The following is a 72,089-nucleotide window of genomic DNA, read 5'->3' on the forward strand; positions in this document are numbered from 1 at the left end:
AAATTATGGTAAAGTGGTATCATACACACTTGAAGGTTTATTGTATGCTTGGAGCCATTTCGCGAGTCATTTTGAACGGGGGAAGAGGTGTGGAGACATTACCCAGATTACCGTATAAATTATAGTTAAAAAAAGTGTATAGCCGAGTAAAAGAAATAAGAAATTTGTTCTCTGACAAAAGGTTTCATGGCGTCTTTATGGCTTCCCATTTTTCTCGTTTTACCGAAAATACCAGCAGGGATTTTGAAGAGAAAAAAAAGGGCGCGAAATGCAATAAGAGTATCCGCTTAAATACTCAGTCGCCGGAAGCTTTTCCTCTCACGGTTTTCTAGCTTAATTTTCGCGCCTTGCCAGCTTAACGAGGCGTGATTATTCATAGAAGCGATCTAGTATATATATGTAAAGCCATTCTTCCTCTTAAAACTGTCAGAGACGAGGAAGCACTTTATTCTTCCCTGAAACCTGCGAAACAGCGCGGTTTTTCTTTTCACTCTTTCACATAATGCTTCTGCTGTATAGTGTGTAGTGTCAAGAAGTGATATCTAGTAGAAAGTATAAGATGTCTAAGTATTCGCGCGCCATAGTCCCAGTCCCCCTTTCAAAATACAAGGGGGGACGTAAATGGAGGCCGGGCTATTTCGCCTCTCCTCAGTCGGAAAATACATTGTAATTTTCGTCATTCGCGTCGCGCTGACGTGAGTTTTTCAAGAACCAATGAGATGCTGGTTGTAATTTAGAGGCGGCGGGGATTAACCCCGGACCTACGTTTGGACTGCTGGAGATAAAGCTGGAAATGTGGCGAATTTATACCTTCTCCCTAATAAACTAGACATCACTTCTTGGTGTAGTGTATAGTCGTCGATTTGTGAATAAATGATGACGCTCCTCTCTTGGCAACCACAAAAACTTTAGATGAACCTTCAGGGACCGATATTCTTTTAACAGCATCTCGGGAAACATCAATTTTTATTTTCGATTTCATTGTAAACTATTCAGAAGGTGTTTCAACTTTACATGAATTTTAAATAATTTTCTAAGCTACCCAGGTTTTGTTGTCCGCGTTTGTTTTAATTGACTGAAAAAAACATGAAGAGTATTTACTGATGACCCGTTAAATTTAATTAAGAAACTGAATTAGACAATGATTTCTAATTTAATTAACGGGTCACCCCTAAAACACTCAAATCTTGTGGCTCAAACGGCAAAATGCATGGAGATAGAAGTTACATTTTCGACTCAAAATCGTGCACCCAAAGAACATGCCACTTAATTTATGGCAGACTTACAGAAACGCCCTCAAAATCTGTTGCTATGAGAGAGTTGCCATATTATTATGAAATATTTAGTTGTCGCTTAAGAGGTGGTGGAAAAGCTCGTCCCTTGAATTCACTCCATGTTGGTCAAAACATTTATTTAGTCCCGTTCTGGTCTTCATGAATCAGTACTAAAGATCAACTCCTAGACTTTCTCTACTGACTCTCAAAGGGCTCTTTCTCTCTTTGGGAAGGTCAATCCTATTTCTATTGTTTATTTCAATACTCTTGAAAGAATTTTATAAATTCTATTTCTTTATTGTAGCTGAGTAACCAGCAAAATTCCCTTGTCTCCAGAGAGAAGGAAAGTTTCCTTTATCTTAAATTTTGGAATTCCTCAAATTCCTGAGAATAGATCTAAACCAATTTTGTTCCTTAAAGGTCCATTCAGACGTCAGTAAAATCTTACGTTCCCGGGCCGTCGGTACCTTCATTTCCCTGTTGAGACGTCGGAGAAGACGACTTAAAACGAATCGCGTATACAGTGATTTTTGAAGCAATTAAGACTTTTGAATACTAAAATAGCCGAATCCAAAATGACAAATACCGCATATATCGTGTTCTAAAGCGTAGCTCGCTCGATCACGCGTCGGTAAATAATGATCGAGTGAGCTATGGCTTAAGAAAAGGCGTTAACGAGGTCAAGGATTATGGGGGAGATTGCGTAATCTGGGGGAAATCGGCACGCTGTGGTACGACTTAGGTCCGGTGGGACGCTAGAAATGGGGGAGGAATACTCGGAAAAATGGCGGGTGGTCTACGTCAAGTGAATCAGGAAGACTGTCCGCCATTTTCCCGTACATTTCTCCCCCATTTTCAAGCGTCCTACCGGACCGGAGCCGTTCCACAGTTTGCGCATCCTTGAAGAAGTGATGCCATCTCCATACTGACCGACAAAAGTGAAAATTTACAAACTAAACCCGCGAATCTTTTACGTAATCGTTGACACGTTAAGCAAGCAAAGCGGCTGACTTCACTGTCGTGAACTTATGATTTGAGACTCTAGTCTGAGTGGGCCTTAAGTTAAAACAGTCGAAACAAAATTAGTACATTCCTAAACGCGGAAATTAACATGTTCGTTATCGACAGCGAAATTATTTTCTACTAAAGCTTATCTAATTTCTGTTTCTGTCCAAGCCGCTAAATTTACGTAATCTCATTTATTTTAAAGAATTAGAGAGCTAGATAGCCGTCGCCTTTTCCCATTATTATTTAAAAGCGTTTGAAATTTGGTATTTGCCTAAATTTCCCCGGTCTCTTTTATCTCCTCTTTAAACAAAATACCACGAAAAGACAATTAAAACCGCGGACAGAATCTTAACTACGTTTGTTAGAAACGACTTGGAAGACCACTCGTTTTGTCTTAAAAGTCTTTCGCCTTCCTTATAATCGCGTCTCCCGGCTTAATAGATTAATAATTTAGGATACTTGGTAGTAGGCCAAACGTTTCATTGTAAGAATTCTGAAAATTTCCAGGAAATACCGAAAGTGAATAAAGTGGAAGTTATCAAATTTATACATTTTTTTTTTCAGTATTGGAATATCGTTTTCCAGGTTTTAACCCGAGTATTATCGGAAGTATATATTACTTCTCTTCGACAGAGGTGTAGCACAAAGTCGGGGTAATTGTAACATGATTCTTCCCAACATCATTTTATATTTATTATAGCAGGGCTACTAAACCGAATCACATACGCAATAAATAGTTCCCTTATCATTAATTTCTCTATTAGCGCTTAACTATATTTGCTAAGGCGCATGCGCTTGTGGATTTTTGTCCCACGTCAAGACAATCAAGGTTTGTGGGTTCATTGCTGAGGATTTAGTAAATACCAAACAGTTTAGAATTCACCCTAGCACCGTGCGATGCCCATCTAAACTTAGTTTGATGTGCGGGAGAGCAAACAAAAAGGTGCATGAGCCCGGGAAGAATCATGTTACATAACTAAAGTATTAAGAGAAAACAGAGTGTCATCCTTCTTTTTACCTCTCCGTGTGACGTAGTCCAGGAGAGGTTCTGTAACGGCCGTGTCTGTGTGTGTGTCTGTCTGTGTGTGTGTCTGTCTGTGTGTCTGTCTGTCTGTCCGTTGTTACACCCACGTGACCGCGTTCGCAGTTTGCGTATCGGAGCAAACGTGTTCGCCATTTCCGAACTGCTTTCACAGTCACGGAAATGGCTCCTCTACTTGAGTTCTCACACCACCATCTTCTGGTCTTTGTCCATCCCACACGGACACCAGTCTGTTCTTACTGGCTTCTAATCACCACCATCTTCTGCTCTTTGTCAATCCCACATTGACACCAGTCTGCACTTACACTGGCTTCTAACACCACCATCCACTGGTCTTCCGTCTATTCCACATAGACACCAATCTGTATCATTGGCTTCTACTCCATTATCATCGTTTGGTTTTAGGATATACGCGGCGATCAGCTAGGGTTACGAGAAACGTCTAGCCTCCCTAAGGTGGGATCGCCACCAAAGGTTTTCGCAATTGCGCTTTTTCCTTACTATTATAATGGAAACGAATCGTATATATACCCCAAATTTGAAAAAAGCGGGCAAGAGGGGTACCCTTAACTTTAAACGTCAATATTAGCAAAGTTTGAGAAGATAATAGGTATAACTTTATTTTAAACGATTTAACTATTATTAATGTTAATTATTGAAGATTAAAATAATTAAAAATAATTATATTTATTTAAATATTAAAGATAAACCTCTGGTGCAAAGAGAGAGATTATCATTGCCTCCTATATCTACCAAGGCCCGTGCATGCGATATATTTCCTTCATTGCCTCTTATATCTATCAAGGCCCGTGCATTGTGATATATTTCATTCATTGCCTCCTATATCTATCAAGGCCCGTGCATTGCGATATATTTTTCAAAACAACAACAAAAATGGGAAACCCCAACTCAGAAACATAATAACGTTTTCATTGGATACTTTAAGTTTATATAATCTTCTTGACACGGAGAGGTAATATTTTGGTTTTCCCAACTTGTATTATCCCCTTCTGGTAATATGGATTCTTTATCTGGAAAAATTGAAGGTTTTAAATAATTTAAGTTAGAACTTCAAATTTACGTATTTCTTCCAATCATTATAATATTTATAGATTATAATATCTAAATTAGATCCCAAGTCAGCTTTGTCGAGCTTAAAGTCTAGTTTATACCAAGTTTGTCCGACGTCAATTTTGCAACGTACTTAGCTTTACAAACTATGTCTAATTATACAGAAATAATTATTTCAGAAAGTATTTATGGTAGTAAATAATCAACCCTAAACTGATACATAATCCGTGAATCTGATGTAATCTATGAAACCGCGCCGCGTGATGGGCCATTCTGGTGTAGTACGTACCCCCCCTCTCTCTCTAAGAATGAAGTTCTCAGTTTGTTCATTATACATTCCGAATTTGAGTCAGCGAAATAATCGCGTTGTTTCTTCAAATCTTAGGAGTTTGTAATTTAGGCCTAAGGGTTTGAATGGTGAAGAACAAAATAGTCACGTAGCGTCTAAAGAAACTTAGTTGAATTCATATATATAGGAATACCCCTGAGGGAAAAGGTTTATCCTCATCCCCAGCCTCTTACAATCATTTTGATCTTTAAGATTTCTCTGCCATTTCTTCCAAAAGAGTTCTTCTTTAAATTGGAAGTAAAGTTGTTTTTAACTCCCAGACCTTCACAAACTTTTTCTCCTTTCTTTTAGTTTTATATATTTGCCGGATCGTGTGGTTTATAGGGTTTTTTTTTCCTTTTTCCTTGCTCGGATTTGTTATACAAGCCCCCTTCTCCATCCCACTGCTCTTGGTCTTCCTTTTTTATCATTATTGATTTTTTCAAAGGATAGGGTGGCGTATAAGACTTAAACGTTAAGGATTTAATTTAGGTTGCTAGCTGCATGCTGGGATATCCATTGCTGCGTGACGGCAAAGATTGAACCAGTATAGGAGAGAAAATTGGATGAAATTCGGAAGGGGTTATTTTCGATTTTTTTTTGCCTGTCTAGGTTTTATATCTCGCCATTTTATTTTTAACGCTCCGTTTAAAGTGATTTTAGTTGGCAGTTTTTTTAGTTTTACAGGGTTCATACAAACCTGGAAAACCGGGAAAAACCTGGAAAAATCAGGGAAATAATTAGTTGACAAAAACCTCAGGGAAAACTCAGGGAAATTTCGAATTTTTAGTAAAATTCAGGGAAATCAGGGAAATTTGCGTCAAACAGGGTCCGAGTAATTAAGCAAAATGTTCATAAAGATGCCTTCCATAGGATTAACATTACACTACACTCTGGAGGCTCATAACTCTGGTTATATTAGGGCAGCGGGGATGTCCTTTGATTATGTAATAGTCATATTTGCCCCCTCCCTCCTTCGTTAACATTTGCTCCATAGGATACTCCATATACGGGAAAAACCTGGAAAATTCAGGGAAGTATATGGGAAAAAACCTGGAAATTTCAGTGAAATTTGTTTTCCAAAAGTTGTATGAACCCTGTTTTATGTCTCACTTTTAAGAAATTTTTTGCGGGCTTTTTGAGGTTCACCTACTTAAAACATTTTAGAGGATATCACCAGATGATTTATTTACAACTTCAAGTACTTGTGTCTCCGCAATGACTTTGAGTACTGATTTGGATAATTCTGATTTTAATTAAAGATAGTTTAGTTTTAGTTAGCTCTGTATCGTATCGAAACCCCCTTTTTTAAAAATTCAGTTTGTGGCCTCATATATTTAAGGTCAAAGGTTATGCTATTCAATTTCAATTTTACGCGTCTATAGCTCAGCGTACAAAGTATATACAAAGAATTTAGTTCGTATTTTTTGTTGTAATTTTAGCTCAATATTTGTTCTAAACCTAGTTTCAATATTTTCGATAAACAATAATTTTCCAATTTTGTAGACTACGTTGTTAGCTGTGCTTGTGAAGTTTAATACGGGTGTGCCATAGTTTTATTTCAGAAAAATAAACATTATATTAAATAATTACATTTTTTTTCTTATGCAAGGTGTTTCTTAAAGTTCTGTCAGGGGGATGTTCTTTAGTCGAACGATTTCGAGTCCGAAATGTAACTTCTATCTCCATTTTGCCATAAGGGACACCGTTTTCGAGTTATGTTTGGAGTGTTTTAGGGATGACCCCTTAATTAAACTAGAAATCATTGTCTTATTCAGTTTCTTATTTAAATTTAAGGGGTCATCCGTAAAATACACCATCCAATCTTAACTTGAAAACAGTGGCCCTTGTGGCAAAGTGTCATTATCATAGATAACATTTTCGAATTGAAATCGACCAAAGAAAAATCACCCTTAATTTCTGATAGACCTTTCAAAACACCCTGTACATTCAGAAACATTGAGTTTAAATCCCAGTGGCGTTTTATGATGGACTTGGTAAAATCGGAGAAACTCAAAAACGTCTCCAAAAGATGATTAAAAAAAATAATAACTTGGCATGTTAATCCAAGCATTTAATTGGATGTCCTCAAAACACTAACCCCTTTTCGTGAAAGATATTTAAATACCTAGAGCGTCTTCTCAATCTTTATAAAATTGGTTGGTTCCGAAAGAGACACGTTCTCAACTTTGCCGGAGTGTAAAATTGGACAATTTTTATTTTTTCTTAAAAACCTGAATGTTGGTAGAAAAAATATACGCGGACATCTTAGATTATCCCTGGGCGTCTCTCTCGGTTTTCAGGAGATTTCCATTTGCTGGAAGAGTGGATGTGATGTAAGAATGGTGTTTTTTTTTTCATTTTACAGTGGAAACCTTTCTAGTATTTTATACTCTCACTTTCACTCTCACTCGGAATTCAGTAAAAATGAAATGGGAAGAGAATCGGTTTTTCTTTTTTGTAAGGCCAGAGTGTTAAATATAAAACTAGTCTGGTTTTTTAAACTCTCGCCCTTTAAAGGGATACTTCAAGCTAAAATTTTTACTTTTTTTAAATCGAAAGGGGGGGAAATAATGAATGGTTATCAATTGGAACCATGTTTCTATCCACAATATTAAAGAAGATATAAGAAATTAAGTTTCCGTAATGGATGGCACTACGCGTTAGGCTACTCCGCAAAGCACTGGCAAGTACCCCTCCCTATTGGACGCCTAGTACCACCTGACGGATTCGTCCAATAGGGAGGGGTACTTAATTGCTCGTATCTTCTTTAATATTGTCAAGAAGTGATATCTAGTTTAGTAGGGAGAAGGTATAAGATGCCTAAGTATTCGCGCGCCATAGTCCCAGTCCCCTTTTCAAAATACAAGGGGGGCGTATAAGGAGGCCGGGCTACTTCGCCTCTCCTCAATCGGAAAATACGTAATTTTCGTCATTCGCGTCGCGCTGACGTGAGTTTTCAAGAACCAATGAGATGCTGGTTGTAATTTAGAGACGGGGATTAACTCCGGACCTACGTTTCGACTGGAGATAAATCTATAAATGTGGCGAATTTATACCTTCTCCCTAGTAAACTAGATATCGCTTCTTGATAATGTAGATAGAAGCATAGTTACAATTGATATCTTCATTGTTTTATACGCTCTTTCGATTAAAAAAACGAAAGAAAAAATTCTAGCCCTGAGTATCCCTTTAAATATAAAGCTAGTCTCGTTGGTGTTTTCAACTCTCTCGCGATTTATATCACGACCAGGAAAAAGGGGGGGGGGTTATAAACGAAAGGTCATGCGGGTTAAAGCGCAAACCCTTAAGTATAAAATATTCTAGACCTCTGTGAATTCGATTTTTCAAAGAGCTTAGTAGCCGCTGCAGTATACCGTATAATTCTATAAAGATTCGTTCACATTGGAGTCGGAATGTACCATCGTGAATTGCGAGACTATTAGTAGCTGAGGTCTAGAGGATATTTCAAGGGTTATTTGCTACCGGAAGTGACTCTTGAAAGTTCTTCTTCTTCTTCCCTTGTTAAATGTTTACTTCCTCTCTCAAATTTTGGTGAATTTCTGTACAAGGTGTGGAAGAGATCATAGTAACATTTATTTTGTTGGGAAATCGCAATAGATAGTGTGCTTACAAGTGAAGCGAAGAAAACTTTGAAATTAATGTTCCTCGACATGAATACATAGATTTGGAATCTTTAATAGGTTATTGACTCATACCATACGTTTATAAGACATGTTCCATAAGTATAACACTTCCTATACTTCGTAATGCAAGAGACTTACAGCTCGAGCTAGTTCGAGAAAGACAAGCGAGAATTGAAGTCCTACACTCTGTTAGTTTTGCAGGACTTCCATCTAGTCCTATTTAGTCTGTACTAAGGCTTTGACAGCGCCTCACCAGGCGCCGCTTTACGAAGGTGAATCTATGACCTACGTCACTTCATGACAGACAAGCTCTCAGTAACCAGTGACAAACCTATGGAACATATCTTATGAATTTAAGCCTACACTAATATCTGAAGGCGAAGGGCTTAAAACTTTGTTAAATTGCCCGCTTCTTCCTAGCGTTTCATTAGCTATTAAGATATGCAGGACAACCGTTGACCCAAGGTCTACTTGTTCACACGACGCAAAGAGAATTCGGGTTAGTTTTGCGCGCGTAGGTCGTGGGAGTCTTGTCACAGCTACGTCAATTAATATCACGTGGATTTCTAAGTTAAAATGAATTATGCATGACGTCAGAGGTGATTCCTCCCCTTTCATTCAAGCAGATAGGCCCAGAAAATATCCGGTTGAAGATTCAAAGTAGAACAAATCTACTGTATGCTCCCGCGTTCGATAAATAGTCTTTACGATTTTATTAGTGTGAACATGACCGTAAAGTAACCTCGTCTATTTTCGACCCTTGGGCGTAATTTTGGCAGGAAAAGTGAGAATATTTTTAGTTTTGGAAGCGATGAAGAGTTTTGACGTAGTTGATGTTATTAGTTAGGCCCTCCTCTTCAACTTCCCTGTTTTCAACAAAATTTCAACCCATGTATCTATATATAAACTATACCAAACTGTAATTGTAATGAAAATCAATATTAACAGATCAGAGGCTACGCTGTTCTTGTATCAACAACTATCGCTGTATTTTGTTTTATACCTCTTGAGCGGTCGTTCACTAATAGCGTTGGATGCTGGGATCGGACCCCCCCCCCTCCAGACCTTTCCCCTTGAGGTTTTTCAAGGGAAATTTTGAGAAAAATAAATATTTGGATGCTCTTGCTGCTTCTAGTGAAACTCTCTTCCAGTATACACAGCTCGGCGTTGATGTTTGAAATACACCGGTAAATGTTTGACCTGCTAAAAGGTTATAGGTTGCGCGGTTAAGAGCTTGAACAAACTCAATGTCTAAAAACGTTACATTTTTCTGAGGAACGTATAATTTTTAATGGGTTATGTAAGCGAAATGTAGCGGACTTAAAGGCAATTTAGCCTTTTTTCTGATTGAAGTATTTACTCCATAGATGGTTTTCACCCATGGAGAATTCATACCATTTACACCAGGAGACCGGGCTACCTGGAGGACAAAAAGTAGACGGATTTCTGACCTCCAGGTAGCCCGGCCTCCTGGTGTAAATGGTATGAATCCTCCATGTGTGAAAACTATCTATTGGTCTATTTTTCACACGATTCCAATTTCATACAATTCAAGTATTTGACTTAATTAAGTGATTAACTTCATTAATTTACCTAGTCGGGGTTCAATTCTTAACTTCACTGTGCATGTTTTGGGTTGATTTTATTAGTCTATTTAGGTTTTTCTGTCAACAGAGGCGATTTTGATCAAATGCTTTGAAATTTTTAATTTTTTTAATGAACAAGATAATTGAATTATAGTATCAGGCGATGCAATTCTTGATATTATTTTCATTGGCAAGAAAATTGCAGTAAATATTAAATATATCTAATTCCGTAACTGACTTTATCACTTGCATCTCAAATTTCAATTAAATTCTAGTTAAATATTCTCAATTTTACATAATTTTATTTTGTATTTTTATTCTCGAGTTTCACTTTGAATTTTTCCCGCGAAAACTCGAAGATTTTTACGAATTTTACGGAACAATATTGAAGTTTTAAATCTCTGGAATGTCTGGGTGGGTTGCTAAGAGATTTGTTTTTAAAGTTTCGTGTAAGTATAGAAATACTTGGGAGTCTTTGAGTTTTATTAGAAAATAGCGTAGCTTATATTGTACGAGAGCCAAAGGAAGCGGTCCAGTTTCCTTAGAAATTGAAAATACAGGGATTTTTCTAGACGCTACTACCGTTTACCGTTTAAATATTATACAGGGTGTTTCTGATAAATCGGCCATAAATTAAGGGGGATGTTGTTTGAGTGATTTGAGTCGAAAATGTATCTTCTATGACGTTTTGCCTTCCGGGCCACTGTTTTCGAGTTATGATTTGAGTGTTTTAGGGATGACCATTTAATAAATTTAGCATGATCTTACAATTTCTTACTTTAATTTATAGCAAAATGTCATAGAAGTTAACTTTTCGACTCAAAATTGATTTCAAATTGAATCCGCTGTCCTACTGCTCTTTTTGTAACACCCTCTATAGTTTTTGCTAAGTTAAACGATTTAATTCTTGACTAATTATTCTGGTTCTGAGGTTTCCCATTTATTTTCTCACTCCCTGCAAATAGCGTTACGAACAGACAGACAAAAGAAGGCTCTTTCTTATTACAATGCCATTTTTCCCCCCGAAGTAAAATCTTTTAAATTTCTATTATCTCGAAACTTTCAAATAAATTTAATTTCGTTCTCAGACGTGTTTTGGTTCGTCTTTGTTCTTTGAGCGATGCTTTAAAAATACTGCCCCGTCTCTAAACCTCCCTCCCTCTCTTTCTTTTGCAAATTACCCGACGATTAATTAATTAATTTGCTCCCTCGACAAATTGTTTTCACTGTAAGTGGAAACGCAAGATTTTAATTTCGTTTAAGGGAAAAGTTTTTTTAAAAGGATAAATATATTTCAGAGCCTTAAACCTTTTGGTAAAGGTTTAAGGTGATTTTATTCATTAAATATTGCCATAAGTTTATAAGATATGCTCCATAAGTATGACACTTCATATACTTAGTAATGCTAGTGACTTAATGAGAGCTAGTTCGAGAAGGACAAGCGAGAATTGACTACACTCAGTTTTTCAGGACTTCCATCTTCCTATTCAGTCTGTACTAAGCCTTTGACAGCGCCTCACCAGGCGTAGCTTTACGAGAATCTATGACCCATGTCACTTCTTGACAAGCTCTCAGTAACCAGTGACAAACTTGTGGAACATATCTTATGAACTAATTTTTTTCCTTTTTATAATTGAAAGAGCGTATAAAATAATAATAAAAATACTTATATTTCAAATTGGAATTACGTATCCATATGCAACAATATGGGAGAAATAAAATTTTCATATTGTAAACTACGTGCTAAGTCTCTTAGTGAAGCAGACGAAGTTAGCGAGCTAGGGTTTCCAATTGTTGTGTTCATTATTATACGAATTGCTAATACATGACACGGTTAAAGGTCAAGGTTTACGTTTTATGATATATTTACAATGATTACATAGAGAGTTTAGCGAGAGGTGTGAATTACAACCCTTCTGACGATTGATTACTCGATAGGCGTTTATATACTAGTCCTTATCATGTTTACAGTAATAGATAAGGTAGGCCTAGTAGGTCAGTTAGTTTTTTATCACATCGAAACATAACACCAATACATTGTTGTATTGAATACAACCCACGTAGCGCTCTGACGTCATCTGTTTGTATTGTATGTAGTTCTTATTTTGGTATCTTAATCCATCCTATTATTTTTATTGTCAAGAAAGTTTAGAGCTCCGGTGTATTACGGGTAAAGGTTTCACAGGGGCTCGTAGAGAATACATTAGGTTTCTACCCCTGAGAGTTGGGCTTTCACATAAGCCTTTTTTATACTATTATTTTAGACTCTTTTTAAAAGTCGGTGCTAAAAATAGAGTATAGTGTTTCGCTACATCGTTTTTTTAAGACATTAACATCCGGACAGGTTGTGGACATCAAAGACGTTAGATTATATTACTTCGATCAAAAGGACTTTGGAGGACTGGTAACGTTGAAGCCCTATCTAACGTCTTTGTTGTAAACATAACGGATGTTCCGTTTTAACCCTATATCCGGCAGACGCTATTATGCCCTCACTTTTTTTTCAAAGTAGGTTCAATTTTAATTATTTAATTATTTTAATTGTTCTTAAGAATATCTTTTCTAGCATTAACCTATTTTAGTTTAATCCACTAAAAGTTTTCTGTTGCATATCTACTTAAAGAGAAAATATTTTCGGGTTTTCTTGTTCTTTTTTTTCTTATCGTTTGTTTTCGAAACAGCGTGCAGCAGTTTGTTGAAATCAAATTAGTTACTTGTTGGCCCTCTAATTTACGTCATTTAATTTAGGAAGGAGTGGGTACTTCTTAAGTTCCTTTTTTTTGTTTTCCAAGAAGGAATTAAATTTTAAAGCGCCTTTTCAGGAGCACGCGATCTTTCAAATTATTAAGAGTTTCATTATATTTTAATGCTTAACTTGATAAATCATTCGCATCTTTTGGCGAATCTATGGAGCGTATCTAAGAGATTCATTAGAGATTGGAATAGGATCGTAATTTAAATTAGATTTTCAACTCTCTAGAAATTTAAATGTATACCACCAGGAATAAATACAACTAATTGGAATTATTGTGTAGCCAGACATTTTTGCAACGTATCTAGAGCTGCGGATTTTGTGGAAGGAGTTAGACTAATCATTACGTATGATGAGCTTTACCTAGCGAATAATCTTATCTCGATGCGCTTTGCACTTCGCGCCTAACCTCGCATTGCTACCGACCAATGAAATCACTGTTAGAAAGACGTCAGAGTTATGAGGGGTGACGGATACTAAATTATCTAGCCCGGCCCATAAAACACGCGTAGAAATTAACATGGGTGGCACAATTATTCCTCTTAGCTGTATGTGTTCCCTTTACAGGAGATATCGAGCGCAAATGAGGGGAGTTACGTAATTTATTGTCGCTCTTAGGATTTTAAATGTTTGACGGCGATATTTAACGACATTTCAATATTATATTTATGACTTTTCTAATTACATCTCTGATCCCCTTTCTAGATCAAATTAATAGATTGCTCAAACCGTTTAATGGCGGGCTTACGTTGTCTGTTTCAACGTTGCTTTCAAGGTTGCCTTGGACAGGCCACGAAACATACAGTATTTTACATTTTATGCATTTAATAACATCAAAAGAAACCGAGGTTTTTTAATTTTCGAGCCGTCATTTTAAAAAATGGCGTTAAATTGAAGACCAGAAGCCATAACGCCCGTCTAAACGATGTAGGGAACGGCAGTGTACTAAATATTAATGAAATCAGTTGAAAATTGCGAACATTATTCCATAAAGATGATTTTTTTACATTTCTGGCCACCATTTCATTCAAGATGGCCGCGAATTTTAATAATATTTCTATTGCTTAAGAGTAACGTTCCTTCAAAATTTGAGCCTTCTATTTAAAGCGGTTTGGGCTGGGCGGTGATAATCTGTCATTCCGTCAGACCTTAATATAGGTTTAGACTTTGAAACTAGTCGTATCATTTCAGGGAATATACAATAGAGTAATATCGGTAGAGAGGGGGAGTGAACTGTGTATCCCCTTCGTTGAAGGCAACTTTGTATTAGAGAATACTATTTGCCTTCGGAAGGGGGGATATCACTAAGGTAAGAGATAGAGGGTTATGACGTTGCCATATATGTGAAAGCATGAGTGAATCATGTACTAGCTCCCTATAAGTTACTCAGTCGCACTGGCCTAATGTATCCAGCATTTTCTTCCGAATAGTCGAGAGGAGGGGAGGCGGGTGAGAGTGATAATAGACGGCGCCCTCTCTTATGGCTTTGAAATTAATATATATATGAAGTGACGATAGTTCCAAATGGTATTAACGGCTTTGGAGGTTTTGGTTTCTTTTCCTTATTTAAAAATAATTTAGGTTTCACAACAGTCTTCGATTAAAAATGGGTTGGGTCTTTCTTTAAGTTCTATTAGTTCTTTAGACGCATTATTAAAAAGTTCAATAAGGTTTTCGAGATGACTACTAAGTTGTTGTTTAGCTCCTATTCTTTGATAAAGTTTGGTTCTCTCACCATAAATAGCCTCTGAACGTTGCCTACGGAATAAAAATTCATATTCCCTTGGCAACGCTCTGAATTTAAATGAGTAGCTTAATTTCAAAGATAAAATACGACTGAACCGTCCGCAAACAATCACAACATTTCTAAAACGTCGTCTGCTTATACTAACTACCTTTCAGTTCGAAGTTTCATTGGTTTATACCCTTTTCCGTTTTTTACCGGAAATACGTAAGCGCCGAGAGTAGTGTTATTTTCTCTCACTGGGGGTCGCATATAGGTAACACTTTTTTTGGCGGGAAGAAAATGCTGGATACATTAGGCCAGTGTGGCTGAGTAACTTATAGGGAGCTAGTATATGATTCACTCATGGTGAAAGATATTACTCTATTTTAATGTGAAAGTTGAGAGATTGTAAATGAAGTGATGTGAATTGACTTTAAATGGCTCCATTCATTTTCAAAGACGTTATATATCGCAAACTTTCTCTATTCATTTACATTTACCCCGAATTCAACTTTAAAATTACTTCAAAGACATAATTTATATTCATTCGCGATATTTTTAATTTTTAAAACCTGATGCAATGAGTGGATTTTAAACTGAATCGTAATTCGTTTACAGCTACTGTTCCCATGTCATTAAGGAGTACTCAAAAGCGGCATACTTCAAGGGATACACCGGGATAGAACTTTTTTTCTTTTTTTTTATCGAAAGGTCGTATAAAATAATGAATGTTATCAATTAGAACCGTGTTTCTATCTACAATATTAAAGTAGATGCCTGTAATTAAGTTTACGTAATGGCTCGTAATGCACACTACTCGATAGGCTTTACCGCTAAGCACTGGGAAGTACCCCTATTGGACGAATCCGTCAGATGGTACCAGAAGTGAGATGAGACCAGAAGTACTGAGCTAACCAAATTCTTCGCTCGGCGAAAGTGAATATTCTTGATAACACAAAAACGGTTGGCCCTCTAGTAGCGGTTTCTGAATTTTCCCTCCAAAACGTGAGACGCTCGCGGTGGTAGACGGCCGAACTAGATTCAAGCACCCGCGTCCGTGTTTCGCCGCTTTAGGTTGAGGGGAAGGGGGTAGGAAATGTTTTTGGAACTCGGCCAATTTTTTTCTCAGTAGTGTAGGCGCGTGGTAAGCGGCATAAAATCCTCAAATTTGTTCACTAGTGCCAGGATCTACTACCAATGCTAGAGCCCTTCACTTCTAGTCTCATCTCACTTCTGATGGTACTTACCAGTGCTTCGTAGTGTCCATTAGGCGCAATTACGGAAACTTAATTTCTCGTATCTTCTTTAACTTTGTAAATCGAAACATGGTTCGAAGTGATATATTCATTATTTCATACCCTCTTTCATTTAAAAAATAAAATATAATATATACAAGCCCAGAGTATCACACTTTAAATACGCATTGCAATTTTATTACTGGCCAATTAGAAAACAATTAGGTCATTTTCCTTCATTTATATTAACTATGGAATCACCTATCCCTTCGTCCTTTAAAGGGAATGATCGGACCGTGGGACAAACGATTGTCTTCCTCTTAGAGCTTAGCATAGCGGATGGGTAAAAATAAGGAGAGGGGGGGGGGACGGACAAGCCCTTTAAATTCAAGTCCCAAATGCATTAATTTTGATTTACGATACTTGCCTTAATATGTGGGCCGATCGGGACTGACTTAACAGTAAATCACTCTCAGCTAACCGCTTGAACGATCGCGTCGTGGAGACATGTGCGCCCCACTGGTCCTTTGGCTCCCAGCTGGGGCGAAAACCGACAAAAACCCTTACTGTTAGTAAAGAATGATTGGAGTCTAAGGCTTTACTACCATTTTATATTACGCGACTTGCCCCCACCCGGAGTCTTCCATTAACCATCGTGTAATAGCCCTTGTTTCTCCACATTCCCCTGATCGAACTTCCGGACTGAATTCTTTTTTTTTGTTGTTTTTTCAACTCCCACCCATCCCGTCAAGGCTGGTAAATGGTTACTACATTGTAGGGGGTTGAAATTGCTCACCTACACACGTCTAACCTTTTTTTTTCCGAAGTTGATTAGACCGAAGAATTCACGTAATCTTTGATTTAATTGCTAGGTCGCAAGGGGTAAAACTTCGTTAACTAACTTCCAGCCTTAATTTTGGAGACCTTCAAACATATTCAAGTTAAGATGACGTTATATTCCCAACAATGCATTCTTAATCTCCGAAGTCAATTGCCAAAATATACAAGATAACGTTGTGGTAACTTTTCATTTTATTGCCGAAGCTCGTTACGTCAATTGTTTTTTGAGATATTTATTGAAAATGAGAAGGCCATCATAAAAAGGTATTAAGTAACATCCAAAACGTTGACTTTAACGTTTTGTTCTGGCTTTGTTTGCTGTTCACTAAGAGAACATTAAAGCTACACACGGAATGCTTGTTTGTGGATACGTGTATTGCAACTGTTTCTTGACGCTACCATGGCCCAAGTGTTGCACACCACCCCCATCCCTTTATTTCATCTTTAAACCAAAGAGGAGAGAAAGAAAAGGAGCTTTCTTTATAAAATCTGCTGAAAAATGGGAAAATAGGGGGATAGTAAAAACAATTTTCGGTACGTTTAGTTTAAGGACGCATATCCTTTGCGCATGGGGGGATGAACCTCCTCGTCTTGTCTCTGTCATCCCCTACGTCAACTATGCGTGAGAAAGCTGCGCTGTACCCGGTTTTCACCACGCATGGATCATGGTTGCCTATACTGATTCCCTCTCCGTTTCTCTCTCCTCTTTGCTTAAACGGTTTAGACGTGGTGAGCGGAATTGCCGTTCTCTCTTCTATTTGACCTGGTTTTTACAGAATTTTGTGTTGATTAACTTCTACGGCTGTCCGTAAACCCAGTGGGAGTCCCGCAAAAATATCATCGCGGCTCATTGAGCAGGGGCTAACCGGAAATTCCTTTTAGTAATTCGACCTGTCGGCGACTCGTAACTATAGCTAGACCTTGGCCAGTTCCACTTTTTTTTTGCATCGCCACCAAAGTTTTATCTGTTCCCACGCAGTTAACTTTTCCTCGGGTGGAAGGGGAATTCATTGTTTAACTTTTCAGGCTTCTATACCCAGGAAAGATGAATTGCGAAAGTGGTGGGTGTTAGGCTTCTAGGGTTGAAATGAGAGGGTATAGAGATGATTGCTCAGCTTTCATGTAAATTAATCCCCGTATTTACCGTGATTCCCTTAAAATTATGGAAGCTTAATAATGGTGCATTAATCCAAATCCTCCTTATTTATGTTAAGCGTAAGAGGAGTGGATAAAAATAGAGATTACTTCAATGTTTTAATAATCTTGATTTTTATTAAAAGAAAGGTTCAGGTAACATAACATTATACCTTAAAAGAATGGCCTTTTTTAAAAAAATTAAGGAAAAAATATGAATAAAAAAGTAAGTGATCTCTTATTACAAAATAATTAGCATTTAATTAGTCTTAAAAATGAGAACTACTGCACCGACATTGGTTTAGTGGCGTCTGCTAGCCAGAACCTCTTACCCCTTACCTCTCAGCCTGTTATTGTTCAACCAATCCCGTAGGGGTAAGAGGTTTTGGCTACCAGACGCCACTAAACTAATGGCCGCACTGTAGTCCTTGTTTCTATAGACTTATTAAATTCTAATTATTTTGAAATAATAGATCATTTAATGTTTTATTCAATCTTTTTCCTTTTATATTTTGGAAAAGACCGTTCTTTTAAGGTAAAATATGTAGAAACGGGGATATTTTCCTTTAATTTAACTGTAAGATTATGTTTAGTACCCCTTTTTCCCACCGAATGAATGAATGAATGCTTTATTCGCTCTCTTTACAAAGATCCCTTTAGATCAGGGAGGAGCCATTTACAATGGCTCGCAAGCTTAATACTACATCAACATGAAGTTTATATATTACATCACAGTGTGTTAAATACGCTTATAGGAGAAGCAGACATTTAGGCGCGGAACTCTATGTATTTTCTAGCAGCGCCTGTAGAAATGTTTTACCCGCAATACAGAAGTGTTCATTGAAAAGCTACCCATCATCAAGTTAATTTTTTTTAGCACTAAGAACCGTATTTTCCACAAAACAACTTCTTTGAGACTCTTTATATCGTCGATTAGTATTGAAGTTTATATTCAATTTAAATCGCCCTTTATCTTTAATTTACAAACACTTTTGTAAAAGTTCTTCTATTTAAGTCTCAAACTATTTTATAAGTTTATACGCGTTTTTGGCTGTGCCAGCAAAAACAACAAAAATTAGAAGCAGCTGCTATGCAAATTAGCGGCGTTTCCTTTTCCCCTCTTTACTAACGCTTTAATTACGATATCCCCGATACTCTTAACGAGCCTGGTACTAGAGTGGTCTTACGATGACCGTTTTCATACGGTTCAAAGAGAATTCAAAGCCCACAGCTACCGATAAAGGTTTTCCTAGCCTAGGAACCCTTCGTTATAGTTTTGGTTGTTTTTTTTTATTCTAGTCACTTTTCCCTTTCACCCTTTGGCCATCAATACTGGTTCCGCCCGCGCCTTTTGTCGTTAACCCCGAACTATTCCAGGGTTCATACATACCTGGAAAGTCAGGAAATCACAGGGAAATAAATTGGAGGCTAAAAGTCAGGAAATTTATGATTTCTAGTAAAAATTTTATTGAAAATAGGGAAATTTGTCTGGCAAGTCAGCAAGTTTTAATGTTGTTTAAAACGCTTTTTCGGTTTTTTTTGCTATTTTTATTGTTATTTTAATGATTAAACCTCGAAATCGCCGAGCTCGTGAAAAGACCTTGCAACTCAAAAATGTCTGGGAAATATGGTAAAAAAAACCATGGAAATGTCTTTGAAATATATGGGAAAAAATCTGGCAATGTCATGGTAATATATGAGAATAAACCCATGGAAATGTCAGCGAAATATATGGGAAAAACCTGGAACTGTCAGGGGAGTATATGGGAAACACCTGGAAATGTCATGGAAATATTTGGGAAAAAAACCGGAAATGTATGAGGAAAACCCGGAAATATAGGGGAAAACCCCTGGAAATGTTGGGGAAATATATGGGAAACCCACCCGCAATGTTGTGGAATATAAGGGGAAAAACCTGGAAATATCAGGAAAATATATGGGAAACACCTGGAAATGCCAAGGAAATATATGCGAAAAAAACCCGGAAATATATGGGGAAAACCCGGAAATATAGGGGAAAACCTAGAAATGTCAGAGAAATACATGGGAAAAACCCCTGGAAATGTTGTGAAATATATGGGAAAACCACCTGCAATGCTATGATATTTATGCGAAAAAACCAGGAAATGTCAGGGAAATATATCTGAAAAAAAACCTGGAAATGTCAGTGAAATCGGTTTTCCAAAAGTTGCATAAACCCTTATTCTCTTGTTATATTGACCAATCTCGCGAGAATGCTAGGCTTCTTATGTATAGCCTCTTAGCCCTTTTTCTGGCAACGAACTGTATCTGAAAGGCCGTTTGAATTAAAAAAGGAAATTTCTCCTTTCTCTGTTGATGCGCTTTTCGATGGAGGAAATGCCAAGATGCTAAAGTACCGTAGTGATAGAGAACAAAAAACGTGAACGAATGAAAAGATGACCAACCGGAAATGGAGCGAAGGCCGTCTGTTATAGTGGGTTTTCTGTGTGTACTACCATTCGGAGTTGGCAATGTGATCTATCGTAATGTCACGGCGTTTCTTTGAAGGTGAAGTTGCGAAAGTGATCCGTTTGAAGAGTGAATCGCGGATAGAAACGTTTCATGGTTGCATTATGTACATGCAATCTCCAATTCCCAATTCCGAGATCTCCAAAATGAGATTGGCACTCTTGTTCATTCAGATAATTCCGCACACATATTACCCATCTCTTTTTTTTGAATTCAGGTTTATTCAAAGTCAAAACGTTTTACCATAAAAAAGTTAAATTTGAGGAATTCCATCTCAAAATTAAAGGAAAATTTCAAGATATACTTTTTTCCTCTTTAATTTTGAGGAATTACGTCTCAAATTCAAGGGAAAATTTAAAAATATACTTTTACCTTTAAATTTGAGGAATTTCAACTCAAATTCAAAAAGCAATTTCAACATATACTTTTTTCCCTTTAAATTTGAGGAATTCCGTCTCAAATTCAAAGGACAATTTCTAGATATATTTTTTTCCTTTTATATTTGAGGAATTCTGTCTCAAATTCAAAGGAGAATTTCTAGATATTCTTTTTTACCTTTAAATTTGAGGAATCCAACTCAAATTTAAAGAAAAATTTCATGATATAATTTATTTTTAATTTTTTTATTGAAAGGGCGTATAAAATGTATAAAAAAATGAATATTCTAAGTTGAAACTATATATCCATCTAAAATATTAATTAACATACGAGAAATTCGTTTTCTTCTTACAAAAGCCTACGCGATAAGTCTTTTTGGATGTCGTCAAGGGGCAGGGACCCGCAGGGTTAATTATGCAGCGACAATTTATTCGCGTTTAAGTTTCAGTCCGTAACACTACACATTCTTGAAATAATATCACGAGTAAAACCCATAAGCGGATGCGTTAAACTTTACCAAATTATTTAAGACTCTCAAGGACATTTAACCTTTTATTAAAATCTCAACTCTAATTGACAAGTGGATAGACAACCCTTTAAGCTCACTCGCTTCTCTTTAATTTTCAATCCCCATACCAACCTTTCCGGGAAATTTGCGCGTGTGATGGCAAACCTTTCGTGGATTAGTTGCCCCCATTTTCATAAGATATATTCCATAAGTTTGTCACTGGTTACAAACTGGAGCTTGTCATGAAGCGACGTAGGCTATAGATTCGAGGTAAAGCGACGCCTGGTGAGGCGCTGTCAAAGGGTTAGTACAGAATAAATAGGAAGATGGACTGCGAAATTAACCGAGTGTAGTCAATTCTCGCTTGTCGTTCTCGAACTAGCTCGAGCTGTAAGTCTCTTGCATTAAGAAGTGTCATACTCAGGGAACATATATTTTAAACTTATGCCCCCTAACCATAAGTTCATAAGATATGTTCCATAAGTTTGTTACTGGTTATTGAGAGCTTACCATGAAGTGACGTGTGTCATAGATTCGAGGTAAAGCTACTTCTTGTGAGGTCAAAGGCTTAGTAATGCAGACTAAATAGGAAGATGGACTGCAAAACTAACCGAGTGTTGTCAATTCTCGCTTGTCATTCTCGAAATAGCTTTCAGTAAGCCTCAAGCATTACGAAGTAAAGGTAGTGTCATACTTATGGAACGTATCTTATAAACCTATACCGTTACGTATTGCATTCTCTAGAAAAATCACTTGAAGACGTAATGACATCCATCCCAGACGCAAAGGTATATATCCGTAATATTGTCACTTATATAAGAGGGTCTTACCTCTTATTAATTGTCAGGCGTAAAAGCCCAAGGATAGGGGGTTTACCACGGATCGTATATTCCTTATCTTTTATCTCCCTGAGAGACTCTGTCTTTCCTCTTCATCCCACTTAGGATTTAACAAAGGAACGCCGCGGGGATAGCTGGCTATCTTCGTCTATGGATTATAGGAATAAAACAGTAATGCAACTCCCATGGCGGCATATTGACAATGTTGACTTGATCCGCTGGATTATCGGTGCGTGGGAACGTCCTATAGAGATTTCAGATACGAAATGCAAGCGGCTTCATCCCATCTTTTATATTTCTGCTATTGGAAAAAGAGAACGTTGATGGTTCTCACTAATCAGGGCTTGGTTTGAGCAACTTTGTATCTAATAGAGGAAGTATAAGGGATAAAACTAATCAACAATTATTTTGGTTGGGTGAATGTCACTATACTGTAAACGAAAGAAATTGGTAAGCTAAACCGCTAACATACGAAAAAGGGTATGGAAAATCAGAAATAGGACAAACCCCTTTAATTTCATCATTAGTTATTAATGTTTTTCACTTGAAAAAGGGTTGTCTATTTAGTTTTGTGAAGCCTTAGTTCTGAGCCTCAAAAATATGGTAGGGTAAGACATATCATGTCTTGAATCTAAGAACGTTATTTAAGCTTTACCTATAGCAAAAGTGTTCTAATAAATGGGTAGAAGTGTGAAGCGTACGCTAATTACTAAACAAGTGTGACTATTTCCTTGTTTTAGAGGTCAATCAATGTTTGGGCAGCCCTTATCTCGGTAACTAAATGTTGTAGACCCCATCCATGATCTTTGACACTTTCCACTCAGTTTAATCCAAAGAACATGTCACCCTTCAATTTATTTGCAAACTTATCAGAAACATCCTGAATATAATTAAGCATTATACAATTATATCTAAATAATTGGCATACACTGGTTTGTGAAATTATTGCTCATTTTTAAGTTTACAGCAATGGATTTAGTCAATTTTGTTTAATTTTTGTAGTCGGCAGTATTGCTATTCTCTAACACAATAAATGTAGGTGTAATCTCTTCCCCTTTTCATATATGTGTCTATATATACTCTATTTGAGCAATTAAAGCTAAAATATATTTCAGCTAAAGTTGTTTACCAACTGTAGTCGAGTCACTACCTAATTGAGAAATCGGAATAAACTTATAACCTGTCTTCTTGCCGTTTTGAAAGTATCTTAAAATAGATGACGAAGTTTGGAGAAAACACATTAAAACCCTTGGGAATGCATGGTGTTTGCTATATCATAACAAAGATAGAGCCTAAAGGATTGATATGTTATTTGCTGAGGAGGGTAAATTATATAAGTTCACAGGACTTTCGAGTTGAACCTGTTTGTCCCCTAAGGATAATTGTAAAATTTTCCGCATTACCGCTCGAAGGAACCTAATATAATATTATTACAAGCATTCGGGCAGCATCTAATTTTACGCCCAACTTATTTTCAGCGCGTCGTCCTCAATATTTATGATATATTCTTCGGTTTATGTAAAATTTAAATTTTTTAAAGTTATAAACGTGGTCCAGTTTAACCGTGTTTTAAAATTTTATTAGTTTATATTTATAAATATTAGCGTATCGTTCATTTTAAGAAAGTTTAATTCGGTATAATATTGGTATAATTTACATAATTTCCCGGTAGGTTTTAATGATATTTTGTTTGTTAATGAATACCAAAATATTTTGCTCGCGGGTTTTCATTTATTTACTCTTTATACATGCCCAAGGACCTTTTTGAAATATACGCTTTTCTTTTAACAACTTAAAGAGAACTGAGCTTTGTAATGAATTAGGTTGAAAGATGTTACAAACTTCCCTTCAATTAGTTGTTGATTTTTTAATTATTTATTTTCCTTATATTCAACTTTCGTTGACATTTTGCTTTCCGTAGTTCAGTTTAAGTCAGTTCCCAAGCTGAACTGAAACCCTCTCTCTGTAAGAATTAATGCATCTGCCAGTATCAACTTCATTAGAATTGTTGCTTTCGTTCGTGAGCGTAGTTCAGTTTAAATCAGTTCCCAAGCTGAACTGGTACCCTCTCTTTGTAAGAATTAATGCATCTGCCAGTATCAACTCCATTAAAATTGTTGACAACTTTTTATTTTTATAATTGCAAGTGAAATAGTATACAATTACTTTCTACCCAATTTTATTTTCCAAACCGCATATAAATTATTTTTTTTTTGTTTCAATTAATTCATATTCTAGCACAGGTCTGTCCACTATTTCAGAGAAAATAATGTTCCTGCTGAGTGAGAAATTACATCTTTTCCTTATCCCCGCTTCTCCCTCTATCGGCTCAGTTTCATAGGAGTCAGAAATTACTGTAGTATGAACAAAACCAAAAAACAAAACCCTAATTTTCTCTCTCCCCAGTACCAGGAATATTAATTAACCCCTTGTTAATTAGTTGCGGGATTTTACCTCTTCGTCCATCAGATGTTAATGAAAAGAAGAATCACGAAATGGATCCGATATTTAGCTTTAGTTTCTTTCTTTCTTTCTTTACTTGTGATCTCTTTCTACTTATTCAGAGCGTATCGACGAAAAAAGAGAGAAAAACAAGAACAATTAATTTTCTTTTTTTTCATAATTAATTAACGTATACGATTTTCAAGATTTTTCCTTTTCTGTGGAAAAAATTGTGAATTATGGTTTTGAGTTTGGAATTAGATCTATGACAAGACAGCTAGACATTCCTTATAAATTACTGCTTGTAATAAAATTAATAATAATAGTAATATCATAACCTTTTCAAAATGGGTGTTTTACAACAAAGACGTTAGAAAGAGCTTCAAAGTTACTAGTCCATCAAAGTCGTATCTAACGTCTTTGCATCCACATACTTTATGCTAATGTGTTAAGAAAGAAAACATTGTTTTAACCACCAGCTTTTGAAAAGGTCTATAATAATAGCAAGAAGTGATATCTAGTTTACTAGGGAGAAGGTATAAGATGCTTAAGTATTCGCACGCCATAGTCCCAGTCCCCCTTTCAAAATACAAGGGGGGACGTAAAAGGAGGCCGGGCTATTTCGCCTCTCCTAGTCGGAAAATACGTAATTTTCGTCATTCGCGTCTCGCTGACGTGAGGTTTCAAAAAGCAGTGAGATGCTGGTTGTAATTTAGAAGCGGGAATTAGCTCCGGACCTACGTTTGGATTTTAAACAAGATGTCGCTTCTCGATAATTGTATAAATAATTAATACGTTTGGACTGGAGATAAAGCTAAAAATGTGGCGAATTTATAACTTCTCCCTAGTAAACTAGATATCGCTTCTTGATAATTGTATAAATAATTAGCTCCGGACCTACGTTTGGACTGGAGATAAAGCTAGAAATGTGGCGAATTTATAACTTCTCCCTAGTAAACTATATATCGCTTCTTGATAATAGTATAAAAAAAAAGGATTATGTGAAAGCCCAACTCTCAGGGGTGGAAAGCTTATGTATTCTCTACGAGCCCCTGTAAAGCATTTACCCGTCATACACTGGAGCTCTAAAATTTTTTGACAATAAAAATAATATCAAGGCTTAAGATGAAAAATAAGAACTACATATTTAAATTGATAATACAAATTTTATTTTCCCTATACAGACATACAGCTCTGGCTATTTTTTTTTTTTTACAAAGAAACATTTAAACATAAAATACTCTTTAATTTTAGGAATTTACCTTTAATAATTAAAGTTCTGGGACTTGCAACAAAATCGGCTTATTCGAGAAACCTTAACTACTATATTCACTGGATAACCAAGGCCTTTTTTTAGTTCTTTCGAAATATCCCTAAGCCTTTTAATATTTAATTTGAAAAGGTACATTTAATTTTTAAAATTAATTTAATATTGATACTATAAAGCTCCAGTGGATGCATTAGTGAATTCCAGGAATTTGGTTCGTGCATGCCATGATATTCTAGGCTAGTAAACTTAATACAATATATTTTGAAACTTGAAAGACCGGTTCAGTGCTTGAAAAAAAAATGGACTATTAAAAAGTAACTCTCCTTTTTAAATCGCATTAACTTTAATCCATGTTGGAATTTTCAATTTTCATTTTTGGGGAAAAAGGATTTGAAAGTGATTAAGGGTTTCTGAATGAAATATTTTTGAAAGGGAAGTTCGTAATTAAGTTAAACGAAATTTTCGTCCCAATTTTTCCAGCTACGAAAATTTAGTTTCTGCAGCGTATAAAATGATTTAATTTCGGCGAAACGAACGAACGACGGACGCATGCGCGTGACTCGACCCGTTTAAACACGGATAATTAGATTTTAATTCACGATTAAGTGCAATATGGGAACTGAACCGCTTCCTTTTAAAAGTAAAATTAATTAATAGTCACTTTTATCAAGTTCTGAAGTGCTAATTATATTTTTTTTATACTTCATCCGTAAACCCTAACCCGTCCTTTTATCACAATAATCTTTACATAAAGTGTGCGGTGCGAGAGTTCATAAAAATCAAAATCTTTGGCGAATTATTTGAAAATTCCGTACCGTTTTGGAATAATTTATTTATCTATGCAAAAATCTATACAATTTCCAATAACGTTATGGGTCACGTGACTTGTGTGGGTCTTTTATCCATTTTATTTATATTAAAAAATATATAATTAGGTTGACAGTATAGAGGAATTGATAAATTTATTGTTGAAACACATCACAATTTCAATTACTTTACCCTGTAAATTGGCGCCATTTTTTTTATCGTGATATCCCGCTTGATTAATAATTTAAAGGGTAATTGTTTCCAAGTAGGTCAGTCTAGACTGAAAATCCCCCGAGGGGCTACAAGTACTAGAAGCCGCGTAGGATGTAAAGGTGTAAGTGGAACCGACCCGACTTGTCCCGTTGCGCGACATTGAGCTCTTGATGCGAACTTGGTGTTTGTAACCCTTTTGTTTCGGGCAACAAAGCGAGACAAAGGTGGCACCGCACGTACGTTCGAAACATCTCATCATGCGCCTCCGGAATTTGGTTGACATGAAGCAGTAGACGATGGGGTTTAAACAACTGTGGACGAACGGAAGTAGGTAGAAGACGAAACGGACGACGTAAATGGCGAGGCTGAAGTCGTCGATGCAACACTTCAATACGATCTCCATAATTAGTCGAGGACCCCAGCAAATTAGGAAGAGAACCACTACGAGAATCAACATCTTGATGACCTGATTACGTAAAAAAATTAGAGTCTCTCATAAAATAAGACGAAGGAGAAAAAACATTGTTCAAAGTGGTGACGTGATTTTTTAAAGTCTGATTTGAAGTCCCGAGGAAGACATAAAAATTGATACGCTTATTAATTAAAAGACTTTTCAGAAGATACAACTTTTGAATTAACTAGATGGGTCAAAACTTTTGATTCAGGAAAAATTGGTCAATGAGAAATTTTTAATTTGGGGATTCAACTTGCCCAACTAATTTACTCAACTCAAGTTGACTTATCTCATTGAGGCAAAAAGTTGTATGGCCTTAAGCAAGTTCAAGGCTGACCACAATTTTTAAATTCAGAAAGACGTAATTTTTCTAATCCGCCATCCTAAGTTATATACAGATTCTGGTTTAAAACTCTTCGCCCCTATTTTAAGTTTATCTTAATATATTCTGTATAATGGAGACCAGACTCATAATGACCTTAAAGGTTACACCCTAGCTCTAACTTCATAATATTACTAGTAGCAAAGGCACCCGACGAAAACGTAGGCTAAATATTCATAACACTCTACTCAGACAGAGTAAGATGTTGATGATTAAATTGTCTAGGTCAAGAACCTCCCGCAATCCGCGTTTAAGAACATCGCTATTTAGAATGAATGGAAGGTTTTCATTTTGTTTACCTGTTGCCTGGCTCTCTTGACATCTCTAAACTCGGAATTAGCGTGCGTTCTCAGAATGAATCTTCGATTGGACGCGGGCGACGTTTGATCATGACTGATGCTGATCCTACTGGCGGGTCTCCCCCAATTGGTATCGTCGCTGAAAGAAAAATAGAAAAAAGAAAGAATGAAAAAGCAAAATCATTTCTATTTTCATTTGATCATTTTTATCTCTCGGGAAATGGAAGGAAGGACGGTTGAAATGATATTAAGGATTTGACCGAATTACGTTCTAAGCAATCTTAACCTGGCAGCGTTGGTTAGTTCGTCCATGGTTTTGGTGCTGAGCCATAGCTCCGTGATGACCCAAGCGTAGCAGAAGATCATGAGCACGGAAGGAAGGGCGAATAGGGTGATGACCCGGTAAATGGCAACCGTGTAACCCCACCAATCATCGACTTCCTTGCAGGAAAACAACGTCACTGTTATCACGTGATTAGTGAAGGAAGATTTGACCGTGTTCTGTATCGGGATGAAGGGAGGAGGGCGAAAGAAAAGGAAATGGAATATTAGATTTCTGTCTACTAATATCCCCAGAGCGAAGAAAACTTGTTACGCTTTTGCAAGGAGATATATATTAACCCAAAGTTTCGTGTCTAGTTTTCTTCAAGTACAGGGTGTTGGTAGGACCGAAGTACAGCGAGTTCTATGGGCGATATTGAGTCGAACATTTACTAGAATCGCCTTTCAGTTTCCTACTTAATTTAATTAAGGGGTCATCCGTAAAACACTCCAATCGTAAGTCGAAAATGTCATGTGGAAATTGATTTTCCATAGAACTCAATGTACTTCGAGTATGCTACCATTCATTTTGGAACACGATGTATTATGCCAAAGTATTTCAAACAGATACGATAGTGCTGGTTTTCTACCCTATATTCCATCTTATTGAACTTAGAACATTATAGCCTTCCATACAAACTGTAAAACGCGAAAGATTTTTGTCTAGACTGAAGAATGATCTGGTTTCTTATAACTATCTTCAGAAATATATTACCTTACACGAAGTTCACTTCAATAATGGTTAGTACCGTGGACATCATCTATGAAGAGAAAACCCGAAAAAAAACTTTGCAAGAGTGAAGAGGCTTGAATTTTTTCCCCCTCCCGACGCGCGCTAGTCGCGAAGAGAAAAAGTTTTCCTCTCGAGAGAGAACTGTGATAAATGGCCACTGCCAAGATAATCTGACGTTTCCTAGAAACGGCGGGATTCAACTGTATTTCGCGCAAGTGAGAAACCGCTGCATAAGATACAACCATGATACGATTGTAAGAAAAGCACATTTTTCTCACTACGCGACGCTAGTGTTTTTATTTTCACCTCTCTGCCTCCCAGTTCGGGAGGAACGGTACCGTTTCTAGCCTGTAAAAATACTTCATAGATGATGGCCGGCGCGAGGTAGGGAGAAGTGAACTTCGTGTAAAGTAATATATATTTCTGCTATCTTTCGCGTCAGAAAATTAAACCACAAATCGAAATAAGACCCTTTTTTGAACGTATAATTAAAACGTAACAAAACGCGAGAGGATCTGATAACTTTGGGTACTTTTTTGCCACTAGTGTAATGTTACCATGCGGTGTTGCTTATCAGCTTTCACTTTCTTAAAGGGATACTTTGGTCTAGAATTTTTTCCTTTTTTTAATCGAAAGAGCGTATAAAAATAGGCTTTCCCACGAAGCACTGGGAAGTACCCCTATTGGATGCCTAGTACCACCTGACGGATACCACTAATAGGGGTACTTTCGCGGGAAAGCCTAACGAGCGCCATTACCAGGGATAGATTTAATTTTAGAAGTAGGAATGGAGAACAGAGTAATGTGGGCGCGCGTCCTGGACCCCACTTCCACGGGATGGAGGGGTATGAAAGAAGAGGCGGGTCATAGCGACAGAGGTAAAAAGGAATTACGTATTTTTCGTCGTCCCCGTCAGAAACGTCATAAAAACGTAGTTTAAGTGAGCCAATAAGATAATTTAAACTTCTCCTTACGTGTTGGACGAAGGGGCTATGAGTCGAACTGAAGTAAATACTAACCGTTCTCCATTCCTACTGCTAAAATTAAATCTATCCCTGCCATTACTTAATTGCTAGTATACTTTTTAATATTGTAGGTAGAAACATGATTCCAATTGATTAATCCATTAATTTATACGCTCTTTCGATAAAAAGAAAAGAAAAAAATCTAGTGCGGAGTTTCCCTTTAAGAATTTTATGGACGTTCGGTAATAAGCCTCGGACTCTTCCTGCAATAGTAGGGATTTTACGTTACTTGATACTAGCCTTAGTTCCGAAAACGGGTATGGCCAATAGAATGGAGACCAACCAGACGACGACCAAAAGTCTCTTGCAGTTACTCATGGTGCACAGTGAACGAGACTGAATAGGAAATACGATGACGACGAATCTATGGTGTGAGAAGAGAGACACGCGTAAATTGCTTTAGTTTCTAACATAACCGTGTACCTTATAAGTACATATCTGTCGTAGGGAAATATAGTATCATTAGTTCATATGATACGTTGCATAAATTTGTCACTGCCTGAGAGCTTGTTATGAAGTGACGTTGGTCATACATTCTTGTAAAGCGACGCCTGGTTTTGGCGCTGTCCAATGCTTAGTACAGACTAAACAGGACTAGGTGGACTGCAAACTTAACCGATTGTAGTCAATTCTCGGTTGTCGTTCTCGAACTAGCTCTCAGTAAGTCTCTAACATTACGAAGTATAGGTAGTGTCATATTTATGAAACATATCTTATAAACTTATGCTACTATGTTTTCTATTATGTCGAGTGGGGTTACAGGTCATCATAGAGATAATATAGTTGGCGGTGTTTCCTATTTCCGGCATGCAAATTCTCCACCCGGGAAATACACCGAAACGACACATCCCCCTACCCTTTAATAAACAATGTATGAGTACTCGTATCAAATATTCATTCTACGATACTTATTCATCCTATGATACCGTTATGTTTCTTCCTAATGGTACATCATGCATCATATTTTATTGGGTAAACGTTGGCAGACTCTCTCCGGTTCAGCTATGACTTGCGTGTTTGCCTACTATGAACTACTCAATTCCGCGAACTTATGGGGTTAATTAAGAACTCCCTTTTCTCAGAAATTCTGGCGTAAATAGGCTTTGACCCAAGCCTTATAAACAAACAAATATTTTGATAGTAACTGTAAAAATATTATTATTATTATTCGCGTCTTTCAACTTTTAAGGTCATTAATTAAGAATGAAATTTGGTTAATGGGTCTTTGATAAAGAGCGCGAACGTGCCTGTCTTGAAGATAAAAGTTATTTAGGTTATTGGTCAATAAAATTAAAGACACGTTCAAATTTAAATTAGGGATATTGGCAGAATCATAATTTTAACGTTTATAAAGACAAAACAGTTAAGTCAAAATTGTTATGGGAGCTGTTTGAATTAGGAGCGGTAATTCTTCCCGTATAATTATTATTTTTCCTTAAAATTTGATAGGGCATTTTAAATAATTAGCTGTCCGTCGTCTAATAAAGATTTTATACCAAACGTTCATAGATAAAAACCAAAAGTGTACTTCATTTAAGTTTGCTTGCGCCGCGTAATACGAGAAACCCCCTTTACCCTCAGAATAGTGTCGACCCCCTCTGCGTATGGTTGCCTTCATGACCGTACAGGCAACAAGAATTAACATTTGGATCGCAACCATATCTAGTTTAGTATTTTACATAAACCTTTGAGCTCTTCTCTGATGGGTTGGTTCGTGTAGGGGTTGAGATGAGGATCGTTTTCGTCTTATTTAACATGGCATCTACAGCCTAACTCTGGGAACTGCAAACGAAGTTTACTTTGGGGTTTTATCTACGAACTTTTGGTTATATCCTAATGTATTTGCTTCATCGTGGCCTTAAACTTGAGCTAATTGGATGGTGAAATTTCTTTAATGTAGTAGATGAATGCATGGTTCCAATTTTAAATGTATTCTACGCCTTCGAAGTGTACTTGAGAACGGTTATAAATGCTATGTTTAAAAATGAGGTCAGCTGAATTTAAACTAACTACTCTGTTTCTCGAATAGTTGTTAATTTGTTGAACTTTTGCCTGCTTGGCGAAAATGCAAAATTGATTATTTCTTCCGTAATTTACTCGGTTTAGCTTCTGCCTTCTTGAGACGCTTTTAAATTGAGGCAATTAAGGAAACTGTCGATTCTTGTTAAGTGATATCGTTAACGAGTTCGGGTCGGTTCTTCGATTTCAGTGTAGGCGGGAAATTATAGAAGTGGTTCTGAGAATTCTCTTCTCCCCGTCTATACTGTGTAAGAGTGAAACTTGGCAATGTAAGCGGGCACGGATGTGGGTTTGGAAAGCAAATAATAGTTTTGTATGTATAAAAATATCGTCCCTTGAAGAGGAATATGACACAAGCTCCTCCCATATCTGCAAGTATCATGGCGATAATAATTCCCCGTGTCACCCGTATAATTTCCTGGTATACGTTAGTGACCTTTAGAGACACCTTTTATGGTCAGTGAGTGTGAACGTAACTCTTGTAAAGATAGTAGGCCAAATATCTTGGGAACACCAATATATATTATAATTCAGAGCAAATATTGACTTTCCTCAAGAGTCTAAAGGCCCATTCAGACGTTCCGTCGGTCGCCTCGTTAATTTCGTTTTGGTCGCCTCTGTACGTTCATTTCCCTCTTCAGAATTTAGAGCGGACGACTTAAAACGAGTCGCGTATAGTGATTTTTGAACCAAGACTTTCGAATACTAAAATAGCCCAGTCCAAAATGGTAAATACCGCGCCAATAACCCTAAAACGTTTTGTATCGTGTGTTATAACGTAGCCTACTCGATCACGCGTCAGTTGGTCATGATCGAGTTAGCTATGGCTAAAGAAAAGGCGCTAACAAAGTGGTGCCATCTCGACAGTGCCTGACGAAATTAGAAATTTTCAAACTAAACCGCCAATATTTTACTTAGTCGTTGGCACGTGTCTAATTCAGCGAGAAAAGCGACTTCACCGACGTGAACGTATAGCCTGAATGGGGTTTTATAGTGTCAACGCAACGGAGAGTCGTCGTGCAACGGTTGTTAATTGTAACTGCGTCCCAATCGCTTGAAGTCGAACAGCTTCAAGCACATCAAGCCTTTGCGTGTATTGGCTCAAAGTGGAAGTATACCAAGATGTATTTAAATGTTTTTCTCTTGCTTCAAATGCCAAAATCTGTTACCCTGACAGAATCAATAAATGGTACATTAATATTATTAGAGATATCTCCACGCCACCCACGTGTGACTTAATAACATGTGATTTACTTCCGGACATCCCTTAAATATGCTGCCAATGCGTCGTGGCTCTAGAACTCTGGTTAGGTTTCTAAACTAAGTATATCCAATGTTATGTGGGGTATGGAATTCTATCCCGATTTATGATTGATTACTTGTACCGAAAGTTTTGTGTGCCGTTTTATTGAATTTTTTAAATCTCAAATTCATACGTATCTCTTTCAGGTCGATTTGCGTCGCTTTGAGGTTATTGGGATATGTTCTGGATATAAGAAGCGTTCAAGATTTATTTGAGAAACACGGATTTGAGCCTGGATGAATGTTGTGAACAACGTTGTTCTTAATTTTACATCATGGACACGAAGTCAAACGGACAAAGCTTTCGATCTAAAAGGAAAGGAAGTAAAAAAACCTTGCCTTTGAGTCATCAAAACACCCTTTCATCATATCAAAACAGGATATAGTATACTTCATACGAAACCGTTACTTGAATATAACTTAAATCTAAACGTGGGACGTCATACAAAGCGGTACTATAGTCAAGAAATTTGATAATTTCATGCCAAAACTCAACCCGAAATGTTCTGGAATAATTCCAACAAAGTTGGTTATACAATTGCGGTGTTACCAGAATGGATTATATCGAATTACTTCCGGTTTAACCAGGTGTAAAATACAAAACGCTTCTGCAAGTGCTCGACCCCGCATCTTGGACATTATCAAAGCTAATACCAGAAATTATGACGTTGACTGGCAAACCAAGGCTTAAGGGTGAGTTAAAACCACTGATTTCTTTCATTTTAAACCATCTCGGTCAGTTATTTATGTTAAAATGAAGCCTATTGTACTACTACAAACCAAGTGAATCTTCAATGCTTGTCTCTTTTACCAAAATATATTTTAAAAGACAAAATAGCCCAATTCAAAATTTGCAAATTATACAGTATTAAGGTGTATTTTATCAGCTATTTCAGCACACAAATTTCCATAAAGCGCTTGCTTCCAATCGCTAAGGTATCTCAATGTAGGTACTTAAAGTTTTGTCAATCCCTGAAATCCATATAAAGATACCTCTTGAATTATTCTTAGTATAAGAATTGTAAAAATCCCCTCATATTTATCTCTATCCGCTTTCATTCATTTGGCGTGTCGTTATCTCGAAACTCGAGCGTCTCCTTTTAACCCCCATTCTTCGCGACTTCGTGGAAAATTTCCATATTTGAGGAAACTCAACTGAAACTTTGGGAGGCTAGAAGGAGATTAACAGGAATAAAGACGTTAAACCTCGTTAAGGAACTTTGGTGTGATGGGGTTTGGGTTGGTTCGGAATAAAGAGCTGGAAAGTTTACGCCATTTTGACTTGTCTAAAAAACTAGACTCTAGGCGCTTCTTATGCCAGGTACATTTGCATTTCAATAAATATAAGTGCCTAAGGAAGAAATCGTGAATTTGTTAAAATTATCCGTGATTGTTGAACGTATGTGTACTCGAGGGAGATTAATTTAAATTTAAGGTGTGGTATGATCGAAGTAATGTGGGTTCTATGAGCGATTTTGAGTCAAAAGTGTGCTGTGACATTTTACCGTCAGAGCCACCGTGTACATGTTATGTGATCCCCTTTACTTAAATTAGCGTTGTCTTTCAGTTTCATACTTAAATTTAAAGGGGCCATCCCTAAAATACTCCAAAGGTCATAACTTAAACGGTGACCCTTGGGCCAAATGTTGTAGAAGTTACATTTTCGACTCAAAATTGATTTCCCATAGAACTAATTATATGCTTTGGTTTTGCCATCCTTTATGGAACACCCCCTATAAAACGTTTGTTTGATTCCTTAAGTCTTTGCTGAGATTTTAGTCGTCTTTCCAATTATAGTTTGAAAAAGATATTCGCGGCAGAATGAAACGTATTCTTAGAATTTTTAGAGACCTGTACATGTCTGCACTTACCCTAAGAAATGATTGAATGACTCCCCTAGACTCTCTAAGAACGGAGGGATTTAAAATAAAGCCTGATTTGCATGAAAATGGTTCAGGGAATCAAGTACTCTGAATTTTAGTATTACCTCGATGGACCCTAAGTCTTGCCTTATAGTTTTTTATTTTGCCTCTCTTAAAAAGTACTTTTTTTGTTGGTTCCTTGGGTGTTCATTTGCCAGAATCCTTATTATTATCCAAAGCCCATAACGGGACGGCAAAGTATTGAAAATCATTCACTTTTCGAGGATTTACCATTTTCTAATTTCGCGTTTAAAATATCGATTTAAATATGTATCGTAGATGTTAAATTTTTGATCCATGGTGTTTTATTTATAACTTTTGGTTTATTTAAATAAGGAACGAAGTTTATACTTCATCGTGTAGTTCTTATTTTGCATAATAAGCCTTCTTATTATGTTCATTGTGAAAACATTTTCGAGCTCCGGTGTATGGCGGGTAAATGTTTTACAGGGGCTGGTAGAGAATACGTTAGGTTTCAACCCCTGCGAGTTGGGCTTTCTTAGAATAATTTTATTATTATTACCATAGACCCATTTTAAACGTCGGAGGTAAAAACAGAGTCTGGCGTTTGATCACATTGTTTTTTTAAGACATTAACATCCTGTATGTGGGCCACAGAGACGTTAAATATGACTTCAAAGAAAACTTAGTTTACTGGACTGATGTCTTTGAAGCCTTGTCAAACGTTTTTGGATCAATAGAGCGGAAGTTCCGTCTTAAACCTATATCAAGCCCTCTTTGATCAAGCAGACAGTGCTGTGACCCCCTCCTCTTTGGAAAATGGTCTTTTTATGAATAAATTGATATGTAAAAGCCAAACATCACTTCCACATCGAGATCGAATTTTCATCTTTATGAAAATTAATTAACTTCATTGTTAAGTATGGACAGATTAAAACGCCTGATTTAAGACCAGATTTCGGTGTCTTTCAATGTTATTAGCGACTATACATACATTTTCTCACAGAATGAAATAGAAAGAGCATAAAATTACTGATTAGAAAAGAAAACAAAGGTTCCTAAGACTCTAAGACTCTTATAAAACAAAGCCGGAAATTTATTTGGGATCGGAATTTATAGGGAACCCTTTTTTTTACTTCTTCTCCTCTTTCTTATCGGCTGTAATGCTATATCTTTTTTTTTAATTAAGCTTGTGTATAATTAATTTCTTGGTTCAATCCCATGCCTTCGAGCTTTTTCAATACCCTTCTTTTGTACCGGTGTTTTTTTTCTTCTTTAATTTTCACTTCCATTGACTTTTAGTTTTATAATGCGGGCCAGTTCCAATATCAGGTTGTTTAAATAATTGAAAACGGGGTAAACACCTTCGCAAGAATGTCACGTGATAACAGACCGAGAGCTTTCTTTTGTAATTATCGTAAACATTGGATAGAGATACAGGGTGTTTCTGAGACGTTAGTTATATATTAAAGGGTGTGTCTTTTTTTGGTCAAACAATATTTAGTTACGTCGGAGATATGGGCTTCCAAACATTGATTGGTCCCTAAAAGAAGGAAATATATAGCCACACAATGCGGTGTAATAAGCTTTACTTTACCAGCGTCCGCACACTTCTACACATTTAATCTTACATTTGTGCTATAGATAAATGTTCAGTGTGGTTCTTAGATTGTGAATTCTATTTCCTTGTTTTAGGGGACAATCAATGTTTGGGAGCCCGTATTTCTCCGAAACTAAATTTTGTAGACCCCATTTTCTTTGACATTTTCCAAGCACCAGGGTTCGTACGGAACCTGGATAACCTGGAAAACCTGGATAAGTCAGGGATATGGAAAATAGGAGCAAAAGTCAGGGATATGCATGTCAGGGATTTCGTTTGGTATATCAAACCATCCTTCGACCAATGCTAAATATGAGACAGGTGTGATGAAGTGGGCTCTGGTAAACACCTTAAAATGGTCAGGGATATTGCCAAAATTTGGTCAGGGATAACCTGGAAAAGTCAGGGATTTTAAAGGTAAACATTTCGTACGAACCCTGAGGCTGCACTCAGTTTGAAGTTCAGAACACACCCTTTTCAGTTATGGCAGACTTATCAGAAAAACACCCTGAATATAGAGAAATATTAAACGCTTGTTTAGCATCGCTTTTCCAAATTCTTTCGAAAATCCCAGTCTAATTTCATTCATTGTTTTCTAAAAAGGGGTATTTTAAAGACTGAAACCTTTCCATATGTAAGACTTGTGTCGACTCTGTAATCAACGGTCCCTTGTAATTAGAAAAGGGAGCGCCGAAATTTAGTTAAGAGTAAGTTTTCTCTACGGTAAACAAGGTTCTATATAAACCTTTTTCGTAGAGACTTTTAAATCCTCTTGGAATTTATTTTTGCCTGAAGCCAGTAAGACTCTGCAAATACGTAGACCTGTGCCGGGTGTCGCGGTCGATGCGCCGAAATTTTTTCCGTTTTAATTTTAAGATATCCTTTTTCCAGGTGCTAAAAATTGATTTTTTCCCACACCTTTAAAGTCTAGTTCGCACTTGACGTAAAGCTTAGTTCCCTTTTGACCGAAAACACAACGGAAACACTGCGTAAGTACCTCTGCGGTAAAACATCTCTGACCTTCATTTGGTAGAAGTAAGCTCCCTATACCATCAAGGGAAAATCAAAGGCCAAGGCTTAAGTTCTTCTGGCTCCGAGTCCCAATTTCGTCTCGTGGCACGTGACTACCGGTCGACCGCCCTTTTTTGTCTGAATTCAGTCGTATGTGTGAACCGAACTAAAATCTTGCCGTCGAATTGCTGCGTAAAACTCAATTTCGGTCGTCATTTTCGGTCAAGTGGGAACCTAGCTTTAAACAAATAAGTAAATGTCATATGCGTGAACTGAACTTGTTATCATGCCGTCAGGGGTATGCGTCGTATGTGTGAACCGAACTAAAATCTTGCCGTCGAATTGCTGCGTAAAACTCAATTTCGGTCGTCATTTTCGGTCAAATGGGAACCTAGCTTTAAACAAATAAGTAAATGTCATATGCGTGAACTAAACTTGTTATCTTGCCGTCAGGGGTATGCGTAAGAAACATTTTTATTTATTTATTATTATTATTATTTATATTTTTGCGTCAAAGTTTTGTTGGTTGTTATTTCTGGATAAGTGGAAACCTAGCTTTAGAATCCTCATGGGCAATATATTTTCAATATATGCCGGTTTAGAGCGTTTTTTCCCCTCTGATTTTTGAGTAGCGCGAAGAACATCTCGAGAAACGACAGCTTCCAGATCCTTGGGTCGCCTTGGGCACGAACTTTGTCCAGTCTAACTCGTCTAGAGGAAAGCTGCCTGAAATCCAAAATCGGGGTGATAATCTTTTGAGTAAACGTGTTTCAGAAGATTCTAGATTTTCTCCGTAGTCTTGAAACTCTTAGGAAGGGCTCGGGATTCATCTCTTTGGAAACATTTCCGTTTGCGTGCCGAAATACAAACTACTCTGTTAAACCGACTTCGTACTGTAAAGGGTGTTTCTGTTAAGTTTGTCATAAATTAAAGAGTGTGTTCCTTTTTAGTCAAACAGTCAAAATGAGTTGAAAGTGTCAAATAACAGACATGGGGTCAACAACATTTAGTTATGCAGGGTTCGTACACGACCTGGAAATCCTGGAAAAGTCAGGGAAATTGAAAATGGGCCTAAAAGATCAGGGAAATTGAAAATGGGCCTAAAAGATCAGGGAAAAGTCAGGGAAATTGAAAATGGGCCTTAAAGATCAGGGAAAAGTCAGGGAAATTGAAAATGGACCTAAAAGATCAGGGAAAAGTCAGGGAAATTGAAAATGGGACTAAAAGATCAGGGAAAAGTCAGGGAAATTGAAAATGGACCTAAAAGATCAGGGAAAAGTCAGGGAAATTGAAAATGGACCTAAAAGATCAGGGAAAAGTCAGGGAAATTGAAAATGGACCTAAAAGATCAGGGAAAAGTCAGGGAAATTGAAAATGGACCTAAAAGATCAGGGAAAAGTCAGGGAAATTGAAAATGGACCTAAAAGATCAGGGAAAAGTCAGGGAAATTTAAAATGGACCTAAAAGATCAGGGAAATTGAAAATGGACCTACAAGATCAGGGAAATTGAAAATGGACCTAAAAGATCAGGGAAATTGAAAATGGACCTAAAAAATCAGGGAAAAGTCAGGAAAATTGAAAATGGACCTAAAAGATCAGGGAAATTGAAAATAGACCTAAAAGGTCTGGGAAATGTCAGGTGACCAGAAAATGTGTTGTCTGGGATTTGAGCAGAGCCCCAAATTGTCGGAGCGAGCTCCGGTTACTTATGGTTTACTTAAAGTTAAGTTGAGACGAAATAGTTGGCTTATTTTTATAACAATAACAACTCGTGCAAAAATGATTCGAGTGAATTTAAATTGATTTTCATATAATGTTAGCAATCTACGTTATTGCAAATGGTCATGGAAATTATGTGGAAATCCCCCACTAAGCCAGTCGTTAACTTAAAATTAAGTATTTTATTTTCTGGAATTTAAATTCGCAGTAAGTGACGGATACCCCATAGTTTAAAAACCAACCCACGCTTTTTCAAGAGTAGTAAAAAACTTATCTGTTGAACCTAAAAGGTTTACAAATAAATTTTTCTCTCGACAAACCTGGATTCCATTCACTGCTAGTGGGAAACTACATTTTTAGATCCTCTTTTTCCAAAATGGCAACTATTCATACGCTAAGAATGAATAGAGACAAAGGCTACGGAGAAGGCCCATTTTTGGTCTGTAAGTCCTGCTTTACAGAGATGGATCAATTGGCTTTATCCAAGTGAACGAAGCGTGTGTCCCACCAATCTCTTCGGTTTACTTTATATCCACCGTTTCTATACAACAAGGCGCAGCTCTACTTGCGAAATATCTTCTTTATTTAGGCCTAACTGTTAGATTACGCCAAAGCGCGTGAAAGTTTTACTGTTAAAACTTTGGGGTGTGCCTATATAGGTGGTTGCAACTATGGAAGATATTCGTTTCCTTTACTAAATTGTTGTAGTGTTTTAAGACAATCGTTATCCTTTCTCAGGTTGTAAATGGGTATACACATATATTCAGCTCTATTTGAAAAGAAGTTAAAAGAAATAGGAAAAATAAACACTCAAATTCCCCCCTATCGTCATCGAACTGTCTGAGGGGTCGGACATAATTAAAAATAATCAAAAATTTTCTACTGCGTTAATGAAAATTCGAAATATTCAAATTTTCTTTAAGAAAATATTAAATATCCATTTCTTGGGACTTAATTTCATATGAGATTATATAAAATCGTTGTGAATTTTTTAGCGTTTAGGCAAAACGTTCTGGACCTAGGTTTGTCTAAGCAAGAAGCGATATCTAGTTTACTAGGGAGAAGGATAAATTCACCACATTTCTAGCTTTATCTCCAGTGCAAACGTAGGTGCGGAGTTAATCCCAGCCTCTAAATTACAACCACCATCTCATTGGTTCTTGAAACCTTACGCCAGCGCGACGCCAATGACGAGAATTACTTATTTTCCGACTGAGGAGAGGCGAAATATACCGGCCTCCTTTTACGTCCCCCCTTGTATTTTGAAAGGGGGACTGGGACTATGGCGCGCGAATACTTAGGCATCTTATCCTTCACCCTAATACACTAGATATCGCTTCTTGGTCTAAGTTTGTCAGTACTCGGCCGTGTTTGAATTTGAAACCGAGTATTTCTACAGCAGTAGGCTTATGGTTCGAAAAAAGAAAAGGAGTTCATCTTCCTCTTCCCATAGACCAAGGTATAACTTGCCCGACCCCTCAAGGCAAGACAGAAATATTTCAACATCCCACATTTAGAAAACCGTTATTTTTCAAAACATTTTTAACTTTCAATTACTGACTTTTTCGTCTGTTTGACAGATGGGGATATAGCTTTACTTTCTAAACATCTCTCCTTCTTGTTTATAAAATCTACGCAAATAATACGCTTAAATTATATTTTGGCTATAAAAAATCAGCTGCTTTTGATAATAACCATAGACGGGTCCTATAGGGAATTCCTAAACTGAAGCTAGACAGAATAGCAAATACGCAAAACCAACTAATACAAGTTTTTACCTAAAGCAGAAGTGAGATGAGACCAGAAGTACTGAGCTAACCAAATTCTTCACTCGGCGAAAGTGAATATTCTTGATAACACACGAACGGTTGGCCCTCTGGTAGCGGTTTCTGAATTTTCCCTCCAAAACGTGAGACGCTCGTGGCGGTACTCGCGGTAGACGGCCGAACTAGATTCCAGCACCCGCGTCCGTGATCCGCGGCTTTAGGTTGAGGGGAAGGGGGTAGGAAATGTTTTTGGAACTCGACCAATTTTTTTCTCAGTAGTGTAGGCGCGATGGAAGCGGCATAAAATCCTCAAATTTGTTCACTAGTGCCAGGATCTACTATCAATGCTAGAGCCCTTCACTTCTAGTCTCATCTCACTTCTGCCTAAAGTAATCATTGGTTTTTAAAAATTTGCTAAGTAAAATTCTATTAAGAAATCAATTTCTGAAAGGTCTGTCAGAAATTAAGGGGGATGTTCTTTGGGTGATTTTGAGTCGAAAATGTTCTATGAACCTTTAACGTCCGGGCCACTGTTTTCGAGTCGTGATTGGAGTATTTACGGATGACCCCTTATATAATGCTTTTTTAACTAAGGGGTCATCCCTATAACACTCAAATCATAACTCAAAAACAGTGGTCCGGACGGTTAAATTTCATAGAACGTTTTCGACTCGTTTTAGAAGTTACTGAGAAAATAGCTTCATTAATTAGTTTCTTCAATTAATTTGGTAGTGATTCATTTTAGTGAATGGAATTTTTGTATTTGAGGAATTCACTCTTAAAAGAAGTTTATAGTAGGAAAGAAGGGCTTTTTTTTTGTCTCTGCTCTGTAGGTTTTTATGGCTGGGTGAGTTGGCTTGTAAACTTTAAGGGACAAAAATAGGACCTACCCTAAATTTGACTTTATAGTTTTCTGGCTTATTTATCCGAGAGAGAGAGAGAGAGTATTCGTAAGCTATACGTTCCAACCCTGAAGTCTGTTGTCTAACAACGTATGCTGGCTGAGAATCATGGATTGGGGAATCATGTAGCTATCCCGTTTTTCCTCTGGACGTTTTATCGACTCACTTTCGACGTTTAGGGCCTCTTTTTACTGTTTTTCCTACAGCAGTATTTTTTAGGCTGAGGTATATGGTCCTAAGGTTAGTGAAGAAAAATCTATTACCAGAACAGTTTTGGGACATCGAGAGGACGTACTAGGTCACAAACGGAACCTTACCCCTATACCATTTTTATCAATTTAACTTTTATTAATGCTTAAAAATCGTCTGTTCTTTTCTACGGAAAAGATATACGATGATTTTAACGGCAAAGACAACGTGAACCCCCCGGGACATTTTTTTATTCGTTTTCGGGCGGCCATTTTTAAAGATGGCGGCAAATTGAGCCTCAAAAGCCATAAGACTTGTCTATATGATATAAGAAACTAGTATGCTAGTGAAATTGGTGTAAACGCGCAATCAACGTTATTCCATGGAGATTTGTTATGTTTCTGACCACCATTTCATTCAACATGGCCGCGGATTGAAAAAACTTTCCTTAGTGCGTCACATGTTCCATATGCTTCGTAATGCTAGAGACTTACTGAGAGCTAGTTCGAGAACGACAAGCCAGAATTGACTACATTCGGTTAGTTTTGCAGTCCATCTTCCTATTTAGTCTGTACTAAGCCTTTGACAGCACCTCACCAGGTTTCGCTTTACGAGAATCTATGGTCTACGACACTTCATGATCAGCTCTCAGTAACCAGTGACAAACTTATGGAACATATCTTATGAACTTTTGGTGCTTATACCTACTACTTAGAAGTAACGTCCCTGCAAAATTTCAGCCTTCTAGATAAAGTGGTTTGGGCTGGGCGTTTACTATCAGTCAGCCAGGCAGTTAAATAAATATAGATGAAATTCACTTCTTTTATCTTTTTCATTCCGTTTAAATTTCACTTCCTCTTAAAATTCTCTGTATTTTTAACTGGAATTTTCACGAAGATTTGCACCATTTGACACCAAAAAATAACTAGACACGTTCATTGTTAGAACAAAATGGCTTTTAATAGCTCTAGGTTCATTTACTTCTTCTGTGTTGGTAATGACAACGTATGCGTAGGTTGGTTTGTTCTTTTATTTTTGGGCTCCGTTTTAACTTACGACGATCAGAACGTCAGAGGAAAGGGCTTTCCGCTCCGTGAAATTGGGTGACCCCCATTATCACCAAAAGCTATTATTTGACCTCTGTCTGGGCTATATTTCTAACGGGCAATCGTGGTTCTAGGTTTATTGTTCAGTTTTCGAGCTAATTTCGCCAAAAAGCCTAGTTTTTGGAGCGTATTACGTAATATTTAACGAGGACCATTATTTTTTCTATAACGGCAGTTTTCTTTCAAACTCCTATTAACGTGGGTTTTCACTTTTCACTGAGTTTTAAGGCTTAAATGGGTGTGGAAGTTTATAACCTAAAGGATGTATTCTGTATAACGTTGGGTAATGTAGTAAAATACACGGTGTTTGTTCCAAAAAGGATGGGAAGACCGAAGTACAGTGGATATTATTTACGATTTTGATCGAGTTTAAAATCTACTATGAAATTTTGTCAAGAAGTGATATCTGGTTTATTAGGGAGAAGGTATAAATTCGCGACATTTCCAGCTTTATCTCCAGTCCAAACGTAGGTCCGAAGTTAATCCCCGCCTCTAAATTGCAACCAGCATCTCATTAGTTCTTGAAAACTCACGTCAGCGCGACGCGAATGAGGGAAATTACGTGTTTTCCGACTGAGGAGAGGCGAAATAAACCCGGCCTCCTTTTACGTCCCCCCTTGTATTTTGAAAGGGGGACTGGGACTATGGCGCCCGAATACATAGGCATCTTAAACCTTCATCCTAATAAACTAGATATCACTTCTTGTTTTGTCCTAAGGGTCACTGTTTATGATTACAGTGTTTTAAGCATGACCCCTTAATTAAGTTAGCATTGTCTTCAGTTTCCTACTTAATTAAATTTAAAGGTAAATGCTAAAAAGTTGTTCCATGGTTAATTACTGTATTAAAATATTTTTTTTTTTAGAAATAGAGCTGCTACGTGATGGATTTGATCTTTATTTTAAAGTGCATTTAAAATTTCAGGAGGTTTCGGACCATGGTCCTTCCTCTGTATCGGCTGTAGGTATAGTAACGGCTGAGGAACGTTCATGGCCTGAAAAACTCCCGAAGTTTTAAATGTACTTAAAATGAAAATAAAGAGACAATCCATCCAAGATTTTTTTTAAAAAAAGAGGTATTTTAATAAAATTTATGGGCTTATCCCTAAAACAGTCCTATCACAACTTGTAAAAGGTGGCCCTTAGGGCAAAATGTCATAGAAGTTACATTTTCAGCTCAAAATGGCGTATAAAACTTCGGTCGGTCCTACCACCTTTTTTAGAACACCCTGTGTAGAGGAAAACTTTCGAAAACCAGAAACTGTAGGGTCATCACGAATTATTCGAATTCGACAACTGATGAACTTCTGTTGGGTTATTCGTAACGAAAGAGGTTCTGTTACGTTAAAAGCGTTGAATTTCGACCTAAACTTTGGTGGTCTAATTCGGTTTCCGAAAATGATTCGAAAATGGAAACACAAATTGCGCGTGTCAGAAAAAAACGTCAAAAACTGTCATAATTCAGTCGCGTTAGAAACATTTTTGTAGCTCTGGAAGTTGTCTGTAGAATCGAAAATAGCTAATCTGACAGATATTTGATAAGCCCTTTCTCGGATTCGTTGGAAATTCGCTGATGGTTCCATTTATAAAAGCCAGAGCACTTAATAATAACGCAAGGATAATAGTTTTTTTCCTTCACAAAGTGTCAAACTATTTGAAACAAAGAGGTCACTTATAACGAGAACAAATTGGTTTTCGATAGTTTGTTGGTTGTTAAACAAAGCTCCAAAACGTTCTTCCTTCAGGCAATTTTATGGTGGTTTAGTTTGTCTATTTAGGTTCAAGTATAAAGCATACTAGATTAATTTAGTTAACCTTCAGTTTATATTTGTCGTTAAGTGCATTTTTATGTCAATATAAAATGGCTAAAAATGCTGCAGCAACTCTTAACTCATTAAACCTAAAAGATAGTAACATCCTGAAAGAGTTATTAGTTTTGCAAGAACGTATTCTTAAGTAGTATAGGTAATAACAGGGATAGATTTAATTTTAGAAGTAGGAATGGAGAACAGAGTAATGTGGGCGTGCGTCAAAGTCCCGGATCCCCTTCCTCGGGACGGGGGTATGAAAGAAGAGGCGGGTCATTACCCGTTGGAGGGAGGGGCTCTATACTGGGCCGTGAGTCGGACTGAAGTAAATACTAACCGTTCTCCATTCCTACTTCTAAAATTAAATCTATTAAGAAAGATTTTTTCCCGATTCGCTGCCATCTTGGGAAAAGGTGACCAGAAATGTAAAACAAACTTTCCTTGGTAGTAAAGTCTGTACCTTTCAACCGCTGACATTAAAGGGATACTTCGGGCTATAACATATTTTCTTTTTTTATATCGAAATATACCAATTCCGGGCTAGAATTTTATCTTTTGCTAATCAAAAGAGCGTATAAAATAATGAATATATCAATTGGAACCATGTTTCTATCTACAATATTAAAGAAAATATGAGCAATTAAGTTTCCGTAAGGGACACTACGCGTTAGGCTACTTCGCGAATCACTGAGAGGTACCCCTCCCTATTGGACGAATCCGTCAGGTGATACTAGGCGACCAATAGGGAGGAATACTTATCAGTGCTTCTCGGGATGGAAAGCCTAACGCGTAGTGTCCATTACGGAAACTTAATTGCTCTTATCTTCTTTAATACTGCAGATAGAAACATGGTTCCAATTGATAACATTCATTATTTTATACGCTCTTTTGATTAACAAAAGATAAAATTCTAGCCCGGAATGAAAGGTCTTTGTCGAACAAACGAACTTGAATTGCCAACTATACTTCAAAAATACTGCAGAATTGCTAACCTATTCTTGCCATGTTTGATCAATTTTCCTATCTAAATAGAATAATCTAATCGGCTTACATTTTACATTCGTAAGCCGCGAAGAGAGACACGCGCGCTTTGTTAATCTAATATTTGATGTAATAATGTTGGAGTGTTGACCTTTTTATTGGATAGTATGATTATCTTAATCCTTTAATTCCTTAATCCAATCTATTTATTAAGTTACTTGGCTATTCCGTTCCGTTTAATTTGTCTTTATTGGTATTGCTCTTGAGAGCTATAGGTTGTCGCTGGAATATCTTTATACAGGGTGTTTCTGAAAAGTTTAAACGGGCCAATGTTTTCAAGTTATGATTGGGGTGTTTTATGGATGATCCCTTAAAAGTAACACGAGAAACTTAAAGACAATGCTAATTTAAGTAAGGGATCATCCGTAAAATACTCCAATTATAACTGAAAAACAGTATCCCTGACGTCAAAATGTCAAAATGTCGTTAGACCATTTCAATATAGCTAAGAGGGAAAGACACTGGGGTAAAAATTTTGCCTTCCATCTGGCGCTTTTGGCGTCTGCGCTGTAGTCTTTTTGTATCATGAGAGTGCGCAGAGACGGATGGCAACGTATCAATCCACTTGTATGTCCCGATACGAAGGGTTGCGTAGCCTTTTTTTACATAGAAAAGGTCTATAGGGACTTGGCAATTTGGGCTTTGCTCTTCCCTTAGGCGCCATTATGGTATGTTTTGTTTACGGAATGCGAGCTATTTGTGCCCCTCCTCTTGCGTATCTCTATCGATGACAAACCTTTCAGAAACACCTCGTACACGGCTTGCAAAATTCCTTATCTACCAAGTTCCTCGAAACGCCAGCCATTAAGGTTTCCTCGGCAAAGTTTGATGTCAAAAACTCAATTTACTCGCGAGCCGTCTCGTTCATCTATATAAATACATTGAAGGTTACCCCAAGGGTTTCCCCCAACAACCAATGTAAAGTGACACCGTGCTCTGCTGTCAAGTTCACGTCTACGATGATACGATCTGTTTAAGACGTCTTCCCTCAACCACGTAATTTAACTTTGATCGAGACGATTCGCTCGGGGCCAGACTTACTTTGCATATAATCATAATCATAATATAATGCCGAGTTATGAAAATAATCCCCCCCCCACCTCACAATCTTGAGGGTTCTGTTTGAAATTCAACCCAAATCAATATCCTATTAATATCGTATATAAAAATTGAATTCTTGATTGGACTTGTCAGTCCAGCGTATGAGAGGTTCAATGATTAACTAACAGGCTAAAAATAAGATTTGAAAGTAATTGAAATAACTGCGGGGAGCAATAAGTTATTGCGAAACTAAGGATATATGGTCAGTTTTTGCAGGCAAGTTGTAGGTTCTCTAAATCTGGCAACAGGGCTTCGAAAAATGTCGATGTTAAAAGGTTAATGTAAACTAAAATCATTAATTTTTATGATGTAACTCGTAATTACGAATTAGTTTTGACAATGAATTTTTAGATGCAATTAAGTAGGAAATATAAGTGTAACAATATCTCTCTTTTGGTATCGTAGATTGAACTACAATTTTATAGTGATTACAGCTCGTACAAGTGTTTCTGGTAAGTGTGCCATAAATTAAAGGCTGAGTTCATTGTGGTCAAACTGAGTGGAAAGTGTCATAGAAAATGGGACCTACAACACTTAGCTACGGAGATATGGGCTCCCAAACATTGATTGGCCCCAAAAATAAGGAAATGGCCACATCATGTGGAGTAATTAACTTTACTTTAAAAGCATACGCACACTTCTACTCATTTAAACTTCTGTTACATTATGGTTCAGTAACACTCTCTGATTGAAGGCTGATATGTCTTACTTCTAATTGTATACAGTTTCTATTCCCCCAAAATGTAACGCGTCAAAGAAAGTTTTTCTCGCCATCCATGATCCGAGTATTTTTACGTATTTCAATCAATCTGCGCTTTCTTTCTAGTTGCTTTTAACTCATTAGGTATTACAGTACACAATATTTTCATAATGTAACCAACATCGCTGTTCTTAGTGTATCGAGTGAAACTATAGCAATGGCATTTCGAATTGATATGTACATAGAACTTCGCGAGAGTTGGCAGTTTTTCTTCTCAAACGTGTATTAAGAAATACATGGCATAGAAAATGGAATTTTCTCGCTTACCTTTCAAGGGTGACAGCCACTAGGTTGAGAACCGAAGCGAAAGCGGACAGCATCTCGGCGTAGGCGGCTAGTTTGCAAACTGTCCCGGCCGTGTCCCATTGCACTACAAAGTAATGCGCCACGTCCAATGGTGCGCAAATAACCAATAGTAAGAGATCAGCCACGGCTAAACTAACCAAGAAAATACTGGTGACGTTACGGGATGTTCTGTCCCCGGTCATGACCGAAATAGCCACGATATTACCGCTGACACCGATGATAAAGGTAATAATGTACGTGAAGACAATTGGAAAGAAATATATATTAACCACCCATGGGATTAACATTTGTTCCGGGTGTTCGAAAAATATCGCGTCTTCCGTCGGTGATGACGAAGATGGGATGGTGGTTGTCGTTTTGAACAGGCTCGGATCCCATGTCGTTTCGTTCAGAGTGCTGGTCGAGTTAGAGTCCCAGTTTAGGACGTACGTTTCCGTCATTATTAGTTTAGTTTAGTTCATTGATTTCACTTTTCTTGATTAGTTTAATTACTTTTTTAATCATTCATCGCGCTCCCTCGTTACAAAATAGTTCAAAGTGTACATTTTTTTTTCAATAATTATTTCAAATTTTCTATGAACCGTTATTGGTTGACTGGCGGGAGAATTTTACTATAACTTATTACTCGAACTTATTTCTAATGTAACCCAAATTCGTAAAGAATATTGACTTTTAATAACCGGCCTATTACTAAAGTTTCAAATATTAATTACAAGAGTTTAATGATCTCAATGAGTTTACCTCCATTAAGAAAACCGTTCATTTAAACTTTTACACTTTTTTAGATCGTTATATTGATACAATCGAATGTCACTTACAATTTAAATCTTTCATCTTAATTATACAACAAATCCAAATGCACCGACGACGCGAATAAGTTTCTGTTTTCCGTCATGACGTATAACTTTAGAACTTTTGTGAAGGGGGGTCCGAGAGTGTGAAATATTTGCTACTGTATCGAAGCACGTTAAAGATTGAACTGGACCTTTTTCTGTCTCCTCTTTCGCCTAGCTCATCTTTCTCTCTCTCTCTTTCGGACGGACTTTCTAACACTCACTCAGTTTCCAACCTCTTCCACGCCTGCGCGTTATGGGGATCGGAGCTTACGTGTGGGCTTTGGAATCCAGCATGTAGCCTTAGTGTATACCGAGCCGTTTTTCATGGAAGCTCTTATAGTTGGGATTCATTCTCGATTCTCGTAACCTATTATTATCTATGACGTTAAAAATTTACCCTGAAGTTCTAATTAGATTTTCATCAATGGTTATATTTTCATGAAAAGTTTCAAAGGGATACTTAAGTGTTTTTATTTTAGACGCAATGATAGCCTAACTATTAAATTTGTAAGAAATTCATGGAGAACACGAACTTTCATTAGGTTAGGGTGGAGATTTGATAGGTTTAACAACAAAATTATCCGAGTGTAGTCAATTCTCGCTTGTCGTTCTCGAGCTAGCTCTCAGTAAGTCTAGCATTACGAAGTATAGGTAGTATCATACTTATGGAAAATAACTTATGATTTAACTGTTACTGGTGGTTTATTTCGAAGAACTTCGTTTCTAACTCACAATTTAAAATTTTCTTTAGAAGCTTTTGTTAACCCTAGCTCAGCTTTCTTAATCTCATACCATACTTCAAAACACGCCGTTTTAGGCAATAAATAAAAATTTAGGTAGTACCAGGGATAGATTTAATTTTAGAAGTAGGAATGGAGAACAGAGTAATGTGGGCGCGCGTCAAAGTCCCGGACCCCTTCCACGGGATGGAGGGGTATGAAAGAAGAGGCGGGTCATAGCGACAGAGGTAAAAAATAACTAAGCAGTTTATGTGAGCCAATAAGATAATTTAAACGTTTCGTTACGTGTTGGAGGGAGGGGCTCTATACTGGGCTATTAGTCGGACGGAAGTAAATACTAACCGTTCTCCATTCCTAGTATATTATAAAATATAAAATACAGTAATCCGGCATCATCCTGTTTCTAAGAGTACTTGTAGGGTAAAGTGGCTTAATTCCTGTTGTTCTTCCGGGTCCTTTACCGGATTAGAAATATCTGGGTTTTCTTCGTTGGAAAGAGATTGTAGTTCTCGCCTAAAACTAACAAACTCCATGGCAAAACTTTGGATCCAGACTAATCTCATTGGACGGTCAACCTCGATGACCATCGTTCGGGGATACGTGTGTGGTGTAACGTTTCTTCTTCTTCTACCATTCCGGGGTGAGAGTGTGTGTGTGTGGATGGGTAAAAAAATACCGTAAAGGATTTCGGACAATTTGGAATGGTTGCTATAGTGGCTGCTTTAAGCTTGTTTACGCTAGACAAACGAAAAGAGACAGATTGGATGAGCAAACAGTTTCGCTTCTCTTATTCTCTCTTTTACTCTGATCTGGACTCTTCTTTTCCTGGCATTCCTATAACTCTAAAGGAAAGAATAAACTAAGCCAGGGCTCGTTAAAATAACGATTGAGGAAGGTGGCTTCAACTGCAAAACTAAAATGGCAGCTTCATTGCACCAACGCTATATGTACGAAGCTTCTCTCACTTTAAATTTAAATTAAGTGTTAAAGAATATTTTAAATTCAAATAGTGCCCTCGTAAAGGCGTGAATAAAATCATGCTTCTTCGGAAGCTTAAAGGGATGTACAGTACAATACGTTACGTAGGAGCGATGGTCTATATCATCAAATAGACCACTTCGATGTAACTAAGAGGGAAAGACACGGGGGTAGAACTTTGCCTTCCATCCCGCTTGTTAGCCCATGCGCTGTAGGGTTGGGGGATCATGCAGTGCGCAGAGAGGGCAAGGGATCAAGCCTCTGGAATGTTCCGATTCTGAAGTTTCCTACCCACTTTTTTTGCATCGAAAGGGCCTATAGAGCTTTACTGGGCCGGCGTGAAGTTTTTAGCGTTATCAGTGCATTCCATGGGAAATCTATCCGCCAAGTCAAATCAAGCTTAAGTCATGTGACCATGCCCAACCACTACTCCAGGATATCGTAACACTGGTACTTGTACAGTAAAATATGGTTTCTGACACTCCCCTACCCTATGTAATTTATTTTGCATAGCTTTATTTGTCCAGTTTTTTCTACTTGTGTTTGTTGCCATCTGCTAGATATTCTTTCTTTCACTACCGCTACTTGTTTGGGTGTTTCTTAACCATTATTTCAAATAACCATGTTGCAGCTCCCTCTTTCTTTAAGAGGGTGCATCAGGGTTGATCTTAATCTCGTCTACTGAGTAACTGGCATCGGAATGATGGAGAAAAAAGTTCAGAAGTGTACCCCTAAAGTATATTTACGTGATTAATACCTCAATCAGTTGAAAGATATTAACCCAAAGGTATGCCTAATTGCATGTCACAATCTAAGATGTACTCTGGGATGACTTTAAAGTCAGTATGAGCTAGAATTACGTCTCACTATAAACATGGCGTCAAAGCCGTTTTACTTTTATCGATATATAAAAACTTAACTAAACCTCGGTCAAGAAGTGATATCTATTTTATTAGGAAGAAGGTATAAATTCGCCTCATTTCCAGCTTTATCTCCAGTCCAAATGTATGTTCGGAGTTAATCCTCGCCTCTAAATTACAACCAGCATCTCATTGGTTCTTGAAAACTCACGTCAGCGCGACGCGAATGACGAAAATTACGTATTTTCCGACTGAGGAGAGGCGAAATAGCCCAGCCTCCTTTTGAAAGGGGGACTGGGACTATGGCGCGTGAATACTTAGGCATCTTATACCCTTTACCCGAATAAACTAGATATCACTTCTTGCCTCTGTATAGAAAAATCTCTCTTGCGCGATATCACTTGATAACCTTAGCTTTTAACTCACTTTTTATTTGGTTCATCGGTGGCCGACGAGATGCCTAACGTATACATGGTAGACCCGCACGTCTAGCTACCTTTATTTTTCTTATACACATACACATAGATATCCACTATTTTTGAAAGGGGTCAGATGTAAAGAAAAAATAAAGAGTTGGGAAGATTGTAGACAGGCCTCTATGTTTCCGGAGAGCTAAAAGGCGCCTATACCAATGACAGTAGCGTAGGGAGCTTATGGACAAGAAAAAAAGCATTAGTTTCAACCCTTTGCATGAAAACATTTTTGAGAGGAAGTCTTCATTTTTTTATATGATAGTGAATGTTTCTTTTTCGAAAAAACCTTATGGCGGTGTCTTACTATATATTCTATTGAATATGATTTGCCTACGGATGATTGATGATTAATCCATACATTTTTATTCAGTACATCGTAACATCCAGTCAGAATTGTTACGTTGCTAAAATTGGACTAAGTTAGACTTTATAGGAACGTTACGAAGGAGGTTTGTTGGAATGGTCATTTGGGGAGATATCGTTATGGGTAAATGTATTTTAAAAGCGTTTGCCTATCTCTAGGTTCGTTATTGTCAGTGGTTTGGTAAGACCCAGTGTGAAAAGTGTGAGAAAGATCATGGAAACCGTTCTGCGGTCTTAATGTACGAGTTATTTTCGTTATCTATACAGGGTATTTCTGATAAGTCTGCCATGAGTTAAAGGGGCTCTTTGGGTCAAACTGAATCTAAAGTGTCCAAGAACATGCAAGGGGTCTGCAACATTTAGTTACTTAGATATGGGCTCCCAAACATTGATTTTCCCCTAAAACAATGAAACAGTCACACTTGTGGCGTAATTAGCTTTACTTTACCAGAACTTCTACACATTTAATAGAAGACGCTTCTGCTAGATTAAGGTTCAATAACGTTCTTAGATTCAAGACTACTGAAGGCTGATTAGTCTTAATACTCCACGTGTATGACTATATATTCCTTGTTTTTGGGGAACTAATCAATTTTTGGGAGCCTATATCTCCGTAACTAAACGTTGTAGACCCCATTATGTTCTTTGACACTTTTTACTCAGTTTTACCCTCAGAACAGTACCACTTATATTTTATTGTAGACTTATCAGAAACACACTGTATAATCTGAACCAGATTCTGATCAGTTTTTGGTGAACTTGAAATCAGCTTTTCATAAAGTAAACATTTTCCTCTTCCATTTTGGTATATAACTTTCAACACTGCAGAAATAAATACCCATGGGAAATTTCGCCAATGCATTTTCTACGGGACTGTAATAGAGATGTTCTACCTATTAATGAATATCCGAGTTTCTGCTATTAGGCATCATACTCTCTAGTCAGTTGCCTAACGTCCAAAACATCCCTTTGACCGTTTCGTAATATCTGTAGTATTGCATGCAGGTTTATCTCCGTTAGGAATTTCTTGATTAGTATTTACACGCCTGTTCAAACGCATTAGCGCCGTAGCTTCTAATGTAACGAGTGAGTTCCGCTCTCCTCTCATTTTCCAACGTATATAGCTCGGCCTAAAAACTCCGCCCAGTTTAATTCTGAAACAGGAAAGGCTTTAAGTTTTGGTTTTAACTCTATAACGTAATGGGGGTGCACCTTTCCATGAGAATTCAAGTAAATAGACGTAGAACTTTCCTCGTTTTCAAAGTTGATGTAAATACTTGGTTGACAGTTTAATATAATTTGCAGACGTTAATTTATTCGAGTTTCAGCCGGAAATCGAGAGTAAGGTTTAAGAGAAAATAATTAAAATTCGATATGTAATGTGAATTCGCGTTTGCAAATTTCAAGAGTTTATGTTACATTTATTTTTACGAAAAATGTATATTGCGTTTCATATTGGGAGAGTTAAAATTACATTTAGTTCTGCGTAGGCTTCTAATTATTTACTACTAGCTAAGCTATCCGGCGTTGTACTGTGTTTTAAGGCTTGAAATTCCGAGAAGTGTTTCTATCTAAATAGACACAGGGATAGATTTAATTTTAGGAAGTAGGAATGGAGAACGGTTAGTATTTACTTCAGTCTGACTCATAGCCCAGTATAGAGCCCCTCCCTCCAACACGTAACGAAAAGTTTAAATTATCTTATTGGCTCACTTAAACTCCGTTTTGATGACGTTGCTGACGGGGACGGCGAAAAATACGTAATTCCTTTTTACCTCTGTCGCTATGACCCGCCTCTTTTTTCACACCCCATCCGTCCCGTGGAAGGGGATCCGGGACTTTGACGCGCGCCCACATTACTCTGTTCTCCATTCCTACTTCTAAAATTAAATCTATCGCTGATAGTCTTTGATATATATTTTTAAACGAACCGTTTTCACAACTTTCAAATTCAATAAATCTACGCTTAATCAGGGGCTATTCATAAAGCTAAAATGTTACTGGTCTAAAATAGGCCTTTATTTACGAACTTAATGGCTAGGGGTTCTCGGAACCAACTTTAAGGATCTGAACCAAACCACTTCTATATGAGCATTCCTCTAGTGGTGTCGATATTACCCTTCCAGTTTTGGTCAAACTATCGAATTGTAACTGTACTTAAAGAACGCAAACATAGAAAGATAACAAACCTGTTTCTCAAATATATAAAGGGCGTTTCTGAAAAGTCTGACTGAAATTATAGGGCAGAGTTCTTTGGCCGATTTTGTGTCGAAAAGGCAACTTCTATGAAATTTGGCATCAAGATAGGATTGATTAAATTAAGAAACTGAAAGACAATGTTAATTAAAATTAAGGGTTCATCCGTAAAACACTCCAAAGCAGTGGACCCTAAGGCCAAAAATGTCATAGAAGTTACATTTTCGACTCGAAATCGCTAAAAGAACATCTCCCTTAATTTATGGCTGACCTTTCAGAATCACCCTGTATACGAATAGGATTTAGGCCTAGTAGGACGCGACTATTGGAACTCGAGCCATCGACTGTTTTCCATATTGAAATTTTAAAAATATCAATGAAGTATTTTAATGAAGCTGATGTCGGTTAATAATCATCATCAGTTAAAATTAATAGCTCGTATGAAAATATTTTTGCTTGGTTAATTTTTAACGATCGTTTCCATACCCTCGGGTCTCCAATACATCGATATTCATCTTATATTTTTGCCGTCCTGAACTCCTCGTATCATATTTTCTCTCTCTCTCTCTCTGGCCTTTTCCCACCTTCCATCTCCCGCTTCTCAATTTGTCAAAATCTTTTCCGCCATCTTCCGAGTCCTGAAGGAAGAAAACCTTAATGGGGTTTACCCTTTTACACCCTTCTTCCCTATTTCTAGAGTTAGGCTTAAGCCAGTTAAGGTTTGATGTTTTTCCCCTTCTGGTCTTAAATTGCGGCGGCGGCTTCTTGTTAATGATTCGCGCGCTTCTAACCGTTAATAATTAGCTTAGTAATAAATTAAAGTCTCAAGGTTCCTCCTTCATCCTTTTCAGTTCAAGTCCTTTGAGAGAATGTTGTTTAAAAGAAGGATTTCGAAAATGCTCTTTTATTAAGGGTTGGACGTAAACTTCTTTACCGTAACTCCCTCGGGAAGGTCACGACTTGACTAGAGGGTTAGACATTAATTATTTTTAGGTGCACTAATTTTATGTACTTATTAGAAACTTAAATGCGTAATTTGAGGTTGTTATTGTTTAGAAGCCATACAATTTTGTTGTTATCAAGGGTGTTTCTGAAAGGTCTATAAGAAATTAAGGTTAATGTTCTATGGGCGATTTCGATTAGTAAGTAGTAGGTATACGCTCTGAGAAAGATTTTTCCAATCCGCGCGCCACCATATTGAAAAATAGTTTTTAAAAAATGTAAAATTAACTTGGGTGTGTTTACTTTCTTTAATGTACATCTGTTAATCATTATTAAGTATAAAGGTTATACTTAAAAAATAATAATGAAAATAGCAATAAAAAAATCAAAATATGAGGAAGCCCACTACCAGGGGTAAATCGACTAATGCATTCTCTATGGGCGCCTGTAAATCATTTGCCCGCATTACACCGGAGTATTATATTTAAATATAAAATAAAATGTTTATTTTATTTTATTTGTAACCGCTTTAATTTAAAGGCTGAAATTTTGCACGGACGTTACCCTTAAGTACTATGCACGCACTAAGAAAGATGTTACCAATCCGCCGCCATCTTGAAAAATGTCGGCCAAAAATATAATAGAGCCTTCTTTATGGAATAACGTCCGTGTATTTTCAACATATTTCTTTAATATTTATTACACTGGTTCCCTAAAACCTAAGCCTTATGGCTTTTGGGATTCCATTTGCTGCCATCTTTAAAAATGGCTTCCCGAAAACGAATAAATATTTTCCAACTCGCTGACGGGCAACGCCGGATGTCTTTGCTACTATAGTTTCTACTATCAAGTTTTACCACAAGAAAGGTAGAAAATAATGTGCCAATCCTTACAGTCTTACATCCGGTTGATCCTCTAGCCTATTTACTTTCCTTTCGCTTGAAAGGATCAAATAACATAACCGTTCTCTTCCTTTTCGTCGGAAGCTATTTAAAATAATAATATTTTATTGTATTTATTTTTTAAATTTAGATTTATACCCATAAATGTTTATGATGTTCCGTTTGGCATTATGCAAAGGTTCAAGGTCCGAATTTTGAGATGTAAAGAGCTTTCAATTTTTTTTCTGAGAATACCCGGGCAGAGATATACAAAGCTTCTTAGAAAGTGTAATCGTTTTGGCATTATGGCCTCAGACTCTATTTAAGTTATTTCGATTTCATGTTTAAAATCTTGTAAGGCCTTTTTAGATTCCCGCCTTTGTTACTATTATTACTAACATGATTCTTCCCAACATTTGGAGCAAGACTACTAAACCGAATCACATACGCGATAAATAGTTCCCTCATCATTACTCTATTAGCCCTTAACTATTTGCCAAGGCGCATGCGCTTGTTCCTGAATTTTTGTCCCACGTCAAGACGTCGAGGTTTGTGGGTTGATTGCTGAGGATTTAGTAGTAAAAAACAATTATAGAATTCACCCTAGCGCGGTGCGATGCCCATCTGAACTTGGTTTGAAGGGCAGGAGAGCAAACAAAAAGAATGTGCCTGGGAAGAATCATGTTACATAACTAACGTATTAAGAGGATACAGAGTGTCATCCTTCTTCTATTATCCCTTCTGTATAACTCAGTCAAACGCGACTACGTCTAGTATGAAACTAGCCATAGAGCTAATGGTAAAAATCGCGAACAACAAGATTTTGTCGTTGCGCATAGAAAGGATTAGCCTTACAGTATATCGTAGTGGTATCTATGCTCCTTGGTTTTCGTTCCAAAACTTCCATTGGCTGGGATCTCCGTCGAAAAGAAAATAGGCGATATGGTGGACGTAGAAACACGTTGCAATTCTTATATTAAAGATACTGGGAATAAATTTGTCCAAACCGTTTTAATTTAACAACGGAATTCTCACTCACACATATCACAACAAAACATCATTGACGATCGTTTAAATGTTTTGTAAAAAACTAGAAACCCCGACTAAAAGCCAGCTTCTTAGCCAAGGCTTAATTTACACCGTTCCAACAGAAGCAGACGTGAGCCATTTTCGCTCCCAAAATCACAAGATAAAAATAGTGCTAAACCGGAAGTGTGTAAGTTAATGCGCGCGGGCGCTAAAAAATGGGGTAACTATTTCTTTGGGAGTTAAGCGGTGTATGAATCCGCTGAGCTTTACGGCGAAACTTTGTTGTTACGAGCTTTTTAACCGGTTTCGTACTTCGGGTTATTATGAACTCCTGGTCTAAATGAGTTTTCTTCAGTAACTTATAAACAAACTGATTCAATTGAAATTTTGAAATTAACTTAAACTTATAACGTTTAATGTTTTTGACGAAACGATATTTATGTGTTTCTTCAAAAAATTTTATTTGAAGTCGCACGAAATACTTTAGGCGTTTCGTCGTATCTAAAGAGAACGTGGGACTAACGTAAATTCAATCTAACATTTGACCTTTAGCAAAGAAGGATATATATTCCCCAATATATTTGAAACAGTTCAAACACGGCTCAGAATGTATCGAGATAATTTAACTTTTCAAGTTTATTACTCTTTTTTCAGTCTTTTGACTAACATCAGACTAAATCCCGGAAATTATATAGATTTGTAAGCTAGTTCAGTTCATTTCCTCTTAAAACCTCTAAAAAAACTGGATAAAAGTCTGCGTAGATTTTGGAAAAAGTGAAGTAACGTGAAGTTTTCAAATTATATCGAATTTTATTTATTTTTAAGTCTGGCTTTAATTAAGGGGGATGTTCTTTGGACGATTTTGAGTCGGAAATGTAATTTCTAGGACAGTTTTTCCCTTTCGTGACACTGTTTCCAAGTTAAGATTGGAGTATTTTACGGATGACCCCTTACATTTAATTAAGAAACAGAAAGACAATGATTTCTAATTTAATTGGGAGGTCATCCCTTAAACACTTAAAATAATAACTTGAAAACGTTGGCTTCAGGGCAAAATGTCATGGAAGTTACATTTTCGACTCAAAATCGTGCACCCAAAGAACATCCCCCTTAATTTATCCAAGATTTATCAGAAACACCCTCTATATTAACAGGAAGTGATATCTAGTTTATTAGGGAGTTGTAAGATTCCTAAGTATTCGGACGCCATTGTCCCAGTCTCCCTTTCAAAATGCAAGGGGGGGGGGGTAAAAGGAGGCCGGGATATTTCGCCTCTCCTCACTCGGAAAATACGTAGTTTTCGTCATTCGCATTGCGCTGAAAGTGAGTTTTCAAGAACCAATGAGATGCTGATAGTAATTTAGAGGCGGGGATTAACTCCGGACCTACGTTTGGACTGGAGAAAAAGCTAGAAAAGTGGCGAATTTATAACTTCTCCCTAGTAAACTAGATATCGCTTCTTGATATTAAATAATCAATTAATTGACTTCTCAGATAGGGATTTGAAACCCTTAAAATATGATAACCCTTTTTACCTCTCCGAGTGACGTATGTCACGGAGAGGTTCTAATTTCGACGTGTCTGTGTGTGTGTGTGTGTGTCTGTCTGTTGTTATTGACTTACACCCCAGGGGACCGTGTTCGCAGTTTCCGAATTGAAGCAAATGTGTTCGCTATTTCCGGACCGTATTCACAGTTCCCGGAAATTTCAAAACTTGAAACTATCCACAAATCAACTGGCCACTATTACTTCATCTGACTAGTCAATTGTCTATTCTACATGAATACCAATCTGTACTTATTGGCTTCAAACACCACCATTTTGTGGTCTTTGTCCATTCCACATAGACACCAGTCTGTACTTACTGGCTTCTATCACCATCATTTTTTTGTCTTTGTTTTTGTCCATCCCACATGGACACCAGTTTGTACACCTGGCATCTAACACCACCATCTTCTGGTCTTTGTTTTTGTCCATCCCACATGGACACCAGTCTGTACACCTGGCTTCTAACACCACCATCTTCTGGTCTTTGTTTTTGTCCATCCCACATGGACACCAGTCTGTACACCTGGCTTCTAACACCACCATCTTCTGGCCTTTGTTTTTGTCCATCCCACATGGACACCTGGCTTCTACTCCTTAAGGTTAAGACATACGCGGCGATCGGCCAGGGTTACGAGAAACGTCTGGCCTCCCAATGGTGGGGCTTCCACCAAAGGTTCACGCAATTGCGCTGTTCTTATCCATAGCTGCGATTCGACACCCTTATATACTACCTATTTGATGAAGGCGAAGCAACCGGCGTATGCTTCATTTCAAACGCCAATATTAGTCAAGTCTCTCAAGAATGTTTAATTGTTCTTTTTCAAAACGATGTAACGCTCAATAAGGCGAACAACTATCGAAGAAAATATTTAATATTAATTATATTTATTTTAATACTTAAGATAATCATGTCTCTCAACTCAAAATTAATACGGAAAGGGTAAAACAGCAGTCTATGTGTTTGTCTATATGTGTCCGTCCGTTGTAACACTAGTGCGCTGCGTTAGAAGTTCGTTTTGTTTTGATGTGTAAAGAAATCCTTCAGAACCTTAATATTCCCGTTTTCCATAATATAAAATGAATATGTGGAAATATTTTTCGTAATTATGATGCATTTAGTACTTTTGTAGCTTTAAAGCTCCGTTTCATTTTGATATTCCAAAGATTTTTTTAATATTATTATTTAAAATGGATGTTTATATATTACTTAAGCTATACTACATCTGTTTATAGCATAATCCTTTCTAAAGTCACAGTGAATACAAGCTCAACGCTGCTATGTTGGTCAAATGAACTTTTGTTTGTCAATAGGCCTAGTGAACCAAAAAGTAAACGTTTGGGTTTGGTTTTCGTTTCTGTATGCAGAGACATTAACGGTTCAGAGTGAGCCGAAAGTTAAATACACTTTTAAATAATTAGGCTTAGATTTTATAATCATGGTGGAAATCTGGGCCGCGTTCAGCAGAGCCCAGCGCTGCTAGCAGTGTCCTACGGGATTTTGTTTTTGAATTTTGACGTCACGGTCCTTAGCGCTGAGCTAGCGCGGTCTTCAAAAAAAATAGTCGGCTTTTTGGATAACGTGACGTAAGACGCGTAGTTCTCAGCTTGGCGAAAAAACCATGGAGGAATTAATACAAATAGCTTTATGGGACTATAGCTATTTAATTGGCGTGAAACCAGTTGATCACGCGAGAATTTTAAGAGATATGTTATTTTCTAATTTTAATTATAAAAGTTGTTATCTATCGCTATAAATATGTTATCCTACAATTTTTGTTAAGCCTTGGTACCTTGCACGCTTTATTGCGCTAGCGTCATTTATAAAACGCCGATGACCGGAGAAAAGCTATGACGACAGAGCTCACCGGTAAACATTTCCAAAATCCGCTGTCTTTTTTGATGAGCTCTGCTGAACGCAGCCCAGACCAGTGAAAGGTCTGATCGTAATCGGATAATAGCTTCGTGTTTTCATGCTTTTTATGGTACGCATTTACTTTCAGTGTGTGTAGCCACAAATAAGCTTTGGTGTTATGTAACGTTAAGTCATGTTGTTAAACTAAGAAAATCGTTGAGGTGAAACGAGAGGATAGTGTTTACATGCCAACCCTGTTGTGAATATGGCTTTGAACATAGAGGGCATACAGTTGAGGAGTAGAAAATTGGGCCTTTACAAACACGTAAAGGTAATATCCCTCCAAAGTTTTATCTCTTCATTTCCCGTTTTTCCCCCATCGGATGATTTTAATGTGTACAAGTATATCATTATTGGATGTAAAATGTCGTCTGATTTACAGTAAATTTGCTATGCTTTGTATACTGCTTTAATATTTCATAAATTTTAACTTAAGAAACATTTCCATATCTGGGTAAATAAGTTTGTAAGTAGTCGTCTTGACTCGGAGAGGTAATATTTTGGTTTTCCCAACTTGTTTAAAACAAAAATAGCTGAATTTTTTAAATTGGGGCCATAGTACTTTGTAATTGATTGATATAACTTAGGTTTAGCGCATTTTTCTTTGGATAGATAGTGGTTCTGTAATGACGTTTTTTCTTCTTCTTTGGCTTGTAGTTGGGGATTCTAAAAGCTTATTCCTTCGCAATCTTTATATCCCTGAAAAACAGAAAGCGACATTTAATCCTCTGAAGAACTCGAGATTTTTATTATAATTTATATTTATACATATTTTTTATTCAGATATTATTTAGCTAAGGAAAATCCTGAAATTCATTATTCTTCTTCTGTATTCTTATACTACTGTCTCCCATTTCCTTCGGAACTGTATGCATCAGGGAAAAAAGTTTCTTGTAAAAATCTGTTTTTATCCTTTTGAATATACCCTTAAGTTCTTTCCTGGCGTATGTACAGCTTTTACCATTATTAAAATTCCAAGATTTCTTCCTCTTTTCTATACTTAGGTCTATATGTAGTTATCGTTATGAATAGATTTTTTTCAGCGCTTCTTATTTCATTTTTAAAGGGATATTGTAATGACAAAGAAATGTCTTCGTGCTAGCTCGGTCCAAAAAGATGTTTTTCCTAATAAAATATGTACCTTCAATCAAAAACAAATAAGTAACGCGAGATACCCTTTCATTATTGTTCTCAATTAGAAAATTTTCATAGAATAGTAAATATTTTGGTTTCTTAATCTGAATATAATTGCAAAACTGTAAAAATGCTGAAAATGATACCTTCATTTTTTAACAACTTAAACCTCATTGCATTTTGCATGGTTGCTAACTGAAATTGGAAAACTTAAATCAGTTCCCAATCTGATCGAGCTTTCTCTTTTTTTGGAAATTGACAAGCTTTACAAAATTACTGGCCACATTGACGGAGTATAACCCTTCAGAGGATTAAGGCGAGAACTCTCTGTTAAAGGGAGGGTGAAGTGGAAAATCAAGTGATTTTTTATCGATTCTTCTACTAATTATAAGACATCTATAGGAAATAGCTACTCTGACTGGATTTAAAACTCGAATTAGTTTGAGATATCCTGGGTAATTCGCAATTTGCACCTCCGACCCATCGCGTAACTCCCTGCCTTCTTATATCTCGCGCCACGATTGTCACATCGCTCTCATATTTTTATCGAATCTCGTGCTAAATTTTGTTAACAAGAAGGCAGCCGCCGCAGGGCGTTTCGCGATAGGTCGGAGGTGCAAATCTCGATTTATCTAGATTATATCTCAAACTAATTTGAAATTTAAAATCACTCGGAGGTATTTTCTGAAAGTTTCACAATCACTATACGGATATGTCTTATAATTTGTTGAAAGAATAATCACTTTTTGATTATCCTTTTCACCCTCCCTTTAGTTGACTTATACTAGGCGGGAATGAATTCTACAGGCCCGGTAGTACAAGTACAAATAAAAGCACCTGTACAAGTACAAATACAAGCACCAGTACAAGTACAAATACAAGCACCAGTACAAGTACAAATACAAGCACCAGTACAAGTACAAATACAAGCACCAGTACAAGTACAAATACAAGCACCAGTACAAGTACAAATACAAGCACCAGTACAAGTACAAATACAAGCACCAGTACAAGTACAAATACAAGCACCAGTACAAGTACAAATACAAGCACCAGTAAAAGTACAAATACAAGCACCAGTAAAAGTACAAATACAAGCACCAGTACAAGTACAAATACAAGCACCAGTACAAGTACAAATACAAGCACCAGTACAAGTACAAATACAAGCACCAGTACAAGTACAAATACAAGCACCAGTACAAGTACAAATACAAGCACCAGTACAAGTACAAATACAAGCACCAGTACAAGTACAAATACAAGCATCAGTAAAAGTACAAATACAAGCACCGGTAAAAGTACAAATACAAGCACCGGTAAAAGTACAAATACAAGCACCGGTAAAAGTACAAATACAAGCACCGGTAAAAGTACAAATACAAGCACCGGTACAAGCACAAATAGAAGCACCGGTACAAGCACAAATAGAAGCACCGGTACAAGCACAAATAGAAGCACCGGTACAAACACAAATAGAAGCACCGGTACAAGCACAAATACAAGCACCATTACAAGCACAAATACAAGCACCATTACAAGCACAAATACAAGCACCATTACAAGCACAAATACAAGCACCATTACAAGCACAAATACAAGCACCATTACAAGCACAAATACAAGCACCATTACAAGCACAAATACAAGCACCATTACAAGCAAAAATGCAAGCACCATTACAAGCACAAATGCAAGCACCGGTACAAGCACAAATACAAGCACCGGTACAAGCACAAATACAAGCACCGGTACAAGCACAAATGCAAGCACCGGTACAAGCACAAATGCAAGCACCGGTACAAGCACAAATGCAAGCACCGGTACAAGCACAAATGCAAGCACCGGTGCAAGCACAAATGCAAGTGCCCATTACAAGCACAAATGCAAGTGCCCATTACAAGCACAAATGCAAGTGCCCATTACAAGCACAAATGCAAGCACTTATTACAAGCACAAATGCAAGCACCGGTACAAGCACAAATGCAAGCACCCATTACAAGCACAAATGCAAGCACCGGTACAAGCACAAATGCAAGCACCGGTACAAGCACAAATGCAAGCACCATTACAAGCACAAATGCAAGCACCGGTACAAGCACAAATGCAAGCACCATTACAAGCACAAATGCAAGCACCGGTACAAGCACAAATGCAAGCACCATTACAAGCACAAATGCAAGCACCGGTACAAGCACAAATGCAAGCACCGGTACAAGCACAAATGCAAGCACCATTACAAGCACAAATGCAAGCACCATTACAAGCACAAATGCAAGCACCGGTACAAGCACAAATGCAAGCACCATTACAAGCACAAATGCAAGCACCGGTACAAGCACAAATGCAAGCACCATTACAAGCACAAATGCAAGCACCGGTACAAGCACAAATGCAAGCACCGGTACAAGCACAAATGCAAGCACCATTACAAGCACAAATGCAAGCACCGGTACAAGCACAAATGCAAGCACCGGTACAAGCACAAATGCAAGCACCATTACAAGCACAAATGCAAGCACCATTACAAGCACAAATGCAAGCACCATTACAAGCACAAATGCAAGCACCATTACAAGCACAAAAGCAAGCACCATTACAAGCACCTGTACAAGCACAAATACAAGCACCTGTACAAGTACAAGTAAAAATACAAGTACCAGTATCAGAATATTTAAAATTTTCAATAATGATTCCCAACACGTACTCCCTTCATAATAATTTATTTCATGATAAAATGTTTTCGGAAAACGGAATTGTTTTTTAAAAGCGTAGATACGTAAATTTTTTAAATTAATTTAGAGGGAATAAATCGATTAAGAGTAAAATTAGTTGATTGAATTAAATAGTGATTAAGATTTAAATTAATAAAAAAATTTAAAAAGAAATTGCAATATCTGAATTTCAGTCAATTGATAAACGTCACTCATCGTTTTTTTTTCCGGCCTTGGTCCTAACCAAGACGTTTTCTATAACTATGAGAACGAGTTGGTTTGAATTTTGAATTTCAAATTGCATCATCCCTTTAAGATGGGTAATATAGAGGAAAGGCAACTTTTAAAGTTCCTTTTTGAATTTGAGTTTCCGTTTTTGAGAAAAAGTGGATTGCGAGGGAAAGGGGTAAAGGAAGCCTTGACGGATGAGTGGCTTCTCGTCGTCTTTCTTTTAATACTTTTAACGCATTTTCAGGAAGGGATGCAAGGAGTGAAATCTTGGGAGAAAAGAGAAAAAAGGGCATATTTTTTTCGTCTGAATCGTCCCTCCGTTTCTTACTCGATTGATAGACTATCTATCCTTTTTTGTGTGTAGTTTTTTAATGTCCTTTTCTTGAATTGCCCTTTCCCCGGGGTCTGCCCCCCGGGTTCGATGTATCGTGATTATAAGGATTGTTCGATATAAACGGAGAAGGAACCATTTGATAATACAAGGACAGCTCCAGCTAACATAAGTTTATAAGATATGTTTCATAAGTATGACACTACCTATTCTTAGTAATGCTAGAGACTTACTGAGAGCTAGTTCGAGAACAACGATCGAGAATTGACTACACTTTGCAGTCCATCTTCCTATTTAGTCTGTGCTAAGCCTTTGACAGCGCCTCACCAGGCGTCGCGTGACTTTTCAACTACATCACTTCTTGACAAGCTTGCAGTAATCGGTGACAAACTTATGGAATATATGGACTTATGAGCTTTGTGAGATTGTTTTCAGAGTGATCGAGAGACATCTTTAAGAAGTTTTGATAAATGGTTAGAAGCTGTTTTATTTAGTAAAGTGTTCACGGAATAGGCGTAGGTTTCTATTAGGCAAATTAACATTTTTGTCAATGCCTGTTTTCAAGGTTATTTGCTGTAGGTTCTATCAAACGTTCATAGTTATAAGCAGAAAGTATTTTTAAAACTGCCTTTGTAGATAGACAAAGACGTGAAAAGATAAAAGATTTGTGGAAAAACCTTTTTAATTGGCTGTAGTACAGATATTCCAATTTTTAGTTTTTAAGACATTTATTATTATATAACATCAATTATTTGAATGAATTTGGTTCTGTCTACGCTTGTATAATTTAGAGATTGTAGACTTAGGCAGGAGGGTAGCTTTTTAGTTTCTTATTTATTTTAAAGAGAAGTACAATTTGTTTTGTTGCGTAGAAAAGTATCAATACCTATATTTTGAAGTAGTAGTGCTACTTTTTCCTGAAGTAGTGATTGGGCAATGTCACGTGAATGTCTGTCGTCTGCTTAAACGTAGTAAGCGACTAAGCGTGGAACGGCTCGGCAGTGACATTGAACTAAAATGTCGATGGGAATTCTCAATGCACTGATAACGACACGATATTCACCCATGCCCAGCAGAGAGCTCTATTTGAAGGAAGATAAGCTTGATATAGGCCCCGTCCCTACATAAGACATTGTACTGTGCATCCCTTTAATACTGGGGGTTTCAGTTTTTCTCCTTCTTAAAAGTAACGCCAATTTTAAATGCAAATCGTTCATAATTATGAACGGAAAGTTATGAAATGGACTCGAAATGTAAAATTTATCTTTTTTTAGAACTTTGGCGATTTTACATTTTAAATTCAGCCCGAAAGTATTCGCTAAATATATCAAAAATGCTTTTGAAACCGAGAAAGCCTTCAGAATATTCTCCCACTAGAAATCAAATCAAGCACAACGAATAAATCAGCTTTGAAAGTGCACCTAATGAGGAACTTGAAGTAGTAGCGTTCCAATTTTCTGGAGGAGTGATTGGGCAATGACACGTGACTGTAACCGTGTTCCACGACTCGGCTGATAGATTGATGCCCTTTCCAAATGCACTGATAATGCTACGAAATCCACGCATGCGCAGAAGAGCTGTATTTGATGGAAGATAAGCTTGATTTAGGCTCCGCCTCAACATAACGCATTGTACTGTACATCCCTTTAACATGAAAGTCGGCAAAAGCTGACAGTCCTTAATCCTAGCTCCGGCGATGGGTTTCACAGTCGGCCATGCCTAGACTTAACACCGAGGGGTCGGTCATTCATGAAATCCCGTACGCTACCCGTGAAATCCAACTTAAGAAATCCGAAATCAATGCTGATTTCGAAATCAAATAAAAAATCCGAAATCAGCAATGAAATTACAAAATCAGTAAAGAAATCATAAAATCAGTAAAAAAAATCACAAAATCAACAAAGAAATCACGAAATCAACATAGAAATTACGAAATCAGAAAAAAATCAGTAAAGAAATCGTGAAATCCATTACAAAATTCACGAAATCCAAAATCTAAAGAAATCATAAAATCCGACGAATTTATGGGGAAAAACACAAAATCCGAGGAAATCACGCGAAAAACCTCAAATTCCGAGGAAATCAAGGGAAATATCGCAAAATCCGTCGAAATCACGGTAAAAATAGCAAAATCCGACGGAATCACGGTAAAAATAGCAAAATCCGACGGAATCACGGCAAAAATCTCAAAATTCGATGAAATCTATTGGATTTTATCGAATTCTGAAATCAAACAAAATCCGACGAAATCAAATGAAATCAGACGAAATTCGAAGAAATCAAATTGGATTTCGAAATCCCGTACACTTTTTCCAAAACGTCCGACCCCTCGCTTAACACGCTATGCTTTGCAGTCTGAGCTTTTCCATCTATTTAACAGAGACAGGCGACCGTACAAACCCATTTAGGTTTATCAGTCTGCTTCCCTTTTTTTGCAAAGGCTTAACTTTAGACAAAGATATCCGTAGTTTGCGGGCGCGCGCGGCGACTAGATGTCCAGTCTATGTCAGATATCTTGTTCAATGGTAGTTTTTTAATTCAGTAAAAGGCGGGAAAAGGAATTCTATCCAATTAATCCTTTAACCCACTTTAGTCCTTCCCCCTTTCATCTACGTATCAACGGGGGCTGCCTGATCCGACTCGACTTAGAAACTAGTTCTTTACAGTGTCGGTTTTGATCGAACGCCTTTCCCGCCATTTTCACCTCCCAGCTTTCCTTTTGTATGAATAATTAAACGCGCTGAGAGATTGTCCCAACATGGCCTCATAAATATTGGTGGTTGAAAGAACTATTCGGGCTCGCTTTAGTTCTGGTCTGTGACACTGACGAGAAGACCCTAATACTCTCACTCTTTCTCCGAAGTTCCGTGCGATCCCCTGAGTCTAGAAAGGTTTCAGAAGGGTCAAAGCAGATTTGAAACGGTCTAGTGCTTAAGTCCGATCGGTCGGTCATCCGCAGCTATAGTCTGTAAAACTCGAAAACAAAATGTATTAATTCTTTTGAATTATAAATAGAGTGGTACTGAAAGGGGAGGAGCTTCGGTTACGTGACGTCAATATTGGTAGTCTTAATTGTATGGCCTGAGCTGACGACTTCCAATATGGTCGCCAAAACCGAGGAAAGCGATAGGAGGGTTTGACGTCAATTGAAAGTTCGTATATAGTAGCAGACTGTATTCCGCGTTTTATCCCCAGTTTCTTAACTTTAACCACGCTTCAGGGTTGCCAGTAATTTGTTATTAGATCATCTCCTGCAGGTTTGGAACTAAATGATCATTGAATCGTTTTCGAACAGAATACTACAAGTTTTTCAGTCTGTTGTAGATAGCGATTGAATTCCACTATCAACACTTGTCCGTATCTATTCCTTAAAAACGTTCCTTTTTCCCGTCACCAAGAAGTGATATGTAGTTTATTATTGGAGAAGGTGTAAAATGCCTAAGTATTCTAGCGCCATATTCCCAGTCCCCCTTGCAAAATACAAGGGGGGGGAGACGTAAAAGGAGGCCTGGCTATCTCGCCCTTCCTCAGTCTGAAAATACGGAATTTGCGTCATGCGCGTCGCGCTGACGTGAGTTTTCAAGAACCAATGAGATGCTGGTTGTAGTTTAGAGGCGGAGATTTACTCTGGACCTACGTTTGGACTGGAGATAAAGCTGGAAATGTGTCGAATTTAGACCTTCTCCTTATAAAACTAGATATCACTTCTTGCCCTCACTCTGAAGAACATTTCCATGTCATATCTATGGGGAAAATTTAGTGTTTTTCACCAAATGGTCTGATTATTTTTATGGATTCTGAAACGACCCTTAGCAACTTTATTTTTTATAACATAAACTATTAGAAGGATTGCTTTGAAATTTTAACCACACATTAAGAGCACGGATTTTAGTTCTGTGTAATTATTTCTAAGTAGTAAACGCAATACAAAAAACGTTACATCCACTCAAAAAACTATCCTTAGACATTAAAGCCGTCTTCCGGCCTTATCTAGAATTGTTATTATTTTTTCATACTTGATGGACCAGTCGGGGTTTATTAGTGATGTGTAAACACTGTACCTATGGCTGTAATCTTAATAACCTTTAACCCTTTTCAGTGCTAAAATGATTACGCATACATTAGATCGAATCTGAGAGAGATTACTACTCCCTTCTATGATTTCCATTCGTGAATCAAATGGGTTGAATATATTTTGTAGGCTCTTCCAACAATATATTCTTTATATATGGATAAAAATAACAAGCTAGAATACAAAGGCAGCTGGTAAAACGCGAAGGAGTGATAACAGCATTCAGTCTTCCGTACATAATGCAATTTATGGGAGCGCAATATTTTTCCCTTCCAGCGCGCGGCAATTGCACGTAATCCTCCAAAAGAAAATTTTGGTCTACTCAGCTATACACCCAAACATTGTCGAGCACGTATTTTGGCCTTTCATTTTAGGATGGAAATGGGTGAGGGTTGTTTTAATACACGCTTTCATTGAATTACTTGGCGAATTTAAACAGGGTGAATCAAATTAATTTCATACTAGGGATCAAAGTATAGGCGATGTTTGTAAGCGCTCTGAACTTCAGTTAAAGAATGTTTCTATGCAAAGTTAGTCTCGAATTTTCGAGTTTTTACTCTTTCATTTTTGCCGTTTATCCGAATGCTGAAAATCTCACGAACAGTTATGCAAGAAACGTAATAACGGGCTAAGTTCGTCTGTATCAAAACATCAGACACAATTCTCTCTGCAGAAATGTGCCTATTTATTTTTATTTCGGTGTTATTCTTAAGAGTAGGTATATAAAAGTAAATATTTATACTATACATCGTGTTTCAGATAAGTCTGGTATAAATTGAAGGCTGGGATCTAGGGTCAAACTGAGTGGAAAATGTCAAAGAATGATATGGGGTCTACAATATTTAGTTACTGAGATATGGCCTTCCAAACATTGATTGGCCCCTAAAACAATTAACGAAATAGTCTCAAACATGTGGAGTAAGACATATCAGCTTTGAATAGTTTTCAATTTAAGAACGTTATTTTACATGTACCTTTATCAAAAGCAGAAGTGTATCATTAAATATGTTGAAGTGTGGGTACGCTGGTAAAGTAAGGCTAATTACTTCACTTGTGTTCCTGGTTTTAGGGGTCAATCAATGTTTGGGAGTGCATATCTCTGTAAGTAAATGTTGTAGACGCTCCATGTTCTTGACTTTTTCCTCTCAGTTTCATCCTATGTACACACCCTTCAATTTATGGAGGACTTATCAGATACACCTCGTATTTATTGGAGTCTGCGCGTCAGGATTTTACTTTTCCAAAATCCCCGATATGGTTGTGTGGGAATTGTAATTGAAACGAAAACAATTGAGAGTTGGGGAAAATTTCCCCATTGTTTGAGCTCGTGTTTAGAATAAGCTGGAATCATAGAGCGAGCTGCACCAAATAAATACTGTCGAAAGTAAATTATAGTAACGTTGTGAAGTGTAAGAACGCGTTGTTCTAACGCTTGATATAAATTTGCGCTAATTTGTAACTGTGTGAAAAAATGAGAACTTTGAATGTCAAAATCTAAAAACGAACTCAATATTTTTATTTCCTTTGTCCGTAAGTTTGTAATTTCCGACGTTACATCATGTAATAAAATAAAGAGCCACGTGATTGAAAAGGACCAATAAGCAACGCACTTCTACATAATTAGTAGATTTTCTTGAAGGAAAAACCGCCTACGGTAATGGATCATTCACGGAGGGATCGCTGGCTCCTGGTCTTGACCACAGATATATTGCTCTATTTTTATTTTGGGAAAGGGCTAAGTGGCTTTCCCCGGGATCCATAAGTGGAACGTGTTTTGAATGGGAAGTACTCATCGCTTAGGTATACCGTCAGAATAAAAAAATATTTAAGATAACTAAGCGACAATTACTCGGAATTGGTGAACGCGTATAAGATCCTAGCCCCTGAAGGAAAATGCTCGTTGAAACATCTATTGCCTGTTGGAGGAGAAAGCTTCGACTTAACCTATTTCTTGTGGTATACTTGGGGTCCAAAATGAATCTTTCTTTATTTTTCCTGTTGCTTTTAAAGAAGCAATAAAACCATTGGGAGCATTCGTCCGTAGGATGTATAAAACGAGCTGACAGCACGCTTCTTATTCCTTGGGCTTTCAAAGATTTCGGCCTTTCGTCCAAAGCTTTAAATTGCTCAGCACGAATCCGAGAAGAAACTTCTCTTAAGTTCTACATGTAGTTAGTTCCAGCATCGTTTTATGTACAGTACATGTATAGAGAGAGAAAGAGATTTGAAGGCGGGGAGAAGGAAATTCGGAATAATATTCAACTCTCGTCTCCACGGGAGACCACGATTAAAGAAGATTTTAACTTTGCCGTAAAAAACTTTATACTTAAAGGATAAATAAATTGTAGTGGTGGTACATGGAATTATGATATTATCATTTTTTTATTGACGTCAACAGGGCCCAATCGTCGCGAGATTACTTTAAAGGTCGCCACGGGTCAGGGAAAACCTGGAAAAGTCAGGGATTTTAAAAATGGGCTGAAAAATCAGGGGATTTGAAAAGTTTCGGCAAAGTCAGGGAATTTGATTTTAG

The 72,089-nt window shown here is 37.2% G+C and overlaps 1 protein-coding gene across 1 annotated transcript; it reads right to left on the minus strand.

The window, feature by feature from the left end:
• Positions 1 to 25,543: 25,543 nt before the first annotated feature.
• On the minus strand, positions 25,544 to 48,756 carry LOC149610334 (allatostatin-A receptor-like). Its single transcript, XM_089859535.1, has 5 exons — positions 48,278 to 48,756; positions 30,045 to 30,168; positions 28,012 to 28,226; positions 27,726 to 27,864; positions 25,544 to 27,056 (listed from the first exon to the last, which is right to left on the minus strand). The coding sequence occupies exons 1-5, from the start codon at positions 48,754 to 48,756 to the stop codon at positions 26,622 to 26,624; spliced, it is 1,392 nt and encodes a 463-aa protein (XP_089715661.1). The 3' UTR covers positions 25,544 to 26,621.
• Positions 48,757 to 72,089: the final 23,333 nt, after the last annotated feature.

The sequence above is a fragment of the Phalangium opilio genome, unplaced genomic scaffold, assembly GCF_054372755.1.
Source record: "Phalangium opilio isolate 3A_F unplaced genomic scaffold, DU_Popi_V2 ptg000329l_1, whole genome shotgun sequence".
Lineage (NCBI taxonomy): Eukaryota > Metazoa > Arthropoda > Arachnida > Opiliones > Phalangiidae > Phalangium > Phalangium opilio.

Coding starts and splice junctions, on each gene's coding strand:
- LOC149610334 (XM_089859535.1), bottom strand. CDS start 48,756: ATGACGGAAACGTACGTCCTAAACTGGGACTCTAACTCGACCAGCACT. Junction 28,227..30,044: donor TACCCGTTTTCGGAACTAAG/GCTAGTATCAAG, acceptor ATCCCGATACAG/AACACGGTCAAATCTTCCTT. Junction 27,057..27,725: donor TCAAGAGAGCCAGGCAACAG/GTAAACAAAATG, acceptor TTACGTAATCAG/GTCATCAAGATGTTGATTCT.